This window comes from Labeo rohita, chromosome 18 (assembly GCF_022985175.1).
Source record: "Labeo rohita strain BAU-BD-2019 chromosome 18, IGBB_LRoh.1.0, whole genome shotgun sequence".
NCBI classification, from domain to species: Eukaryota; Metazoa; Chordata; class Actinopteri; order Cypriniformes; family Cyprinidae; genus Labeo; species Labeo rohita.
This window is the reverse complement of record NC_066886.1, coordinates 27,619,980-27,692,068: the sequence shown is the minus strand read 5'-3', so window position 1 is coordinate 27,692,068 and position 72,089 is coordinate 27,619,980. Positions and strand designations below refer to the sequence as shown.

General features: G+C 36.1%; 2 protein-coding genes across 2 annotated transcripts; both read left to right on the top strand.

Annotated features, from left to right (window-relative positions):
* The first annotated feature begins 25,840 nt into the window (after window positions 1–25,840).
* On the top strand, window positions 25,841–31,799 carry rbm7 (RNA binding motif protein 7). The gene is made up of 5 exons (XM_051134611.1): window positions 25,841–26,021; window positions 26,996–27,158; window positions 27,600–27,687; window positions 28,361–28,454; window positions 30,691–31,799. The coding sequence occupies exons 1-5, from the start codon at window positions 25,929–25,931 to the stop codon at window positions 31,021–31,023; spliced, it is 771 nt and encodes a 256-aa protein (XP_050990568.1). The 5' UTR covers window positions 25,841–25,928; the 3' UTR covers window positions 31,024–31,799.
* A 4,419-nt stretch (window positions 31,800–36,218) lies between these two features.
* Window positions 36,219–54,678, top strand: barx2 (BARX homeobox 2). The gene is made up of 4 exons (XM_051134610.1): window positions 36,219–36,630; window positions 44,560–44,857; window positions 51,322–51,406; window positions 51,848–54,678. Exons 1-4 carry the CDS (start codon window positions 36,444–36,446, stop codon window positions 52,115–52,117), a joined length of 840 nt encoding a protein of 279 aa, XP_050990567.1. The 5' UTR covers window positions 36,219–36,443; the 3' UTR covers window positions 52,118–54,678.
* Window positions 54,679–72,089: the final 17,411 nt, after the last annotated feature.

The following is a 72,089-nucleotide window of genomic DNA, read 5'->3' as shown; positions in this document are numbered from 1 at the left end:
AATGACAGGGGAAGCCCTTTTCCTACACTTCAGCTCTTGAGAAGAATTGGATTAGTGTAGAAGCAAAAAAATAAAAAAATAAAAAAATAAACGCTTCTACTACATGCATTGCTTGTGTGCACTCAATGGCCTTCTCATCTCACTCATACAGAACCATATATGTGACCCTGTAGACCACAAAACCAGTCATAAGCATCTATTTTTAAAAATGGACATTTATACATCATCTGAAAGCTGAATAAATAAGCTTTCCATTGATGTATGTTTTGTTAGGATAGGACAATATTTGAAAAAATCTGGAATCTGAGCGTTCAAAAAATGTAAATATTGAGAAAATTGCCTTTAAAGTTGTCCAAATGAAGTTCTTAGCAATACATATTACTAATCAAAAAATAAGTTTTGATATATTTACAATAGGAAATTTACAAAATATCTTCATGGAACATGATATTTAATATCCTAATGATTTTTGGCATAAAAGAAAAATCGATAATTTTGACCCATGCAATGTATTATTGGCTATTGCTACAAATATACCCACGCTACTTAAGATTGGTTTTATGGTCCAGGGTCACATATGACTAATAAGTTAATTCCTGTCTCAAAGATACATTACTGCAACATTTAAAGTATGTAACTGACAACTCAGGGCTGTTAGGGGCACTTTTTCTGTAAGGGATTTTTTCCCCTCCCTGAGCAGTTTACTCACAGTCAACCTTCAAGGGCCTCCCTATAACCTCAGGAGATCTCACACTGTTGCAACAAAAGTTTCTGTGGTGTCAGACTGGTTAATGCAATTCAGACTGGCACTTTACCTTGGACTAAGAGTAAGGAGGTGTGTGACATGTAAGGAAGCCTTTAAAAATACATTCACAAAGAGCTTTTAACAGACTGCACCAAAGCGCTGCAACATCAGTCGCACACAACGACAAGCTCTCTTTCTGCCTCTTTGACAAGTGTGCTGTTTCCAAGGCCGCCAAGTATGTTTATATTTAATTCAAACAGTAGTTTGCATAGAATCTTGTAAAACCCCAAATGCATTTTATTGTACAATGCAACGATCGCAAGATTTTTGCTCATACAGGCAGGATAGTCTTACACTACGAACGATAACTATAGAGGTTATAAAAATCATTCTAATTCTATGAGATTAGGAATTTAATAACGACAACAACACAGAGGAACACTATCATTGATATTACCCTCACAATGACTTTTCGGTAACACTTTATTTTGATAGTTCACTTTAGACATTGACATTAGACATTTAGACACTGTAAAAAACAATTTGTCACGTCAAATTAAAATAATTTGTAAACTGGCTGCCTTAAAATGTTAAGTTCAGTCAACCGAAAAAAAGTTTATTCAACTTGAAATGTTAAATTATACTAAGTGACAACTTATATATTTGAGTTGAATCAACTTAAAATTTTAAGGCAGTTGGGTTACTTGTTAAGTTTAGCAAACACAAATATATACGTTGTTACTTAGTACAACTTAACATTTCAAGTTGACTAAACTTATTTTAGTTGAAATAAGTTTAAAAAATTTTAATTAAAATTTTAAGGCAGCAGTAACCGATTATTTTAAGCTGACTTAAATTGTTGTTTTTTTTTTTTTTTTTTACAGTGTTCTAACAGTAAGTAACTTTGCAACTGCATGTCAACTAGTCATTAGAGTATTAGTAGACTGTCTGCTTAATATGTTCTAACACTCTTCTAACTGTGCAATTATGTCAACTTATTCTACTAACCCTAAACCTAACCTAACAGTCTGTTCTGAGAGTTAGTAGACATGCAGTTGCAAAGTTACTTATAGTTAGTAGAATGTCTGAAGTGAACTATCAAAATAAAGTGTAACCAACTTTTCAACTGATGAATGATCAAAACATTGATAGCCAATCAGAACTGACCCAACTTTAGAGAGTTCAAGCATTTAAAGCAGATGATGACACTTGTTGGTGCACAAATGTGCAAAACAGCTTGTCACTGGGGTAGCGCTCTCAATTATTAGTTTGCTAAAACAATGCTTAAATAGCTATTTTTCCACTGGTTAATATTATTATAAATTACATCAGCAGAAAGGACATGTCAAATATTTGTTAAGTAATATTAAGAACGTAAACACTATAAAAAAAAAAGTTGTTTGGGCTGACTTAAAATTTTAAGTTTAGTCATGAGTTAGTTAAGTTGTACTACATGAAAACGTGGATATTTAAGTTGAGTAAACTTAAAATTTTAAGGCAGCACAAACACTTACTTTTTAAAGTTAAAACAACTTTTTTTTAAGTTGTTTTTTTTTGTTTGTTTGTTTTTTACAGTGCATGTCCATTCAATTTCACGTTGACTTTATGAGTCTTCTTGTTGTGTGTGGGAACCACCTCAATATCCACCTAAGGGTCTTAGAGCTAATCCTATTCTTAATGCTACCAAATGACATTTCCTTCTGAGACTATTCCACATGGCCAAAACAAGCTTGCACAAAAGCTAACAAAGAAAATGTGACATTTACATTTGTGTTTTTGGCAGATGCTTTCTTACCAATGCGGCTTACAAGAAAGCACACGATTAGGAAGGAAACAAAAACTGTCGTCTCCGTTTTAAATGGCACACCCACAGGCAATTCATGGACCTTATGCTGCATATTGCACAGACATAGTAAAATCTGCCGGTTACATTCTGGGGCCTGATTCACAAAACATTTTTTAAGAATAAAATTCTTCTTAACTGCTATTTTCTTCTCGTTTTTACTCTTTTATTCTCAAAAACATTTCTTAAAGATGATCTATTATGCAATAATCACTTTTATAAGATGTTTGAACACAGCTGTCTGGCCACAGCGTGTGAAAACAACCAGCCTATAATGGTAAAAATCCACCCACTTTTTTTTACAATCCCAAAAAAATCATGAAAAGCCTCTCAGAACAACCAATTTCAACCAATAGATTCTCCCTACGTACTGTAGGAAAACAGGCCCGCCCATTTGTGACCATCTCTGCCCTATTAGCATAAACACAGCCCTGAGTAAACAGCAGCAGTCCGTCATTACTGGAGATATACAATGTCAGTGCCAAAGAGGCATTACAAGTGCTGTGTTTTCTGATGCACCAATGAACACAGAGTTTCTATAGACCCTCCATCTGAGCCACTGAGGACACTGTGGCAGAATTTCTTTTTTAAGAAGAAAATGTCCTTCGGTAGGCTAAGGTAAAGGGATAAACAGAAAAATATTTTGTCTCATATCCTAAAAGTGACTATTTTAACCCTCTGGGGTCGACAAACACGGTGGCTATAAAGCTATAAAAAATTATCTGTAGGGTATTTTGAGCTAACACTTACACGTTCTGGGGACATCAGAGAATGATTGTACAACAAAGACTATAAATATACAAAGACAGTTCACTCCTATATTTACGAATGGGAGAATCTACAACGCGCAATATGGTGGAATAGTCCCACTTCCTAATTGAAACAGCCAATCACTGATTGGTAAAGTAATTGCATCACTGCAGCATCAGTTAGAAGCGTTGCAAATATGGCCACTGAGTAAACAGACTTTCCCTGAAAGGGACTTTGTTTTACATCTTGTAAAAAGGCCATAAGAAGTCACCTTTAAAGGCATAGTCCACCCAAAAATGAAAAACAACTTTCATTAATTACTCACCCTCATGTCGTTCCAAACCCAAACTTCATTCATCTTTGGAACACAAATTAAGATATTTTTGATGAATTCTGAAAGAGCTTTCTGACACTGCATTCTGAGACAGAAATGCATCTACCACGTTCAAGGCCCAGAAAGGTAGTAAGGACATTGTTAAAATAGTCCATGTGACATCAGTGATTCAACCGTCATTATTTTTGTTTTCTTTGCACACAAAAAATAACAAAAAGATTGACTTTATTCAACAGTTTCTTCGACGCGCATTTAGGAGAGTACCAAAATGCATGCGTGCTGCTGATACAGAAGCCGGCATTATTTTTTTATTTTTATGTTGTTGTTTTTTTTTTTTTTTATGTAATTTTGGTAACACTTTACAATAAGGACACATGTCAGCTGATGCCTTAACTTTGTTAACATTAGTAAATAAAAATACACCTGTTCATTGTTAGTTCATAGCTCAAGACTTTTTTTAATAATAATGTTAACAGACACAATGTTAAAGGAGCCCATTTATGCTCTTTTACAAAGTCTTGATTTTGTTTTGGGGGTGTACTAGAACATGCTCTCATGCTTGGTAAACGCATTATTTTTCACATAATTTACATCATTACAATACCTTTCTCCCCAGCCTGGCACAAATGGCTCAGTTAGTTCTGGATTGGATGAGGGCCCGCCTTTCGAAAAACAAAATGTGTTGTGATTGGTCAGCTGTCCCAGTGCATTGTAATTGGAGAACAGCTTAGACGGTGTTTCAGTATAGCCACGCCCCTTGCCAAAGTTCCCTGTACAACTATTAGCGCAAGCTAGATTAAAGCGATTTTTATGTCATATTTTTCTTACGAAAACACATTGATTCGCTACAGGAGCCCTTTATTTTTTTTAAAAACTAAATATCTCCCTTTGGAGTGTACTTTGAGATTTGTAACTTTGCAGATCTTTTTTATGCCCAAACATACAGACCACACACTGACTAAAATTAAAAAAGTGAAAAAGCATAATAGGACCCCTTTAATGTTTAGGAAGTGGCTATTTGCATTAAATGTAAATAGCGATAGAGGCTAGTAAGAGGACAACAGCATGCGCTTTATCGTCTATGCACGCCGTTGTTGGATAATCACCTTTTGTAATGTTGACTAATCCAATCACACATTGGTAGGCGGAGCTAGGCAGGCTATTTGCACTTAATGTAAATAGACATTCCGTAATTGTTATGTATTTGTAAATATTAAAATGATCTAAGACTTATAAATGTTTTTTTTTTTTTTTTCATTAGTGTTTAGCTCATGCTAACTAATGTAGTTAGCTAATGTTAACAAATGGTACCTTAAGTGTTACCAAAATTTCTTAGCTTCTTTATCGGGAAGATTTTCATGAATCCAGTCCCAGATTTACAGACTGTTTATAAAGTTACCTGGGTGCTACTATTAGCTAATCACATTTGCAGAAATTTTTCAGTAAAGCCCCATCTCCTATGCTAAATAAGAGTGCTCATAATACAGAAAATGAAAAACATATTTCATAACATATGTGCCAAGTTTTTAAATGTACACTCCAGGAGTAGCAAATGAGCCTCACATTATGTAGTTTGCATATAGTAGAGGACAAAATTTAGTTCCATGCCTCCTGTCTAATTGCATGGGATAAGCTGCTATTGCATTCAGGCACTATTAGCATGCACTAATGGGACTCAAAGAGGGAGACTCAGGGCTAATTACACTGTCTGCTCATTAGTGGGCCATGGGGGTTGGAGCAACAGAAAGTGCTTGTAAATAACAGTAGTTTCAGCCTGGGAGGCGCTGAAAGATATTGGGAGACTCGTGAAGGATGTGTGAGGAACGGGACTCTTTCCAAACCAACAGCGAAATCGTTAAAAGGATGAGCCGACTGCACTGTTGACTTTAAAATGGTTGTGTCAGCGTTACAACTTCTCACAAGTCTCCAGATGGCTGTTTAGAGGAAAAAACATGACACGCAGAGACAAGACAGAGTCAACAATCAGCAGAAATCCTGCAGTATTAACACCTGAAGAAATCTTTTCTGCAGAGATCTTTAGAGTGTGATATTAATTAGGTTTAAATGAAATGAAGATTAATAATAATAAGAAAAAGAAACTCCATTAACATTTAACAAGCGGTAAAATGGCGTAACACAAACAACAGCACCTCTGGGCTAAATACTAAATCAGACCTAATTAAGATGGCGGAAATTATGAATATAAATGAACGCGGAACCCTTCAGGACGGATAGGCACACGTACACACTCATGCACACACAAACAATCACATTCTCACCATCTACACAAAGAAATTAAGAATAACCTGTACAGGTGCTCATTACAAATGGATGTCAGACAACGCACTAATGAACCTCATCGGAAGGGGCAGCGATTTATTAGAACTTATAAACAGAGCGGTTAGTAAAAGCATTTAAATATAAAGCTTTTTTTTCTATGCTACAGTGAATGTGTACTGGGATGCACATATTGCATATAGTTCACTTCCAGAACAAGATGTTCATGTCTGTCTTTCTTCAGTCGTAAAAAAAAAAAAAAATGAGGAAAACAATTCAGGAATTATCTCCATATAGTGTATCAGGATTCATCCTACATCGCTGTTTTATCTTTTTTTGTAAAGGATGTTTAACCTTTTTTGCATTTTCACTATGTAAACACTGGGTCGGTACTTCTGCAGTGATGTAGGATGATTTTGAAGTTGGAGGAGAAAATTATTCCTTATTCCTTAGCTGGGATCATTTAGAGCCCTTTGAAACTGCATTAAAACTGCAGTTTGGACATTCAAACTCGTTGAGCACCATTGAAGTCCACTACATGGAGATAATTCCTGAAATGTTTTCCTCGAAAAACATAATTTCTTTACGATTGAAGACAGAAAGACATGAACATCTTGGAGGACAAGGGGGTGAGTACATTATCTGTACATTTTTGTTCTGGAAGTGAACTTCTCCTTTAAATTACCTTACCAAATACTTCCTTTCCACGTTTTTTTGGTGCCTTCTGCCTATTATTATGTGTTCAAAAATTGCTTTATGTTGTGGAAATCTAGGCTCTGTTCCAAAAATATGATTTTTAGAAATCATAGGCACACTCTTGAGAAAGAGGCTGTTCCAGCATTATATATTCTTTTAATTGATCTCCAGGATCGGGATTTGGACCAACTAAGTTTTTCTTTTTTTCTTTTTTAACTGACTGTATTATACTATATACTGAGCCTGATCCTTATTTTACGTCAGCTGTCATGCCGAAGTCGTGCAGTAGGTGAGTGCTGTTCTAGCACCTTACACACACACACTTTCGAGCATGTTTAATGTATTTGATGCACACGTAAGTAACAAATCACTTAAATCATTATTTAATTACTATTTACATTTACTGTATGCGAGACATTGTTCTAATGCGGTGCTATGGGTTACGTCTTACTTCAGACCTGGAATTCTAAATTATGATCACAAAAATGTTCATGGCCCCCAGAATATTTTGTTATGTGAATATCTGAATATACAGTGTTGTCAAAAAACGAAGAAGAGAACCTCTGCTTAAAGGGGTCCTATTATGCTCTTTTACAAAGTCTTGATTTTGTTTTGGGGGTGTACTAGAACATGCTTTCATGCTTGGTGGTTCGAAAAACGCATTATTTTTCACATAAACAAATGGCACAAATGGCTTGATTAGTTCCAGGTTTAATGAAGGCCCACCTTCCGAAAAACAAAATGTGTTGTGATTGGTTAGCTGTCACACTGCGTTGCGACTGGCAAGCAGCTTAGACGGTGTTTCAGTACTGCCACGCCCCTTGTCAAAGCAGCAAGTTCCGTGTACAACTGTTAGCGCAAGCTAGATTAAAGTGATTCTTACGTTTTAAATATGGATTTTTTTCTAACAAAAAATGCATTGATTCGCTACAGGAGGCCTTTATTGACCCCCTGGAGCTGAGTGAGGCACTTTTATTATTGATGGATTCACTTTATTGGACTTGTTTTGGACTGATGAAGAGAAACACCAGCCTATGCCGTTCTAAAGCTTGGGAGTGCCAGGATAATTTTTAATATAACTCCAATTGCAATCACCTGAAAGAAGTAAGTTATATACACCTAGGACACATGGAGGGTGAGTACATAATACGCTACAGTAGTGTTGGTGTCACGAATCTGGTCGGTGTTCTGCGGACCGCTCACCACCGACCAGATTCGTGACATGACGCAGAATGACGGGGAATGTAGTCCGGGGTGTGGTGCAACAGTCTGTGTGTGTCTGTGTGTAATAATGGAGCGAGAGCGACATCTGGTGGTGAGCGGTCCGCAGAACACCAACCAGATTCGTGACAGTTGGGTCCTATCGTCAGCCTGCGAGATCCCGATACATGATATTACCATGATAATTTAACTATTTACATACTTTGTTTCATTGCCCAAAACCTGCTCTAGCATAAGGTTAAAAGCAGCCTAACATTAACATTATCAAAGAACATCATCACTGATTAGCCTAGTCTAGTGCAAGTTTATGCATTTTAAAAAACACTTGTGTTATAAGTGAAGCTATTTACACTGTATATTGAATAAATCTCCTACCACACACATGTCTGCGGCACGTTGCGGCTCCGACACGGCCACCGGAGATAATCGAGGCCACTCTAGTCAATGCTTGTGTTTATACCCGCCACGCTGTGGCTCGTTGAAGCATCTCAGAAGCTGCTCTCCACACTGCATCGCTAAGTTAGGCTGATCCCCCACCTCGTCCCTACCAACCCCCCAACCATTCAGATTTATTTTAATGACATTCATTCTTCGATGACCATGTGAACAACAACATCATGCTCATTGCTGTAGCCTACATGCCCAGTGTGCAGGAATGCTCATGACATGTATTTTTAGTTGTGTAGTGTTGACAGAGATCGTTTCGGAAATGCACTGACAATGGCAGTGTAGACATAGATCATTTTCATTTTAAAACGAAAACGCACTAGTGTAAACAGGACCATATAGATGGAGTAGATCGCTTCCATCAACACATCCAAAGCTAGCATGGTTCTAAACCACTTCCTGGATTGACTTTTCATTTGGAAACAATTTGATTTATATAATGATTAATCTTTGATGATCGCATTATTTTACATATGCATCTGCTTACATATGCAATTTTCTTTGTTTTGCATATGCGTTTCTGCTTTTTCTTTGCTTTTTTTTTATTCAGACATCCAAAAGATGCATAACTGCACCTCCTACCGTACACCAGTGAAAACACGGAAAGACGGAAAATTCTGTCATTGGTGGGGAATTTTATATCAGTACTCCTATATTCATAATTGTAACCACATAGTTTACAATGTCTACCATTGCAATATGTTTACATGAACCAATATATGAGCAATATCTCATGAGTAGGCACGAGATATCACTCTGTATCAGTATGGCTGTTATATGGCTGCAGGCACAAGGCCAAGTGCTGTAGGTAATCACAGCCTAGCTGATATGGAGTGATATCACATGACTACGAAATATTTTGAAGAATGTCGGTAACCAAACAGTTGATGGTAGCCATTGACTTCTTTTTTTGTTCCAATCTACTGAAGTCAACGACTACGTCAACTGTTTGTTTACCAGTATTCTTTAATTTTTAATTCTCTTTAAGTGGGTCAAAATAACATTTAGTTTGCATTTAAAGGGACATGTACTCGCTAGGTTTTGGAACAGAGCCCTACTGAAGTTTGTCTTTGATTTACTATTTTCACTATAGACCTCATGGCTTTCTAAAGGCATCGTGCTAAACCAGCAATGCAGAGCCACCCCCACTTCAATATGCATTTCAGTGGTATCACATTTTACAGATACGAGGCCTTGAGCACATAAAATGTAGGAATTTAATGTAAATCCTATAGACCTGTGCCACAAAGTATAATATCCAACAAGTGATTTATGAATTCCTCTTCAGATTTTCCCCGGCCTCCATACACTGAGGTCTAATTACTCTCAGCGGTCTCTTTTTCCTCTGTATGTGCCATGCTCAAACTGATGTGCATAATTTATTTACCTCCCGACAGTTTTTGAATAAGAAACAGAAACACTGCATAACCTTGGTACATTCACCAAGTGCAGTCATCTCACTGTCACTTTGAATAGAAGGAAGTCTGGATATGCTAATCCAGTGAACACACAGTCGTGACTCCCTTTTGTTTGTCATCAAGAACTTTGGCTGTGAATACGGAAACAGGCTATGGCTTGCTCTATATTGACACATTTTTAATATTCATTTTATGGGCAGCATAAGGCGTGGATCAGTGGTTCTCAACCAGAAGGCCGGGCCATTAAAGGCCTTAATAAACTTCCAGCCTAAAAAAATGACCTAAAAATATTTAAAATAAGAAAAACAGCCAAAAATCAAAATATAATATTTTAATTTGCTCCCTTAACAGCTGTCAGTACTTATCTACTTATGTATTTACGTATATATGTATTAATTCATTTATTCATTCATTTTTTGCAGTTTTGCAAATCTAGATATCTAAGGAAGCCAAATTTAAAAAGTCTTAGAAGTCTTAGTTCTATTATTACTTAGTATTATTATTTTACATTGGAATTAATTTAATTTAACCAATTTTAACTCCAATTTTCTAGTTAAATAAGATTCAACTAGAAAAAAGGTAAGCTGAAATGAATTGTATCTTACATTACAAGCTTTTAAGTTAAATTACATTTTTAACAGTATTATTTTAACTCCATTGACACTCCAAGTCCTACTTTCTGTAAATAAAGTTTTTACACAAGCAGTTTTGCCATTACAGCAAAGAAATATATCAGCCTACATGGGGCTAAAAGGTTGAGAACCAGTGTAGCGAACCAGAGAAAAGCACATTAATGAGAAACTATGTTATTAAAGCATGTTTAAAGAGACCTTATTGGCTTTATTGTTTGCTAGGACGACATGACAGGGCTATCACATGGCCATTTTTATGCACTAAACAGTCCAAGAGTTCAATACATGTTCCATTGTGCTAGTAATGCACATAATCTGTGCTGGGTTAATGAACAGAATGAGTGTTTTCAGTGCCCTGGGCAACATCCTACCTCTCATATTTAGGGACAGCACCTCCCATAATACAGAAATTAATATTTCACAGGGCTACAACACCCATCAGACAAATGCGTGTGGACGTCCCGTCAATACGTGGCTGAAAGATTGATGAAATATGATGGCTGTGGGCAGGCCATGAACCTGTGTGAGTGGGCGTTGATACACAGGCTATTTTGGGTGAGTTTTATATATTTTAGCTGGGAGCCACAGTCGGGTAGGCAGACGCACGTCATGGTTTCCTGGTAATTTAGAGCCAACAGCTTCAATGCAATGCACTGACTTGCCATCTTAAGATGAAAATATTGGGTGAAAGACAGTGGAATGTTTTGCTTCACATGAAATATTACATTTATCCCTAAATATCCTCCTTGTTGCTTTTCATTCACATAGACAAAATAGGAAATATTACAAAAAATATCCTTAATTTATGAAAATAACTTGCAACTCCAGTGATTCTATGATAAATCGGAACTCAAAAGCTTCCAGCAGCCTAAACTGGTTTGCTTGTGAGGCTGAACTGGTCTGTTTGCTGGTTTTATAGAGGTTTTGGACACTTTTCAGCTTCACTTACATGCACTTACATGAAACAAAATGTACTTACCATGCTGGTCATGCAAGAACTGGGATTATTTCAGCTTCCAGGAACTGTGTACAGATCCTTGCAACACCGTACATGGGGCCGTACATTATCATGCTGCAACATTCATATGAATGAATGGCACAACAATGGGCCTCAGGATCTTGTCATGGTATCTCTGTGCATTCAAAATACCATCAATAAAATTCACCCATAACCCCACCGCCACCATGGGCCACTCGATCTACAACGTTGACATCAGCAAACCACTCACTCACAGAACCCCATACACGCTGTCTGCCATCTGCCCTGTACAGTGAAAACCAGGATTCATCCGTGAAGAGAACACCTCTCCAAAGTGCCAGACACCATCGAATGTGAGCATTTGCCCACTCAAGTCAGTTACGATGACGGACTGCAGTCAGGTCGACACCTCGATGAGGACGACGAGAATGTAGATGAGCTTCCCTGAGAATTCTTTGGTTATGCAAATCGATTGTTGCAGCAGCTGTCCGGGTGGCTGATCTCAGGCGATCTTGGAGGTGAAGATGCTGGATGTGGAGGTCCTGGGCTGGTGTGGTTACATGTGGTCTGCGGTTGTGAGGCCGGTTGGATGTACTGGCAAATACTCTGAAACGCCTTTGGAGACGGCATATGGTAGAGAAATGAACATACACAGGCAACAGCACTGACGGACATTCCTGCAGTCATGCCAATTGCACGCTACCTTAAAACTTGTGACATCTGTGGCATTGTGCTATGTGATAAAACTACACATTTTAGAGTGGTCTTTTATTGTGGCCAGCCAAAGGCACACCTGTGCAATAACCATGCTGTCTAATCAGCATCTTGATATGCCACACCTGTGAGGTGAATGGATTATCTTGGCAAAGGAGAAGTGCTCACTAACACAGATTTAGACAGATTTGTGAACAATATTTGAGAGAAATAGGCCTTTTGTGTACATAGAAAAAGTCTTAGATCTTTAAGTTCAACTCATGAAAAAATGGGGGCAAAAACAAAAGTGTTGCGTTTATAATTTGGTCAGTGTAAGTACAATGGCTACTACTAAGTACTTAAGTAATTACTCTGTATTATGGACACCTTAAAATAAAGTGTTACCAAGGGCTGCATGATAAATTGCATGCGATTGTCAGGCGTGTTTAGTTAGTAAAGCCGGTACTTTGATTAGTAGTAAATCTCCATCACGTGTGTTCAGCTAGAGTCGTACTAATTGCGCCTACAGCAGCAATTAACAGAGGGACATTAAGATCGTACTAATCAAAGTACTGGCTTTACTGACTAAAAGCGCCTGACAACCGCATGCGATTTATCGTGCAGCCCCAGAGTTACCTAACTTTTTTTTTTTTTAAATAAAATTTAACTTAATTATAATTCACAGTTATATTGAATAGCAAATTCAATTACATTTCTTGACTAAAAAAAAAGTTTCATCCCACTTTATATTAGGTGGTTTTAACTACTATGTACTTACATAAAAAAATAAGTACAAAGTACTTATTGTGTTCATATTGTATTGCAAAACACTTGCTGCTATTGAGGTAGGATACGGATAAGGTTAGGGACAGATTTGGTGGTGTGGATAGGTTTAAGGTGTAAAGGATGGATCAACAGCGCAATTAGAAATGTACTTACAGAAATAAATTACAGATGTAATTACATGCAGGTATTTTTTAAAATTTAAGTGCAATGTAAAAAAAAAATGTATGTGCACAATAAGTGCATTGTACCAAATGATTAATTAAAATATAAGTACATAGTAGTTAAGGGCACCTAATATAAGGCTTGTATGCATTTTAATAAAATGCTAATCATTAATATCAAGTCAGACATGTTTATCGTATTTACGAGTCAGTGAATCTGTGAGTTGCTTGAAGTTTGTGAAACTATTCAATTGGTTCACTGAAAAAAAATGAGACTTTTTAAAAATGGTTGGTTCACAATTCGAACACTGCTACCATGGTTTACTTCACAACAAAATACAAAAGATTAATCGCATCAAGAATGCAGGAACACCATTAGCGCTGACATCCAGTAGCTCATATGCTGGAGGACACTGAGTAAATAAGTAATCTAACTGCAAGCATCGCTAGCACTGATTGCCTCATTACAAATGATTAACATGCCTCTTCGGCTAAACTTAGCATGGCAATGTGTACAATTAATTAACAATCTATTAGCTAAAATGCCATTACACACTCCATGTACTCTTTCCTGGTGCTGATGAAGCATTTTCTGAATTTATCAACATACATATCAAATCAGATGCATGCAGACATAATTAGCAAAGACAAAATCATTTCAGACTGTAAAAATGTATTCTCACACACGACTGTGACCTCTGCGCTGATTGCTGCACCTCCTGGTTTATCTCTGCGGTAGAGAGGTAAAGGTGAAATGGTTGGATGAGAGAAAAACAGGACAGCCTCCAGAGAGTTCACTTCTTATTTGAAGGTTAGCTTTGCAATTTTTATGCCGATATAAGTCTGCTGCTTGATTCAATTATTCCATAAAGCCTCCGCCCGCAATTAATTTACACGCCAAGCGTTGCCAACAAGATTGAGGATTCTTTGACCTTCTTTTACACGCTGTAAAATACTTGACTATACAAATAGCTTTCTGCTACAATTACTTTGCTAAATGCAGGTTTCAGTCTTCTGCCCATTTCATCACTGACTCCTGAGGCCTAGATGCTCTTCGGTAACCAAGGCTCTGAAATCTAATTTATATAAAAAAGAAAATGCCATACCAACAGCCATGTTTGTGCACTGCTCAAAAACTCATAGAGGGATCTTAAATTAGCTTATTCTGATATTGCCAAGTAGGATCCTGGATGTTCCTGAATCAACTCATGCTCGGGGTCTGAAGTTTGGGTATAGGATTAAGCTAGTTTAATTTATTTTTGGTACTTTTCAAATGACTTTGTTATTAAACTTTGCCAAAAGATCCAAACTCAGCCTTAATTTATTAAAATCCATAATAAGAACATGAATTATGTTTATTAATTAATGTTTATTTCCACAAATTTTGCCCCTGATATGTGTTAAAGAAGAGCATCCACTACAATTCACCAAGCTTGGAGTTTGTTTTTTTTAAGAAATGAATTATTTTGTTCAATAAATTGCATTAAATTGATCAAAAGTGACAATAAAGACATGTTGAAGAAAAAAATATTTTGAACTTTCCATTGATTAAAATAATACTTAAAAAATTAGTTTAGATAGGATATTACCCACCACAACTGTTCAAAATTGCTAATAAGCAGGAATGTTTCTTGAGCAGCAAATCATCATATTAGAATGATTTCTGAAAGATCATAGGACCTTGAAGATTGGAGTAATTATGCTGAAAATTTAGCTTTAACATCACAGAAATAAATTACGTTTTAAAATATATTAAAATAGAAAGCAGTTATTTTAATTTGTAAGAATATTTTATAATATTACTGTTGTTGTTGTTGTGTTTTTTTCTTGGCCAATAAATGTCAAGATCAATACTTGTGAGAAAAATGGTGGAATAAATTGGTGAATGGAAAATGATATAGAAATGATGTCCTTATTGTCCTGTAGGACCTCCATCTGTTTATTAGACACCTTTAAGACTATAACATTAGAGACATGAGATATTTTTGTCTCAGGCACTTATTGATTCCCAATCCTGGTTGTCTCCAGTCTAATTTTATGCAGACCAGCTCTAGGGACTCTTTAGAAAAACAAACTGAGTTTAATCCGTAGTGACGATATGGGTCAGAATCACGGTAATTCCTACAGATTAAACTCACTGTGGTGTCAAATTGCTCTTTTGGGTAAATGCTGTCTAATTTCATCCTCAACTGCACAGCCGTGGCTACTCAGATTATGCTCAATAAGGATCAACGCAACACTTCTTGGAGAAAAAACACGTAGCTATAATCTGGCAAATATTATTTCTTATAAAGGTTTGACAGGACTCATTATCTCCTTTGAAGCATCCGAAGCGTAAAATGCATCTAGAGTGTGCATGGGGATCCAGCAGATGCTGGCGATTGGAGACGAGATAGCACTGATCTTAATGTCCCTCTGTTAATTGCTGCTGTAGGCGCACGGCTAATACAACCAGACTTTCATTCCATAAAGCATCTTGATTCTAGCTCCTCTGGCTAAAGCTATCATCTCACCAGGAGACAGAGGACAATAGCAGATAGAGGAATCTCTCCTGTGGGTGAATTAAGGCTAATGGAGTTGAGTTTTGTAAGTTTCCAACTCTTTGATTCATGATACGAGGGCCTCCAGTCTCTCCTAGCAAAACCAAAATGATTCGACCTTACTGAAGTAATTAAACACCTTCTGGGATAGATTGATGTGGTATGATTATACCATTTTGGAGTCTATTTTTGTGTATAATGTGTAAAAGCTGCTTGCCAGCTTGCACAGAATTGCAAGCAATACTTGTGTGATGCAAGTGTTAGTGGAGTGGCTAGTGTGACAGTAATTCGGCCTACAGTCTAAATGAAAATTTAATAATGCTGCAGTGCAAACACATATTTAATCCAACAGGGGGAATCTATAGAGTGTGTGGGAAGTTTCACACAAGCCTCACTCTATGACTCAGACTTTGTATGATCATGCAGCTTTGCAAAGAGAGGGTGTGTTTCCCAAAAGCATTGTTAGCCAAATGAATAGTTCAGCCATGAATCTCTACTAGGGTGGGGGGTGGGGGGTGGGGGGATTGTCTAATAAGAGAGCAATATTAGAGTGATATCAGCACTCCAACAGCCATTTCACAGTTTGTAATCGTATCACTCCGCTTGTGGTACTTCTTACAGTGAGTGTAATGGTGGACACCCAAATCCAGTACAATTTTATAAATAATACTGTTTTTGTGTCACAGAATGTAGTTTTAACAGGATTTTCAGGTGATAATGTACTTGTTTATAGTTCAAATATGCAGTTTGTTCATTAAGATAATGTCTACTTAAAAATTAGCTTAAAAGTTTTTGGACATCATTTTGGCTCCAGATGGTCAGCAGCCGTTCTGCGCTCATTAATCCACCAGATAGCGCCACACCTTGGCTAGATCTTCTGGAATTTAACCGCTGGCTCTGATCTCAATGCTGTATATCAGAGCACTGCCTTTACTTTTAGCTGAATTACCTAGCAAATTTTTAGATAGCTGTTTTTTTTTTGTTGTTGTTGTTTATTAAATATTATTATTCAGTAAATAATATTTTATATAAATAATATATTTAATAATAGTGTTTAGTATTGAGAAACGGTTCATGTTCATGTTCGTGATGGTAATTTTAGTTACTCTGTTCCGCCATTAGATGGAGACAAGATACCGTTTTTATCAGCAGTAAAGACTTTTATATTGAAAAGTTATAAAGGCTATAAGCGGAAGTTATTTTTAGTTTTAACAACAGCTTGATGCAGTGAACAAATGCACTGAGCAGCAAAATCACCCTTAACAGATGAAAGGATATTAACGTTACGACAAAGATAATGCTAAACTCAGCAGACATTCAAACCAATATCTACTGTGGAGAGACCGATCTGAAAAATGAATGCTGTATCAGATGCAGGTACGTTAATCACACAGCTCAGTTCATCTCTCTGTCATAATACTCTACATAATACAGTGAACTTTTACTGCAGTAATACAGTAAGTTTTTAATGAAGCAACTCAACATTTCTTCATTACTAGTTCTAAATTGACGTTTTGGAATTAGTAACGGAGGCTTGGGCTCAGCTGTTCAACTGTCAAACTTTCATTTGAATCTGTAATGGAAGAAAGTAGTTTGCACAAAAGGGGGCTTTTAAAGACACTCCATTGTTATTTTGTTTATGTAGTTACACACTTGTGCCATCGAACTGTTGTATAAATGCAATATCACGCGCAGAGCCTTCCCCAAAAGAAATCAGTATTAACAAAATTCATTTGCACTACAGAGGTGGCGCAGAAAAACATGAATTCATAACAATGTGAGATTAATGTTTCAATTATAATATTTTGAAAAACAGAAATATTGACTGATAGATTGAAATGATTTAAATGGCTAACTGAAATGATACTTTAAAAATAAAACTAGGTGGCAGCAAGTCACTGAGTTTATCACTGAATCATTCATTCAGTTGATTCGTCTGAACGGCTGAACGGTCTGAAGTGTCTCCCTGCATCACAGTGTGCATACTATCCACCCTATCTGCCCTAAATAGTATTGAAAATTACTAATATCACACAGAATTTAGAATGGTTAGTATGCACTTTGGGACACAGACACTGTTTGATATGACTGTATATCGGAACGCTATGATTACCTACAGCACTCGGCCTGTGGCCTTGTGCCTACAGCCAAATCACAGCCATGCCGATATAAAGCCATATCTCACGTCTTCTTATGTGATATTGCATATATATATATATATATATATATAGTGAAATAGTCCTCAGATGGCAGAGAAATTGCGTCAAAAATACTTGTTTTGTTACTTATGATTTTAAAAAAAAAGAATTTTTGTTGTTTATTTAAACTTTAAAACTATAATCTGTAATTAACTGCAATCTCAGATTGATTAATTAACTGCGTAGCTCAAACAACAGAGGTGCAAATATGTTACAAAGGTTTCTGGAAAGCTTTGTGACTAGCTACTTCTTTCTCCAACAATGAAATTAAGTATTTACTCAAGTACAACAACAAGCATTTTCTTACTTTCAATTGACAAGTGTGAATTTGAATAAAACTGGTCATAAGGCCTACAGGAAAAATTGAATTGGAATGACAGGAAGAGGACTTTACTGCACCGTAATCTATCCATCTATCCATCTATCCATCCATAAACCTTCAAACTTAAAGGTTGTCAAGCCAGCATTTAAAATTAAGTTTGAAAAATGTTGCTTGTCTACTTTACAGCTATAGAATTCACTTTAAATTCACTTTAATTCTATCTTATTTCATGCAAATTTGAATTGCATGTAGATCTCAATTTACATTAAAAGACATTCACAACACTGAATCGTGCACAGCACTGTTATTCACTATTCATCTTAACCGCGATAAGGAAAAGAATAATCATGACATTCTTACATTTTTACCAGGACAAGTCCTTTTACATCCCGTGGAAAAAAAATAAAAATCAGTCTTATGGGTTTAGAATGACATGATTAAGTGATTACAGAATTTTCATTTCTGGACGAACTATCCCTTTAAATTCACTACAGCAGTGGATCGTCTGTGGAAATCAGTTGTGTCAAATAAGAGTATATACGTCTGCTTGTCTGCTTGGATTATGATTCAACAATACGCCTTCTGCGATTTCTCACAAAAGTACAAATTCTGCAAAAGCACAGTCAAATTTAATAACTAGAATTCTACCAATCTGTCTCTAGGACACAGTCCTTTGCCTTTGGCCCACTATATGACCCGCGCACTGCAAACAGGACATGACATTAGCGTTTCGGTCTGCGCACTGATAGGACTTGTATTTTTACTTCTCTTCAGGACATTTCATCTCAGTCTGGCAGCCATTTCACAGCTACGACAGGCCTGATGTCTGTTCCAGTTGAGACCTCTTATCAGACATCTGCATAGTTTATGTCACGAGCCACATTCTGCCTATCGCTCTGCTTTTAATATCCCTTACATGTGCATGCCTATCCATGCACTCTGCGGATCCATCAATAATTACAGGCATTCACTTACGATGCAGCAGAGGGCAGATGCATTCCCTGGCCGTTGCATTAAGCAAGATTGATCTTTGTGTGTCCCGTGACACCTCAGGGGCATTTAAAAAGCGATCTCTCCCAAGCGGAGGGGGCAGAGAGGGCGTAAACTCGGTTCGTTTCTCATGAAGACATTACGCCCCATTCTCAACTAACAGGACGCGGCCATTCAACCGGGCTGAGCTTGCCAGCGGCCGGCCCGATTAAGGTTTCATCCCACAAATATTCATGTGCATTTAATGATCCTACATCACTTCATTCCACATGAATTATGAATATGATGAGTCAAAAAGACATTTGTGCTGGAGAGAAGAGCAAAGGAGGAGGAGGGAAACTGGGACAGAGGTTGAAGTCACCAGCGAATAATCAAGGCGATACTGGTGATTTTCCCCAAGGTTAGTGAAGAGGGTGAATGCGGCATGAGTGACGTAGTTGATGGCCTAGATCTGGGAATCTCCACCGCCACGCTTTGGTTCGTTTTGGTGGCCAACCTCGCTCAGAGCAATAAACCCCCATGTCACGTTTTGCTAAAATAATGCTGGCTAGCTACAAACACTCTAATATGATAGAGACATGGATGCCAGAGTGCATGTCTTAATCATGTTAAGTGTAACAGTTGACATTTCAGTCTGCCTAGGGCTGCCTTGGACACATTTTAATCAGGAATTCAATACACTTAAGTGCCCTCTTAATATAAACAAACTAGAACTATTCTTCGCTCACACACTTTAACATTTGAGTGGATGACAAACAAGAGTGTCCGCAGTAAAGAAAATTGAATAAAGCTAATTTTAAACATACCAGATTCTTCTTGTTTGTTTTTTTTTCCCTCACTCAGCCTTTCCATAGACCCCCAGCTTTAACTGTGTACCCCAGTGTAAAAACCCCTGCTCTAAAGCATATGGAGAATTGATTCATTACCACCGATCAGTGAAATAACACTAATGTACATTTCTAAATGACTGAAAAGTAAGGTATTATGCTCCAATTTGGAGCAGGCTGTCATGTTGCAACAAGACAGTCATGACACATAAGTTAAATACTGGCATTTATTCTGCCTTGCCAAAGGCCAACACGGGCACTTGCAAGACTATAATGCCAACGCTTTTAATTTTAGTGCACCACAGTGATGTGACGAGGTTGCTGAGGGAATAATTCACTTTCCATCCAAGTCGTGACTAAAGCAGAGGGAATTCAGCACTCCCCTGTGATGATCTGCCTCTGCGGAGCCCGCAACACTGGCCATCCTGTGAATCTGACTCAGGACTCCAGAACAAGAACAGGCATAGAAGAAACTACAAAAAGAATCCTTCTTTCTTGTATCACTCTTTTCTCTCTCACACACTCTCTCTTTGTTTTTCTGTCTGAGATTTGTAGATAACACCTTGGCTCAACAGAAATTCAATATGAGTATATTTTTGCTTTTGGAGTTTGTATTGGACATTGCTGAAGTTCTGAGGGCGAACATTGCCATCTACTGTTGGATGATGGAACTACACACTTATAGATGTATGATACTGTGTGTGATTCTTTTGCCAACTAGCGGCACCAAACAGAACTGCAACCTTGATGTCAGACCAGAGAGATCAAGGAGTGGCTCACCAAGAAAGAAAATATGCCTAACTCGAAGAAAGTGTGATTCTACAACTGAAAGTGATTCTGCAACTACCATTTTAGTGCAGTGTTAGGTTAAATTAACATTGAACATTTCTATAAACAATAAATAAATTACTAAAATAGCGAAGAAAATCAACTATAAAAGTCTGTGATTTCTGTTTTTTTTTATGCCTGTAAATAAAGGCTACAAAGATTATAAAATTATCACTGTTGCTTAATAGTTTTCATGAATCCCAAATCAAACAGATAATGAAGTATATCCTTCAAATATGAAATAGCATCCAAAATAATAACCAAATTAAAACTATAAATCTCTATATGTGACCCTGGACCACAAAACCAGTCATAAGTGTAAATTTCTCGAAAATCAGATTTATACATCATCTGAAAGCTGAATATTAAGTTTTCCGTTGATGTATTGATGTATGGTTTGTAAGGAAAGGACAATATTTGGCCGAGATACCACTATTTGAAAATCTGGAATCTGAGGGTGCAAATAAATCAAAATACTGAGAAAATCGCCTTTAAAGTTGTCCAAATGAAGTTAATAGCAATGCATATTACTAATAAAAAATTTAATTTTGATATATTTACAGTGGGAAATTTACAAAATATCTTCATGGAACATGATCTTTACATAATATCCCAATGATTTTTGACATAAAAGGAAAATGTATTTTTGGCTATTGCTACAATTATACCCGTGCAAGATTAGACTGGTTGTGTGGTCCAGGGTCACATATTTGAATCACTAAGTCTTGAAAGGATTGCCATATGCAGAAAACACATTGGCTGCATTCGCAAACTGAAAAATGCTGCTTTCGGATGATACATTCCAAGATAGGAAGGCATCAAGGCACCTCCGAATCCAAAGTTTCACTTTCTGTCTCATGACATACCTTCATCTGATCAATTTTTGAAGGCAGCATAGATGTATCCTTCACTGCCTTTGATATTCCACAAACCTGTGCGTTCTATTCTGTGATGGTTGAGCTAAAAAAAAATAAAGATGGCATCTGAAAGTTGCATTTGGTGGTCAGTTTGAGTGTAAAAGTACATTTCTGACTTTTTGCACTTTTGATGTTATTTCTAGTGAGAAACCAGTATTATACAGCGCTTATAGAAAATCATTATGTCGGTGCCAATAACCTCATGGTTAGTGTGCCGACATACAGTGCATCTGTGCTCACGGTGACCCGAGTTCGATTCCCATCTCGAGGTCCTTTGCTGGGCCCCTCTCTTCACCCAGTGCTTTCCTGTCTGCTCTCAAACTGTCCTGTCTAATAAAGCTTAAAAAAGGCCCAAAAGAAATACATATATATATATATAAACCTTTTGTTACAGTAAACCCTGGAAAATAAAATTAATGAAGTCTGACTTTTTTGTGTGCTGTGTGTGTACATTATAACCCTCATCTTTAAAGTAAAAATACCATAATTCTGAAGGATTATTAAAAATTAATTAGTGAAATGCCTGGTTTGGTAAAATGATCAGCCCCTTAGAGTATACCATTATAAACTTGCTCATGTGCAAGCAATCAACTTCCAGATTAAAAACCAGGCTAACTGCCCCACCTCACATCAATAGTAGTGGTGTTGATTACTTCAGAATAAAACAAGCTGTTTCTTGAAGATTCCACTGTTACTAGCGCAAGATACGGCAAAGAATTCACCATGGTTGGGAAAGTGCTTTCAAAAGACCTCCGGGATAAAGTTGTAGAAAAGCACAAGTTAGGAGAAGGCTGCAAAAACATTTCAAAGGCTTTAGTTATCCCTCAGAGTACTGTTCAGAGCATCATTAAGAAGTGGAAAACGTATGGCACCACCAGCACATTGCCTAGATAAGGCCGTCTGTCCAAAGTCGATGACAGAGCCAGGAGGACATTGATTAGAGATGCCTTAGGAGGCCAAAGGCAACTTTGAAGGACTGACAAGGCTTTATGGGTCTGGTCAGTCTGTGCATGTGCCAACTATCTCCCAAGCTTTTACACAATGCTGGCCTGTAAGGCAGGGTGGCAAGAAAGAAACCTTTCTCATCTGCGCTATGCAAAAACACATTTGGAAGAGTCTGATATCTTCTGGCAAAAGGTGTTATGGTCTGATGAGACCAAAATATACCTTTTTGGACTGAACTCCAAGCGCTGTGTTTGGCGGAAAGCAAACACAGCACACCACCCAAAACACACCATACCTACTGTGAAGCATGGTGGAGGCAGCATTGTGTTGTGGGGGTGTTTCTCTTCAGCAGGGACTGGGCAAATGATCAGGATTGACGGGAAAATGGATGCTGCCAAGTACATCCAAATTCTTGAGGAAAACAGCTGAAGATGGGCAGGCCATTCACCTTCCAACACGACAATGACCCTAAACATACTGACAAAAAAACTATGAAATGGCGTAAGTAGGTATGTCCTTGAGTGGCCAATTTAGAGCCCTGTCTTATTAATTATTATAAATGTTATATCAGCTTACCAACTTTGAATATGGGTCTTCCGATATGTCTTTTTTAATAAATCTGCAAAAATGTCAACAATTCTGTGTTTTTCTGTCAATATGGGGTGCTGTGTGTACATTAATGAGGAAAAAAAATGAACTTAAATGATTTTAGCAAATGGCTGCAATATAACAAAGAGTGAAAAATGTAAGGGGGGCTGAATACTTTCCGTACCCACTGTATATGGCTACAGTTGGTGTATTTTTATCTTAATATATTTTAAGGAATTAATGCATAGTGATATGTCTAGTCATTGAAGTACTAGATCAGTTAAATAAGATCAATATGTTAGTAGATCAATTAAATTTAATATATATTAAATCCAGGCAATCTAGTGATCTATTGATCTATTGATCTAATTTGATTGAACTAATTTAAAGGGATCAATCAGGACAAATTAACTATTTTAGTGGATTTCGATGCCCCATCACACCTCTTATTTGCCTTGACATTATAGTAAATTTAATAATGTGATCAAGAGGAAGTGACATCAGTGTGTCATCGGAAGACCCATATTCAAAGTTGGTAAGCTGATATAACATTTATAATAATTAATAAGACAGGGCTCTAAATTGGCCACTCAAGGACATACCTACTTACGCCATTTCATAGTTTTTTTGTCAGTATGTTTAGGGTCATTGTCGTGTTGGAAGGTGAATGGCCTGCCCATCTTCAGCTGTTTTCCTCAAGAATTTGGATGTACTTGGCAGCATCCATTTTCCCGTCAATCCTGATCATTTGCCCAGTCCCTGCTGAAGAGAAACACCCCCACAACACAATGCTGCCTCCACCATGCTTCACAGTAGGTATGGTGTGTTTTGGGTGGTGTACTGCGTTTGCTTTCCGCCAAACACAGCGCTTGGAGTTCAGTCCAAAAAGGTATATTTTGGTCTCATCAGACCATAACACCTTTTGCCAGAAGATATCAGACTCTTCCAAATGTGTTTTTGCATAGCGCAGATGAGAAAGGTTTCTTTCTTGCCACCCTGCCTTACAGGCCAGCATTGTGTAAAAGCTTGGGAGATAGTTGGCACATGCACAGACTGACCAGACCCATAAAGCCTTGTCAGTCCTTCAAAGTTGCCTTTGGCCTCCTAAGGCATCTCTAATCAATGTCCTCCTGGCTCTGTCATCGACTTTGGACAGACGGCCTTATCTAGGCAATGTGCTGGTGGTGCCATACGTTTTCCACTTCTTAATGATGCTCTGAACAGTACTCTGAGGGATAACTAAAGCCTTTGAAATGTTTTTGCAGCCTTCTCCTAACTTGTGCTTTTCTACAACTTTATCCCGGAGGTCTTTTGAAAGCACTTTCCCAACCATGGTGAATTCTTTGCCGTATCTTGCGCTAGTAACAGTGGAATCTTCAAGAAACAGCTTGTTTTATTCTGAAGTAATCAACACCACTACTATTGATGTGAGGTGGGGCAGTTAGCCTGGTTTTTAATCTTGAAGTTGATTGCTTGCACATGAGCAAGTTTATAATGGTATACTCTAAGGGGCTGATCATTTTACCAAACCAGGCATTTCACTAATTAATTTTTAATAATCCTTCAGAATTATGGTATTTTTACTTTAAAGATGAGGGTTATAATGTACACACACAGCACACAAAAAAGTCAGACTTCATTAATTTTATTTTCCAGGGTTTACTGTATCAAAAGGTTTATATATATATATATATATATATATATATATACATATATATCTCTTTTGGGCCTTTTTTAAGCTTTATTAGACAGGACAGTTTGAGAGCAGACAGGAAAGCACTGGGTGAAGAGAGGGGCCGTTTACCGTCCAACCTGACAGAACTGGAGAGGATCTGCAAGGAGGAATGGCAGAGGATCTGTATTAGATCAAAAGGGTGCTTCTACTAAACACTGAGCAAAGGGTCTGAATACTTAGGACCATGTGATATTTCAGTTTTTCTTTTTTAATAAATCTGCAAAAATGTCAACAATTCTGTGTTTTTCTGTCAATATGGGGTGCTGTGTGTACATTAATGAGGAAAAAAAATGAACTTAAATGATTTTAGCAAATGGCTGCAATATAACAAAGAGTGAAAAATTTAAGGGGGGCTGAATACTTTCCGTACCCACTGTATGCTTTTAATATGATTTGCAATTAATGTTTGCATTCAAATATTTAATCTGCAATACATTTAATAACATAGAGTACTTATGAAATAACATATGTTAAAGACTAAAACCCCCAGCTCTTGTTTTAAAATTAGCTTTCAATGAGTCACGGGCACGCAGCAAAGAAAAAATAAGCTAACAATAGTAACCTAAACCCTGTTCTTTATATGTGACAGAGCCAGCTGTTATCTCTTCAACGTCAACAAGTGCAGATTTATGTCTTGTGGTGTGAACGAAAAAATCATTATGTTTTTCATTAATCTAAGCACATGGTAAAACTGAGAGTATCTGGTCAGACATTTATACATACATATTGATTTTCACTGTATTAATGGTGGTTTGTGTGTCTGAGGGGAACATTTTTCTCTCTTTAGGAAATGTTATTTACCTTGGTTTTGACAGTCACCTCACATGTCGTCCGGCCAACCGAGTTCTTTCAACTCTTTCAACTTCTTTAAACAGTGAAACGGCGCCTCCCTGTGGCCTATACTAGAACTGTAGGATTGTGTCGTGAAACGACTGTTTATCACGACAGTTACTGCTCACACACGGCTAACGCGTTTTAAAGACAGATGGGTTGGTCATAAATGTGAGCTAACAGGGTTACCGCAATCAGCTGGCTGGATTATTAATATTTTGCAGAATGGGAATAGCCGATGAGGCTGACCGGACTCTGTTCGTTGGGAATTTGGACCCACAAGTAACAGAAGAAGTTATATTTGAGCTGTTTTTACAGGTAAGTGCTTTAGCGTCATTTATTAGCTTGCTAATGCTAATGGTGGACCGCTGATTATTTTAAGTTCATTTACAAACGATCTAATTAAAATACAATAGATGCATGTTTTACAAATTAGTACCATGGTGTCGTTTTTAAAATCTCTTTAAAATATTTTTCTGCAGTTACTATCAGCACGTGTCTCTGTTGTTTGTGGCAGTTCGAGGTAGTTTAGTTTGGGTCATTCTTACGAAAACATTTAACAATTATTCAAAACTAATGTATATTGTTTTGCTGTATATATAAGTTATTGTTGCTGTCTGTGCAGGCACTAGCTCTAGTCATTAATTTGCATCAAGTCTTTATTTTGAATAATATGTCGTTTATTTACAATTAATTACGGTTAGACATTTTAACTAAAAATAACACCATAGTTTCCTAGTTGATTAAACGCAAAACATTACGGCAATTGTTTAGTATTACAAGACTTAGGAAATGTACTGTAGAAATACGCAAACCATACATTATGTAAATAAACATGCATGAATTTGCATACATTTCCAGAACAGAAATCGTCACACTGGATGAAGCCTTTTCGAAAATGTTTGTTGACATATTACAGTTAAAGGTTTCTACAGATGATAGTTTGGATATTTCTATTTAAAATGATGTGAACATACAGAAAGAAAAACAAATTACCATGTTTTAGGAGTAAACTGTTACATAAATCAAACAAATGATATATGAACAAACCTCTCTGTAAAAACCTTCACAATATAAATGGGAGTATGTTTGGTTTCTGGTTCAGTGCAGGAGGATGGATAAATAAATATTACTAAGTAAAACTAGAAAACGACCTTTGAAGACACAGTGAGATGTGTATTTTGGATGTTTTCTTCCCACTAGTCTTAAAGAATACATTATGGAAGCAAAACAGCTCCAAATCTTCAAATTGACCAGTGCTGTTTTTGCATCTGTATTTTCCTTTCCTATAGGCTGGGCCATTAATCAAAGTCAAAATCCCTAAAGACAATGATGGAAAATCAAAACAGTTTGCATTTGTAAATTTCAAACATGAAGTGTCTGTGCCCTACGCCTTGAACCTGCTGAATGGAATTCGTCTCTATGGACGGCAACTCAACATAAAGTTCAGAGCCGGTAGGATTTTCCATTTAATCTTGTGTTCTGTGATTTCAGTATAGCCACACACCAATCGTTTCACAATTTAGCGACATTTCCACAATATGTTTTAAGAATGTATGTTTCAAAACAGTAGTAGAGGAAATAAAGTAAGGTTGTGCTGTAACTGTACACCACGTTTTACATTTTGATGCCATTTACTTGATGCTGTAAGTGATTAATGTGAGAAGGTTATTTTAGAAATACGAGAAAGTTATTTTAGAAATACAAAACAATCTTTGCTGTCTTTAATTGTGATTGTGTAACTTGCTCTTCTTCTGAAACTTTAAAATTTAAGGCTTTAAAATGTATTATTTATTATAAAGTTAATTTCTGCCAAAAAAAAAAAAAAATCTCTCCCAGTTTAGCAGTGTAAGAACCAGATTAATCATCATCTAAATCTGTTGTGTTTTTTAACAGGCAGCAGTCATATTAATCAGGAAGGCAAAAGTCCCGCAAACTCTCAAAATCCCAGTCCAGCAAATACACCAGGTCACCGTGGTGGAAGGTAAACCTTTGTTTGAAATGTAGGGATTTAGTGGTTCTGTTTACATCTGCTCTGTTTCAAGTGATTTTGTCACAAGGTACTTTCTTGATTCTGAATTTTGTCTATTGTGACCATTTGTGATCACATTTCATGCAATGTGTGGAGGGTCTCTGATTGCATGGCTTAAATTACGTTTACCAAAAATATTTAGAGGAATCGTTTTCCTCACGTGTATAATATTAGGGTTGTGCAGAATGATTATATACATTAACAAAAAAAAAAAAAGATTAGGGTCAGTAAAATTTCAAATATTTTTTTAAATAAAAATTGTAATAACAAAAGTAAAAACTTTTTAAAACATGCAAAAGAAATTGTTGAAATAAGTCTCTTATGCTCACAGTGGCTGCATTTAATTAAAAACACAGTGAAAACGGTAGATTTTACTTTTGTTATTACAGTTTTTAAAATAAATTTCTGTCTGACATATTTTAAAATATGTTCAATATGATGCAAAACTGAATTTTCTTTGATTGTTTGTCTCCCTAGTGTTCACCCTAGTGTTTGCTAAATAAAGGTCTTCATTTCTTTATTAAAAAAAAACAAACAAGAAACCTACCTTTTGAATGGTAGTGTACTGTTTTAGTTCTCTGAGTTTTAACCTGAGTTGACGTACTTTTCTCTTTTGTTCTGGCAGAACCCCAGAGCAGATGGGCTCTCCGTCCTACTCTCCTCCACAGCATTTGCAAAGGTCTTTCTCGTCACCTGATACTCTGCAAAGACAGGCGATGGTGAGAACACCTCTACTAACACTTCTGCTCATGTTCTGCCTTACATTCAAAATCTATGTAAATTAATGTCAGACCAGAAGTAAATTTTATTGCTGATAGCATTAAAGGAATAGTTCACCCAGAAATGTAAATCTGCTGAAAGTATACTTACACTCAGACCATCCAACATGTAGATGAGTTTGTTTCTTCATCAGTACAGATTTGGAGAAATGTAGCATTACATCACTCCACCAATGGATCCCCTGCAGTGAATGCAGGGCTCCCACACCTTGGTTAACTTCAAATTCAAGGACTTTCCAGGTCCAATACCCTCAAATTCAAGGACTTATTGTGGAGACACATTTCAAGTGAGAGCAAGGTTACGTCGTGTGACCTTGTAATATACATTGTTACAGTTGTCGTGTCAAACACAACTATGCAAAAAAGCATTTATTTTTGCCCACATGACAGAGATCTGGTATTCTTTTTGTTGTATTTCTGTTTTGTGTAAAACTGAAGAATATTCGTCTCTGCACCTGGCCAAGCAATGGTCCTTTGGATCTCTGGCAAGCCATTCCTTGTAATCTTTATTGTTATAATTAAAAAGCCTCCAAAGTAGCGCAATGACCATATCCTATATCAAAACTAAAAATATTTATGTCCATACCTAAAAATGTATATTTTACAGTCACCCTTGTGCAGATTAATTATAAACACCGCTAAAAGGCTTCCTACCAGTGGCCATCACAAAACTTAACATTTTGCACAGTTTTATTGCAGGTAGAATGCAAAAGTTTTCAGTACAAGCATTTTAGTGCAATATTTCTAACATTTAACCCACAAGAGAAAATCAACCTTTCGCAACAGTTTAAAATTAGCCCCATTCTGTGCAAAAAAAAAAAAAAGACAAGAGTAAGGAGAGGTGACTGACAAATCATGCTGGAGGTTTTTCTGCTCAGCAGATAATGTGCTCATACTGATCTTGTAAGATGTGCTCCCTTTATACAGAGTGCGTGTGATCGCGAAATTAAAAGTGAAAGTAAATAGCCACTCATTCAAAAGAAATTTAAATAGTCTGCATAGAATAGCGGCTCCCTGGTGCACAAAAATTATATTTTAGATTAGAATGATTGCGTGAGGAGGCGGTAATGGTCCAAAATTAAGTGGGAGCGGGATCAAGAAAACAGTCCCGCTTAGGGCTTTAATACAAAATGCAAACATTGAATGGCGACTATAGAAAGCAAAAGCCAAATCCTGGATATTTTGGGTCATTTTGAAATTTCGTCCGGACACATTTTTTAGGTCCAAAAAGAGGACATGTCTGGGGAAAAGAGGATGTATGGTCACTCAATGGCACACAATAATGCAAATCAAGCAAGCTAGTATGCATAGGCTACAAAGTTTTGGCGGAATAACACATTAATGGACCGGAAGGAATAATATGGAAAATCAAGCACTTTCAAGGTCCTGTATCTATGCATGTTTATTTTCAAAAACTTTGAACTTTGGGCTTTGAAATTTTTATGCAGATTCACAAACTTTAAAGGATTTCAAGGACCTGTGGAAACCCTATGAATGGGTTCTGTCAGAGTGAGAGTCCATACAGCTGATAAAAACATCACAATAATCCACACCACTCCAGTCCATCAAGTCTTAAGCAGCGAAAAGCTGCATGTTTGTAAGAATGGATGTTTAAAGACACTTTCAGCTCTCTTGCTTCCACATAAAATTCGTAAGTCCATAATATTTCTTTTTTCCAGTGGAAAAAGTAGTCTCGTCTGAATCAGGAGAGAAAAATGCACAGTTCAAACACCATTTACAAGCCAAAACAATTCCAAACAAATATGTGGGTGGATTTTGGTGTGAGGTGACAACAGGAGATGGACTTTCCACTGGATTAAGAGTGATTATATATATTTTGCCAGAATCAATGGTATAAATTTACGTCTTTGTGTCTTACAAATATGCAGCTTTTCACTTTGCAAGATGTTAACTGATTGACTGGAGTAGTGTGGATTACTTATCTGATGGCATCCATTCACTGCAGAGGATCCTTTGGTTACCAAGTGATATAATGCTACTTTCCTCCACATTTGTTCTGATGAGGAAACAAACTCCCCTGCATTTTGGATTTTCCTTCAAAGATGTTGTCTGTTCCAGTATGATATCTAAAATATGCTCTGAGGCATTTGAAGTCACTTTCAAAGTTTAAAGTCACCCTTTTTTTTTTTTTTTTTTTTTTTTTTTTTTAAAATAGATGAATAACATGTGGCAGGTTCAGATGCAGCAGTTGCAGCAGCTCAATGGAAATTTTCAGCAGGGAATGCAGCAAATGTCCAGTCCTGCAGACAGTAATCACAGGCAACAAGATTGGTCCGGACAGCGTGGTCATCGCCACTCTCACCAGGACAATAGCTATCATGGCAGAGATCAACGGCATGGCAACAGCGGGAACAACTATGACCGGCATCGACGCGACAGCCAGCGAGGTGATTTCTATCACCATGATGACCGCAGTGGAGGACACAACAGAAATTATCCTCCTGAAAGACGGAGAGACTCTAGAGATGGACGATGGAAACGCTTTTAGTTGCATGTTTAGTTGCGTTTTAGTTTTCCTGTGAACTTTTTTTTTTTTTTTTTTTTTTTTTAAATCAACTGTTTTAATAACTTCGTTACCCTCTAAGATTTTAAAATTTTATATTTAGTGAATTGAATTTTGCTGTTAAAAAAAAAAAGGATATAAGAAAGTTAGTTACTGCTAAAAAAAAAAAAAAAAAAAAAGCACAATTTGACAGAATGAGGTTAAGGCATTTAGACTGGAAATTGTTAGTAGAGAAGCAAGAACAAAAAAAAAAAAGAAAACAGTAATAAACTGGCCATGTTGTGTGCTGGCCTTTTTAAAAAAAATATATATATATATTTTTTTTTTAATCTCAGGGGGACACCTATGTTTATATAATTGGTTTTGCTTTTGTTTTTAAGAATTTTTTTTTTTTTTTTTTTTTTTAAACACTTCTGTATATACAACAAGAAAATGTAAAAAGAACAAATCATGGTAGGTTTTTCTAGACTTGCTCTCTTCCTCTCTGAATATTTGTAATTTCTCAGGATTTCTCATTATGGAAAATAGAAAACTAATTTTCAGGTGCTTTATGTTTGATAAACGGTGTTTCACATTTTTTCAAAAGCAGATTTTTTTTGTTAACTTTCTACATTCCTCTTTTAGGATGATATTGATTAACTGTTTATTAATTCAGCAGTCTTTGAAAACTTGGAACGATAACTAGTTTTAATACTTTGGTAAATATACCATTTTTATTGTCAAGTACAACAATTGGTTTCATAAAAGTCACTGTTTACAGATGTCGTGAATGTTCTGTCATTAATTCGTTGTTGAACTCTTACATTTGTTTACATTCATATAAACACTGTTGATTGTTTTAATTCAGCAACTACTTTTAACTGCTCAGGACACATCGAGTAGCTCTCACAGGGATTTCAGTAGTCTATAGGTGGCGCCATAATTGAACATGTATTAACATAGTATTTATTCTTCTAAATAAGTTTTTATAAATCTATCTCTGTATATAGATTGTAATGCTTTTTTTATATTTAAAAATTGGTAGAGTCAATTCTACCAGATCAGGGGCCGGTTGCATAAAACGTTTAGACTAGTCTTAAAAAGTTAGCTAATTTTGTCTTAAAGACCGGTCGTATTTCTTTAAATTCAGTTACAGAAAAATGTGGATTAGTCTAAGTCGAATCCAAAAAATAAGACTCCTATAATAAGACCCTTTGGTTAACTGCTAGTTGGACAAACTAGTACTTAAGACACTGTCTTAACATAGAGGCTAATTTTTATGCCCCAGGTCCTACTTACCTGAAAGCTGCTGAGCTATCTAAAATATGATGGTATTACAAATAGATTCATACAATTTTGTAGACCATCATCCAGTCAATATTTAATTCACAGTTTTATATTCATTAGCTGAATTATTTATTGAGAGTGTTCTTATTTCCTCTTAGTTTGGTTATATATACAGTATATATTTGTATTTGTCATACAGACAAAACTTCTAGAGAATAAGACTACGTTCTAGTAGAGGGACATTCATCAAGAAACGTATTTGCCCACTTATATAAACTTTAATAACAACGTTAGTTGTCATTTATTAAAAAATAAATAAATAAATAAAAAATAGACACGTCTTAGGCATTATACTGTACGTTCAAACTTAAAACTTTAATTACTCGAGGGGAAAAAAAGCCAGATTACTATGGACTACAATTAGTTTTACTGTAAACAATAATTGAATAGCCTATGGAAACTCCTGCAACCATAGAAACTTTCAGAATGTTTATAATTTTCTTTCTTATACCGAAAACGGTAAATGTCTGTAAAATGTATCATGAGAACTTGAACTGAAACATTAATAGTCGTGATACAATTAGCGGCATTGACCTGCCAGTGGTCGCGCTACAACAACTATGTGACATCAGGCGCAATCCTTTAATGTCCGATCTAAGGTCATAATCTGCCCTTCCGAAAGTGCTTTAGCTGCTGTCAGCGGCTCCCGGTGCGTATGAAGCCGAACATCCCCACAAAGCTTCTCGATCCAAAAGTGCGCTGAGCCCTGTGTCTCTGCATTAATCTGCGGAGGATCGGGTTCTAATGAAGCTGCTGTACTGGGAAACGCGTTATTGAGGAGCTCAGCCTCTGCACATTCACTGCTTAATTGATTGAGCTGCTTGGCGTCCGTGATGCAGAAAGCGGTGGCTGCATGTGGCCCTTCGCCGCCGTCAGCCTTTCGCTAGTCTATTACAATCAACATATTGTTGTATGAAAGTGAATGAATATAATTACTCTGTAACGCTATTGGTTATTTTAAAAAATGTATTTTAAGTGTTAAAATATTCTACCTTTTTAAGTTCATGTTTTAATTTTTGCATGTGTACAAAAAAACAAAACAACTCTCAATAAGGTCATTGTCATTGCTAACAATTCTGAACAAGAAAGAAAATTAGCAATATAATTAGAAATATTTTTGGTTGTTTTCGTAAATTAAATTGACACTTATTTGCTAACTTGTTTTAATATAAGTCAAGGCTTATCCAACTTCTTTCTCTAAAAAGTGAAACATGGGCCTATCCATCCATCTATCTATCTATCTATCTATCTATCTATCTATCTATCTATCTATCTATCTATCTCCATCTATCTATCTATCTATCTATCTATCTATCTATCTATCTATCTATCTTAAATTTTAACTGCCTCTTGCTAACTTGTGGGAAGTCAAGGCTTATCCAGCTTTTTCTGTAACATGGGCCTATCTATCTATCTATCTATCTATCTATCTATCTATCTATCTATCTATCTATCTATCTATCTTAAATTTTAACTGACCTTGCTAACTTGTTGTGGGAAGTCAAGGCTTATCCAACTTTTTCTGTAAAAAGTGAAACATGGGCCTATCTATCTATCTATCTATCTATCTATCTATCTATCTATCTATCTATCTATCTATCTATCTATCTATCTATCTATCTATCTAATCTCCAGGCGCTGTGTGGAGTTCGCAGGTGCCATATGAACCCACTTCCCACTGTACAGTCTGTTTATCTTGATATTCTGTTGTATCCCCCTGTTTTAAAGCCAGCAGCAGTTGTTCTCATTTCTTCCCTTTGATCAAGGTCTCCAACCAAAAAAGAGCTCAAAGCTTTTCCAGTGGAGATCTTTATATTTCCTTTACATAATCCCTCACGCTTTGAACGCGGCGGCTGTTATCTCGGATCTTCTGCGAGTTATATTTACTCTCATACATGGGAAAATGATAATCATTTGGACATCGGACACACGGCTCTGAAAAGCAGAAACCCGACACTGTGCTCGATGAAGGAGTTCAGTGCGCCACGGACATCAAAGCCGCGGTCCATCTGTAATAAGCATCATAATGTCAAACAAAACTGCTGCTGCTGTCTGGAAAGAGCTGTCTTTCTCACTTGTTCTGTAACAAACCCGAGAGAAATGTCTGTTCACCTCCATCATTTCACACGGTTAATACTGTCTGAACTTGCTGACATTGATATGAGAAACACTTCTCGAACACCTGTCAATTCTGCCTCGTAATTCACGAAAAGACTCTTACAGAAGCAATGCAGGGAAACATGACTTAATTTATTTTTACATTTTTATTTTTTTATTTATTTTTTCGAATTTTGCTTAAAATAGGAAAGAAAGAAACTTTTCAGAAATGCCACCGGAATTATCTATTGGTATTTCTACCGTTATTTCACCAGTTATTCAAGTCTAATCTACCATGCACTCTTCAGTATTTTTGGGACATGTGACTATAGAGTTTAACACACAATTGTAGGCTGTTTTGTTCTTCCTCTTCTTCTCAAATTATATCATATTGCTGTTCTTACTCCAGAAAGAAAACTAACTGCTCATGATACAGCACAAACCAAAATGCTTTCCGTCTCCACAGTTATCATATAAAAGTTCTTATATTCGTTGTCTATGCTATTCCTTATAAAAGTGTATGATTATTGACAATCGAATATTGGCTTGCATAAATTTAATATTGCAGTAAATGTTTCAATTTTTAAAAGCACAAGCAATCAAATCGATATATCACTATAAACAGGACTTGTGTTTTCTCTCCGCTGTTATCATGAATAATTAGGCAGCAAGTTTTAAAACTATTTAGCTATATGTAATGCCTTTAATTTCATAAAATAAAATCGTTTTAGTTTATCAACGTTAAATGTAGCCTGTAGTCTAATTAAACTATTTGAATGTTATGGTCTTAACTTATAGAACTTTAGTAATAATTGTTGTGAACGATAGATATTAATAAAATTCGTTATAAAGTTAAACTACATATATTCAATCTAAAAAAGGGAGTAAAAAGAGCCATGCGCTTGTGATTTGCTGTAGTTTTTGTTTGTTAAGCAAAGCGCTTAACTTTGCCCTTCATATGTGAATGAATGATTCCACTTGTCCTGGCAAGTGAAATAGTTGCTTTACGCGATCGTTGAAAGTTTTAAGACACGCAGGCGTTTCCATATCGACAGAAGTTTTCCACCAACAGCAACACAAAATACCCGCAATAAATGGGAATGAAAGGAAATCATTAAATCATTTGTCGCCTTTTCAATTTAAATGATGTTAACTCTTTTGTAAACAGACAACGCCTGCTCTATGTTTACTTCAACTATATTTTATCCTGAATATTTCAGAATGAGTTTTAAAAACATTCGGACTCTTTTCTCTTGTAAAAGAGATCCCTTATGAACACTGTGAATAATAAAACCTGTCTCACGGTGAATTAAATTTTAGAGACAAAGCTTATCGCGTATCGCTTTATCATTTGTAAAATAAGTCGCACACGTGCTTCCTCTGCAGAACTTTGTTTTAAAAAAAGGAATACTAGGCTAGCTACTAAATAAATAAATCAATAAATGTGTAGGGTATTATTTCTACCTTTTAAAACAACGATTATAACAACAATTTAAGAAGAGGAGGAGGAAGAAGAAGACAATAAGAAGCGCAGACTTTGACATGAACACTGTACATTAATCGTAACTACATCAAAAATTTCCATGGATCAGTTATTAAGAAAAAAAAAAAAAACAGAGAAAACCGGTTCATTGTTCTGCTGTACAGTGAGAGGGAGAGAGAGAGAGAGAGAGAGAGAGAGTGAGGGAGAGAGGGTGATTGACGTGAAGTGTGTCTGCTGTTGCATACAGCAGTGCAGTAGTGACAGGATAGTTGGTTTATATAGCGGTGACTCAGAGCGCAGCGCGCACTCGCTACATGAATGAGCGCGCGGAAGACACTGAACACACTATCAGCGCAGCACAGCTGCAAGAGGACGCCAGATCTGATCAAATGAGATGTCGTTTTAGATCAGTAACATACGTGACAAGTTTTACACACTTTTAAGAAGGCGATTATCAGATCTTTTGTGCTGAACGTCACACGGCGCGTATCTGGACACTATGCATTGTCAAGCAGAGCTGAGACTCGCGAGCAGCGCGCAGCTGAAAGCCGCCAGAAGACGATACAAGACTTTCATGATCGACGAGATCCTCTCCAAAGAAACTTGTGATTACTTCGAGAAACTTTCTCTTTACTCGGTTTGTCCCTCGTTAATCGTCAGACCCAAACCTCTGCATTCATGCTCGGGTAAGTGACACACTTTTTTATTTTTATTTTTTTATTTTTTGGGCAGTGCTTTCTAATTTTGAATGGACGTTGATATTTTTCATTTAGACATTCTTTGGTCTTTTTATGATGTATTTGCCCTTATATCTGAGAAAGAAAAAAAAAAGCACTAAAAAAACTAAAACCCAAAAAACTCGATGCATTTAACTTTTTCAGCCTTTTTATTGCAATTGCTAATTAAGAAAAACAAGCGGAAAATATAGTCATAATATGAGAGGAAATTACACAAGTTATTTTGATATGTTAAATGTAAGATTTAAGCAATGAAAGCATTGTTTATAATATGCATGCAACATGCTGTTGTAAAAAAAAGGGGGAGAAAAAGTTTTTTTTTTTTTTTTTACACAGAAATAAAATAAAGTTACTATGCTGTTTTTTCTTCCTATAATGAATTTGTAATGTTTTCACACGTGCGAAATCTTGCTCCGAAATTGAGTGTAGCACTTATTTTTGCTTTCATTAAGTATTTATATTAGAGTAGTTTATTGCAATAGATTTTAAAACTAGTAATAAAAAATATAATTTAACTTATTGTGTTTCTAAATTCTGTAAACGGAACGGCCAGGAAAGCGGTAGATTAACACATATTTCTAAATTCTTTATATAAAGGAGCGGCCAGAAAACCGATAGTTATTATCGATATTTTATCCTACATTAAACAATACGTTTCGCTAAAAATAATAAACAATTGTATATTTTATTCATAAATGTTAAAGTACTCCAACTCTTCTTACGCACTCGGTAAAGTGCATTTTTAACATATTTCGAATTCATATTTCTACTGAAAAGTTAAATATAATATTTAAATAGAAATATTTAAGTTCAAACGCTGTTTCTAGGAGGTGAGTTCAATTGTGCAATAGATAATGTGTTTGTGGTAAAGTCTTCTACTATCTAAAACATAAAAGGTAACGGCACCGCTAAAAGTGGAGTGACTTTTTTGTCTATAATAATAAATACTATAAAGATACGTGATGCGAACATCTCCCATCTACCTGACATGCACCTATTTGACATTATTTGCCCTAAAATACACATAAACATTTTTGTTCGGTTTTGTTTTATTTTATTTCCACCACATGCGTTGAGATATATATATATTAACATTATGTAAAACATTTCTTTTTGAATTTCATTTCGCTCATGAATAGTTGAATAGATAATAGTTAAACTCCACAGACAGACCACCCTTTGAAATATCACCACTCCCTGATGATTTATCATAGCACAATGAGATGACAGTCATCATATTTCATCTCTAAACGGTTTAGCCTACCATGTTTTGACCGTTTTTGCCTCAGTGACCTCAGGATATTGGTATGTGCATATTCCCCAAACTTCATTTGTTTCATTCATTTAAACTGTCACATTCATGAGTTGGCTATCTGTGGTAAAATAATGACATCTTCTCCTCTTACTTGCCCCAAGGAACACAAACTCTTGGAAGCCACAGGACGTTTATCTATTTACAGAACTGTTGCCACACTCTTGACTATGCAACATAGGATGCAGTCAGGTATGACTGAAGCAACAGGTGCAATGTCATTCCATCATAATGAGAAGCATTGTGTGAAGTTCACAAGACGTTGCAAAATGTTCCGGGCATGTCATTAATCCAGGTTTAAATACATCAGGCTGTATGGGACGCGTACAAAAACATTTGACCCTCAAGATCGTGATTGCATCATGGTAGTATTGGTAGCAGCACCCGTGTAATTAGGTTTAAAGGATTGATTAAGCACATTTGTGAATTCTCGCAACAACTGTGACCCATCCAAAGGTTTAGCAAGGACTTAACTCTGTCATTTCATATGTGAGTTCGCAAACAGAGAATCACAGATCCAATATTATTCCAGTTGTCATCTAACACTCACTGTTCAATATACCCTTTGCGCATTATTGTTCCCTATTAACATTTGACAAATGCAGAAAATGTACGCTGACAGTTATCCATATAAGTCCTGGCAGTGCAGGCCATTTATTTTTTCCTTATTTTTCTTTACAGTAGTTATATGACCATATAAAATCCGGTCTTGTAAAACTAAGTGCTGTAAGTTGCAAAACAAGCAAGTTTTTCAGGTCAGAATGACTGATCTCACAGCAAATCTTGTTTAGCATTGATGGATAGTTCTAGGTATATATCTTGTTTCACAACACACAAAAACAAAGAGATTTTCCTTAATTTCACAACCAATGATGATGATGCCCAAAAAGCCAATATTACAATCGGATACTTTGAAACATTTATGTTTATTTTTTTAAATAAACATTCTTGATTTACATTATGCTTCCATGAAGAATCTTTAACATCTTTCCAATGCACTATTTTTTTTTTTTTTTTAACTGGAAAAAGGCTCTTCAGATAATTCAAATGCTCTTTGCACTAAAAAAAACATGGTTCTTTTGACAACTGTTGACTGAAATGTTCTTTGAGGAACCCAAAAATTATTCTTCTATGGCATCGCTGTGAAATCCACTTTTGGAACCTTCGTTTGGAGAATGCATACGTTTGCAAAACTGAGCTGTAATTACATGTAGTCATTCATTTAGGAGACAAATTTATCTAAAGCAATTTAGCATCAAGTGTTGGGGTGCAAAATTCCAGACTAGTCTAGAAAAGTGCAAAGTATCCCTCTCCAATCTTGATGCGTGTTGACAGAGAGCATCTTTGCTCCTTCATACCTGCTGTGCAGTTTGTGAAATCAGAGACACATCCTCTAAACGGACGGGATCACGATAAAAATAGCTTTATCAGGTCACTCACTTTCATCATACCTAACCAATTAAACACAAACACACATGTGCAAGTGCAACAAAACATGCACACAAATGTATACCTATGTATGTATGAAGACATAAACATTTATGCGAGAATACACAGGCACGTTTATGCACACATGCTTCCTTCTGTCTGTATGTCCAGCTGTGAGGTACAAGGCAGTGTGAGAGTTTTGGCAGGCCGGGGCGGGAGGATAGAATATCCAGCCCAAATATCACAACGCTGCACACACTGTCTCTTTTCAAGTCTGAGGGGTGTGAGATATTCTATATGCCAGCACATCAATGGATGGTACTGCTTAATATAGAATGTAGCTGGCATTAAGACTGGCACTTACTAAAAGGCCATTGGCCCTGGACTTTCCCACATTGAATGGAATATCCGTCGTCACAACTACTGTAAACGTTGTTACCACTAGGAGGCGCTGTAAGACACGTCAAAATACAAGAGAGTCAATTAGTCAAAATGATATGGAATTTCAGAGCAAAACTAAATGATAACTTATTCAAATGCGCATTTTCCCCTTTATTTTCTCATTTAGTGTTTATCTGCTTCCAAACTTCAACATGACTGAATTCAACCCTGACTCATTAAAACAAGTATGTTCACTTGCTACTTCAAAATATCCGGTTACAGTTGTGACAGGCAGTCATTGACAGGCTAAATCATTTTTTAAATGTGTGATCATCTATGTGAAATTCAAACAGATTAAATACATTCTCTAATATTACAGGGCTCTTTGGTAAACTATATCGCGGCATTCACCTGTTAGATATTTCATATCCATTTAACGATGTGTTTGAATCGGCAAAGCTTCAAAACGTCTCTGCTCTGAGTGTTTAATGTATGCCTGTGTCAGCGCAGGGCAAATATAATCGTCATATATACACACGATTACAGTTAGAATGATGCAAGCTTGTTCCCGAATGTCCAAAGTAAAGATACAGTGTCTATTTAATAACTTCTGCAAACACAACCAATCTATTCACGACGAAATCATCCATTATTTAACGTACAGGCTTATATTACAACTGCAAGGTGTCAAATGCGCAAACAACAGGATTTATGGGTTAAACTCAACAGAAACACCAAACATTCTGAAACGCATATGACGTCACGACCTGCATCTCATAGCGATATTTGTTTTTTTTTTTTTTTTTTTTTTTTTTTTTTTGAGTTTTGGATGTTTTTCTGTAGTTTCCACAATTCTCCGTGAAGCTCCAGCTCTTACAGAAATTATTTACTACCTAATAGACACCTACAGGCCTACTGTAAACTCAAGCGGAACTTTCACTTATTGTGTATTACTCCGCGGATCGTATCAAAACGTAGGTCTGTCTCGCACAGTATTTCCCCGAATCGCCTGTAGCGAAAACGACCTTAGAGGACATCAGTATTAAAAGCATTATAGTGTTGTAACAATGTTCATTTTGTTGTTATGGTGATTATTTTGTGATTTGTAATGGACTATTTTTTTTAGCGGAAGTTTTAAAATTATACGATAAGTACAATTATTTATTTGTTATTATTATTATTATTTCATGTCCACGTATTTATTAATTTGGTGAGTAGCTGTGTAACAAGCTTGCGGTACAGTTATCTGGTCATTATCGCCAAGTAGCCCTTCAGGAAGATTCAAGGCCCCTCCACTTATTATCACCTTTTTTTATTATCTTGAAGACACTTGTCTGAATATATACTGGTGTTGACAAAGATAAGGTGTAGATCTACGCACTTTTTCACCTGAGAAGGGAGCACAGCATAATAGCAGGTTTTAATATTTCGTTTGGAGACACGTCTCTCATCGTAACACAGGAAAAGCTTTTAGGAGCATTTCTGAAAGGAGGAGATCCAGATAAAAATCATCGATAGTGTGATCTATGACAGCATGCTGAAAAACAACCTAATAGGAGGATGAGTTTCCTTTAGAGCAGTAAATGATTGAGAGACGGCTCACAGCCGTCCACACCTTGTCTTTTACATTCATCCACTGCAGACAATAAAAGCGGATGTCTTTCAGATGAGAACCAATTAAGTTCACACACACACATAAACAAAACATACAATTATAGATGCATTTTGTCACAATTGTCAGACCTCACCCATGATGCAACCCAGAGGGTGTGGCATTACACATTTATGGAAAGGTATTATCAGGGTATTACGGATATCTGTTGTGAGATCTTAGCTTTATTCCCTTTGGGTAATTTTGGAAGCCAAATAATTCACAGGGTACTGTTTCATGTCTAAACATTTATAAGTAACATTATACACAGAAGTACACTACTTAATGTTTTCCAGAGCTTAACGCTTTTTTACAGTCAGAAGGGATGTTGAGCCAAATAAAAAGCCATTAGCTGCATTATCAAACATTATTATGCTAGAGCATATTCTGCAAACTGGCTTGCAGCAAGGAAATTTTGGAAAAATAAACTCTTTCCAATCGCTTACAGAGGCTGAGCTCTATCTTATGTGTGTGTGTGTGTGTGTTTCTGTTCTTCCAACTTGCTGGATAGGTTTAACAGATATTGAGAGATAAAAACTCAAACGAGTGATGAAGCATTAAATCTGTCACCACCTGGCTCAACCAAAACACAGTGTACTGTGTTACTGAGAGTTCAAATGCACATCAAGTGCCAAATGAAATCATCCCGCTGGAATCCAATCGTTCACAGAAAATAACACAGGACTGAAAGAGCACAATCAAGAGCTTAAAGTTTGCTACTGTTTTTTTGGCCATCAGTCGGGGGAAAGCACGAGCTTCACACAGCTTTATTGTGAGTAAGAAAAACCTGACACTTTGTTCACAACATGTGAATGACAAGTCAAAGATTTTCCCTTACCCAGCATGTCATAACAAGGAAATGAAACACCAAACTGCCTTGGATATTTTTAGTTCAAATTAAATGTTACAGCTTTTTTTAGAAAGCAATTTTCACAATACTTTTCCCAAAACATAAACCGGACTTACAGTAATCCAGAAGTATGGCATCATAATAATAAGGCCTCAGGAAAATCTTACTGACTCATTTAGGTAAGTTCATTAATTAACTGGGATCTAGGATACAATTATGCAGCTTATTGATTGTCTTATTACCATTGCAAATGTGAATCAGAGATTGAGGTCAAACAAGCTGATGCATTAGTGCAGATGAGAAGAACAGCAGTATATGTCTGCTGTGAGAGAAGCGAATGTGCAAGAGTTTTAGCAAGTCTCTCTCTCTCTCTCTCTCTCTATATATAATAATAATTATACAGAAACTAAATGTTTACAAGACTTTTGTGCTGATGGCACACAGTGTGGATTTCGAAGTAAAAACAGGGAGGGCAAGAAAGAAGGAAAGAGAGATGAGCCAGAAGCGATGTCATGCCTGAACGTGTTGCATTGACAGCAATGAGATCATCCTGACTTACATGTGAAAGTGAGTGCATACATGTTTGTGCATTTATGTATGTGCGTGTGGAAAAGTTCTGCTTTCACTACTCTGTCCTGTTCTTCCACTATATTGCTCATAATAAAATAAAATAAAATAAAATAAAATAAAATAAAATAAAATAAAATAACATAACATAACATAACATAACATAAAATAAAATAAAATAGCAATAAGTAATATCTTCAAATATATATGATGTGTACAGGGCTTCCAACTGCTAGGTTTGCCTAATGGCATTACGAGCCATTTATAAAGTAGTTTACTTTGCCTATCTAGATCTGCATAAAAGCCCTGTAGGCAAGGACTCTTTAATGACATTTTTAATGAAATTATTATTTTATTATAGTAAAGAAAAGGCAACAATTTCAGTATTTAAGAGAAATTGCATCCCAATATTTGCAGTAAATTGCAACAAATACAAACTTTAATGTTTTTATATGTAATGAACTTCTGATGTTAATGTTTCCCTCAGGTCATATTCAATAAGGAAATGATTTTTGATAAAATATTTGGCTTTACCACAGTCATTTTTCTTATTATCTATAAGCAATCAAATGATTAGATAAGACTCCCAGGCATTTACCGGGATTAAATAAGATTGCAACCAATTTGCCTGTGAAATGGACATGACATCATGTATTCATTTCACCGAACGCTCTTCCATTCTCACCTTACTCAGTAAATCTCAGGATCTTTTTTTTTTTTTTTTTTTTTTGCTTGATGACATAAACTTTTTTCTCCTGAGGTATTATTCGCTCGCTGAAGCGACCTCTCTCTGCTCAGACGGGCCTGTGTTGCATTTTATGGAGTCTGGCGTCTCGCTGATGTATGAAAAAAAAAGACCAGGAGACAAAGAAAGAGAGAGTTAGAAATATTAAAACTGTAAGGGAGGGGGTACGGATGCCCCAGTTAAAAATTATTACCCAGAGTGCATTGTGTGGCTGACAGTTTGTATCATAGGAGAGTCATTATACTCCCAGAGTTCAGTGTAAAACACTAGTTACATCACCAGAGCAGACCTAAGGTTCAGCCACCTTACATCACACGGGGCGAAACTCTTAACACTTACCTACACCATTAGTGAAGGTAGTCTGACACCATTACAAGGTTTGAGTTCACTCGGACATGACGGCTGTTAAAGCTCAGCGTTATTGGCGACTCGCTTTAGCAGCTTGTAAACTGGATTTTACAGTCATGTATGATGTTTAATAGACCTGATAAGAACAGAACTGTTTTTTCACATATTCAAGTTTGAAATTTTCAAATAAAGTTTAAAAAATAAAAATAAAAAATTGGAAATTGCCATAATCATAATAATGAATCTTGCATAATGAAACCAGTAACAATAAAAGTACAAAGGAATTTGTATTACACTGACTTATAATTCTGACTTATATTATAACTTATAATAGCAGAATAATTCTGATATGCTATAAATTATTAAAATTAAAAATTTAAATATTTTCTGAGTGGAACAAGAAATTCAAAATAGATAGATAAATAGATAGATAAATAGATAGATAGATAGTGAAGTGAATGTTTAATAGAACTGATAAGAGCAGAACATTAATCACCTTGTTGATGATCATTAATGATTTTTGTTATCGAAAATGATCAATATTTGTATAAAATCAGCATTAACCAGACCATTATGTTCACTGTTTGCTCTCGCAGGCCCTACTCCTCTGAGATCGTACCCTCTCCTGTCTGTGATCACACACCAGCCACCCAGCAGCCTCCCGCAGATCTCTCAGGCGTCTCCTCACCTGCCCCTTCTGTCACCCCAGCACCCACTGAGCTCAGAGCCCTCGGCCAGCGAGACACCCGTCAGCATTAGCAGCGAATCAGACACTGAGCACAGCACTCCGCGGCTGAAGAAACCCCGCCGCAGCCGGACCATCTTCACAGAGCTGCAGCTCCTGGGCCTGGAGAAGAAATTCCAGAAACAGAAATATCTCTCCACTCCAGACAGGTCAGTGGTTGATGAGGAAACATCATATCACTGTGATTGCTTAGAAAAGATTTTTGCTTAGAAAAGGTTTATGTTTTTCAAACAGAACATAGGATGCCCAATTTTCCACAAGTTGATATGATTCTTTGGGGTCTTCATGAAATGTCTGCAACATACTTTGGTTAACCCTTGTGCGTCAATAATAATAAAAAAAAGTTACACATAGGTCCTTAGTGGACAAAAATGTCCATGTCAAAAAATATTACAAGCACACACACAATTTTTTTTATGACCCGCATTCAGACCACACTCTGACATCCATACCAACACACCCACACAATTATAACTGTATTATTTATCCAGTTGGCTCTATAATATGCAGAGGCAGAAAATAAAAAATAAAGTGAGAATTTGCTTTATTGGCCAAATCTAAAAAAAATGGCACCATCTGGTAAAAAATTGTAAAAAGTTTAATTTTGAAGCCTTGCCAACAGAATGAAAGCTTGTCAACAAACATTGCATCATTTTACAGTTAAATGGCACTGTGATTAAAAATAGCAGTTTTAATGGGTTTCAATGGGGACATTTTTGTCCTTAAGGTCCTGAGATGAACAATTTTTTGTACCTAGTGCAAAATAGATTTATTAAAGGAAATGGGGTGAAATAGTAAAATTACAATAAAAATACACACCTGTGCCAAAATTTATGCAGCTGGCAATAACACAGGCAAAATGATCAACAAGAACAACACTGAAATGGACAAAAATGTCCAAAAGGTTGCACAAGGGTTAAAATACCTCAATGATCGTGTAAAGCAACACCCTTTTTTACCTTGTCAAAAACAGCTGTGTTCACAGCGACCCGTTTCGGTGCATGTCTCTTTAAATGCTAATGAGCTACTGCTTACCCCACCTTTTTGTGTATTCGGTGGTGCATCACCATCAAAAACAGAACTAAGTGGCTCTGATTTTGGGAGAAAATGAAGACTTTTATGTTCACTTTTACATCCAGCTACAAAACAGCTGCATTGCGAGACACTGTTGTCACTACAGCTGCTCAAGTGCGGAGAAAATGGCAGACAGCGTACAACTGGCTGAGGGCGGAAATATGCTAATACAGGTCGTGGGCGGAGCTTGACAGTGTGATAATTGAGATTATTTCATTTTTTAAGGATTAAAAAAGGGGGTGAATGGATTTTTATCATTATAGGGTGGTTGTATCCACACTGCTAAGACACATTTATATGCAAACACCATCTAATAGTGAATTTTGCATTTATGTCCCATTTAAGGTCAGTATTTGTGCCTCATAAGTTATACTGAAAAACTGGAATATGGCATAAATGTGCAATAATCAATCTTGTACAGAAGCCAGAAAACATGAAGAAAAAGTTCATAGAAATTTGATCAAATTTCAAATTGATACGCTAAGCAGAGTAATTATGATACACTATAGATGTACATTTTTTAATTTTATCTGATATTGTTTCTGAGTGGAGCATAAAATTCATTCTGGGGTTGATTGGAATATAAAATGTAATATTAAATCTTGCACAACGAAACCAGTAACATTAAAAAAGTACACAGTATGTTGATTTTAAGAAAGCAGAGTAATTATAATATAATATAAATTAAAATAATTCTAAATGCATATAAAACTTGAAACAACTACAACAACAACAACAAAACTCACTGCTAGCAGCTAAACTATTACAGCACTGTGTTGCAGTTAAGACGACAGTAAGATTTTAACCATGCTTTGAATTGCAAAAGAAGCCTTTAAAAGAAACACTACCCCATTCAAGACAACAGGGACACATGCCAAGAACAGCAAACAAAAATGTATTACATTGATTTCATGCCAATCATTTAAAGCACACACAGGTGTATTTTAAAAAAAAAAAAAAAAAACGTTGGGGCTTTGTACAATGAGATGAGGTAATCTACGTGTCGTGGGTCTTCTCTCATGGGACAATTTTTTGGCCATAACACTTTTTCCATTTGAGTTTGGCTCTGCTTTTAGATTTGGCCGGAGTGGATGTGTTTCCATTATGGCCCAAAGTGTGCATTTGAGTAAAAATCCCACAAAATCAGTTCTGTCCCACCTACAATGATTCTAAGCGTGTCTGCCACACACACACACACACACACACACACATTCTCTGAATTGTTGGTCAGACACAGCCTTAGGACGGATCCTGAGGCATATGAGCTGTCAGACAGAATTGTCTGAAAACTGTCAGCACCACCAGACGTACAGAGTAAAGAAAACCACCACAAGACTTCCTCTAACATACTCATTCAAAATTGTCAAGAAAGACAATGCGTCTGACTCAAAGTGAAAAGCATTTGTAAGTATAGACATATATTGAAATTTATTTTGATATTCAATTATCATGGCAAATAGCTGGTATGAATATCAATGTAAATGTAAACCTACATTGTTTATTTTTTGTCTTTACAATAAAATTGGCAACCTAGAATTTTCCATGCTTTAGGCAAAAATGCAATTTATTATTATTATTATCATCATCATCATCATCATTGACAACAACATTAAAATAATAAAAAAACAAGCCCTGATATTGTTGAATTCTATCATGAGGTAATAATGATAATAATAAAATAATATATAATAAAATAGTAAAAATAATAATATGCAAAACAAAATAAAAGCAGCTTTAAAAATGATTTATAAAATGTCACAATACTCAGTATATTGATTATTATAACTTATTAGTATTATTAACATAATAAATAAAAATACAATTATAAAATACAACAAAAAATTAAAAAACATATTTTAAGCTTTAAAAATGCTTAATGTTGCAATATAGAGCATATTGATTTATGTCATGCAGTTTTAATTGCAGTTTGTTAAAAATAATGTTAAAAACAAACAAGCTTTAATTTTGTTGAATTTCAGTATATGAGCTAAATCAGACTTCTAATAAGAACTGATCCTGATATAGTTAGCAACATAATATCCATCCCTAATTTGTCATTTTCTCAGCAATTACAAACCTAAACCAGACACAAGTTAAATGTGAGAAGATGGCATGAAAGAGGTCTGTTTTGTTGGTTCCTGCAGGGGTCGATCGGTTCTGTTCTCTGTGGAGGTTTTGGCTAAAGGCCGCTTAGTTCATAGCAAGGTCACGATTAAGCTCTCTCTATCACTCTGTCACACATATCATGGCCTGCAGCTCTGCCTCAGGAATCAACTAATTAATTTGTGGCTGAATAAGAAACAAGTGAGGGAAATTCCTCATCTCCTGGCAAGTTTGAGGAATGGGCCTCAAAGTGCCTCAGGTTGATCTTCTATCAGTCTCAAAGACGACCTGAAGGTATTGTGCTGTTTTTGGCTTGTCCGCCTAGGCCACACAATCAGAGCATGAAAGCAATGAAAAACATGTCGCAATATAGAGCATAATGATTTATATCATGAAGTTTTAATGGTTTTTTATGAGGCAGAGATTATAATAATCATCTTCATCATCATTATGAATAAATGTCAGAACCCAAACTGAGCTTAAATTAAACTCATAGTTGCAAGGAACGTGCCGACAGCGGAATGCAGCATGTGTGTGTGTGGTTTCTCTCTGAAGAATAATAAGCACAAACACAGAGGTGCTTTTCTTACCGCCAGTTACAGCACAGAAAGCAGCCACAAATGACAGACAGCTAGACTGGTGAGGTTTTTTAAAAAAAAAACACTAATTTTCCCCACCACTTGCGGTCATATGTTTTGCTTAAACATAATTCACCATCTTTCACCATTTACTGTATGACAGATATGACAATTAACAAATAAATATATACATAATTCATGTTTTACTTTACAAAGACAAATGACTTTTTTGTAGCCTCAGTAAAAGAACTACAAATATAGTAGTATTACTTTGTGGTTAGTATGAAAATACATGGTGCAAGAATTAATTGACAGTATATTTATTTGTCTTTTTTATGAAATTATTTTGAAAGAATTCTAATTAATAAAATAATGAACAATAAAATAAATGTAATAAAATTAATTGACTGTAGTGTTAGCATTTGATACTTAACTATGGTACTGTCACTGGTACCTTTTAGGAAGACATTAACTTTAATACAATGGAAAAAACTCTTGTCTCATACGCAAGTTAGATGACAAGAGAGGAAAATTAGATAACAGACAGATAAAGAGGAAGAAACAGGAGATACCAAAGTCAAGGGCTTTTGAGCGCAAGTGTTAATCTGCTCATTTCCAGAAGATCACTGCACCTCACAGTCACGTGACTCTCTGAAAGGCTCGACTGCGGAGGTGCGTAATCCAGCTTGGCTGGTGTAAGCCACTTTGAAAGCAGAGAAATCTGTGCACTTTTTTGATATTTGGCTCTCCCTTGCCCTCAAATCCCATCTCACATGTCCCCCCTCTTTGCCTATCACGTTACAGCAGACCAGTCACTGCATTAGTCATGCGCTGCCTGCCGAAGTGCCCCGAAACGAACCTCTGTTGCCTTCGGGCAAGTCAGGAGCTCCATGACTGAATTACCTTATCCTGTATAGATAAAGTGTGATGGCATTCTACGGGAGGTCTGCAATTACATTCGGCCTGGGAAGACTTTTCAGTCCATAGCTTGGCAAAATCTTCGGATATGTCATGCCAGCTTTGGGAATTTTGCAGTGATTACATGTACATCTGCACTCTAGATGGCCACCCACTGTCTTTTATGCATAAGACAACAGGTGACTTTGGGATTTCGGTCAATTACTTCCAGTTCTGAAGTTTCCTTGCCATCCTTATTACTTCTTTTTGGGGGTTTTTTTTTGCACCAGAATGGCATTCAGGCTCTGCTCCTAAATTCTGTCTAAAAAAGAGTTACTACTGTCTACATAGCTTCATAACCAGTGTTGGGGGTAACGCATTACAAGTAACATGAGTTACGTAATATTTTTACTTTTTCCAAGTAACTAGTAAAGTAACGCATTACTTTTCAGTTGACAAGAAAATATAGTTACTTTTTTAAAATAAGTAACGCCAGTTACTCCCCCCCCCATTTATTGATTAAAATCTCTCCTGTTCCCTTGTTGAGAGAATTCAGGAGTAAGATGTTAGATCTAGAATAAATGTGAACATGCATTAATTCATCTCACTCACAAAAAACAAATTCAGTATTCCTCAAAATTAATAAAAACAGTGAAATTCAACTCAGAATATGATGCAAACCTGCAATAATTAAATATGTTCAATAATACAAATATCCTTTATGCATTTAATCCCATTTTATTAACCAATGTCTTTGCCGATCTTTGATGATCCAATTCAACCATACTAATAAGCAAAAAATACTCAAGATAATCTATTTAATCTATCTAAGAATTTATTGCTACCTGGTCTCATGGCAAAAACGTACCTGCATGGGGACACTTTTTCACGATATGTAAAATAAGTACAAAGTAAGTACATATCACTGCAGTTTCCAAAACCAAACTCCGACACCTTTTTTCATTCCTTTTAGCACAAAGTATTATGCTTTCGAATGTTACTAGCATCACATATCCAGCTTCATATACACAGGCTTTCAAACGTGATGGCTTTCTTTGGTAGAAGAAAAGGCGAAGAGCTTTGGTTCGAATCCCGTGTAACTACAGTTCGACAAAACAGTTCAAATCTGCACGCAAAGAAGATTCTAATGGCACGCTTGGGTCAACAAATGCATGTTTATATCAGTTTTGCATTTGTTAACACTATCGGGTAGGTTTAGGGATGGGTTTGGTGTAGGGCATATTTACAACACCATAGTCCCCGGATATTTAAACTCTGAACCACCGCCATACGTACCTGAAGCAACGTAATAAAACACAGCAATACGTATCTATATCAACGCAATAAAAACGTGCTGGGTTTTATTTCTCTTTGAAACTGTCGCGAAACGTGCAGCAAGGTACGTAAAAACGGTGTTGCAGAAAAGTACCCAGAGGTGCGTATTTTTTTGCGACTGGGTTGATTTATTCATTTAATTTTCATATTATTTTTAAGCATTCAGTTTGCTACACATTCAATAGCATTAAAAGACATATTAAACCCACCCACCCCCTATTTTCTAATAATTTGGAGCATTTTTTTGGCTGAGCCCTGGTTGGTTTTTGATTCATGCAATTGATATTTATGCAGGAACTCTGCATATCATATAAATAGCACTCCTTGTATAAAGTGCTTATAAAACTTGGACTCACAATTTAATGTAATAGAGGCGACACAATAAGGTTTGGGTAAAATAGCATTTATGTATGTATGTATTTATTTGAATTTTGTCCAAAATATGTATCTTAGGATGTAGTATAATTTAGTTTCTTACTTTGTGTCGGGAGTACACCTAAAATGATGCCTTAAAACGCTCCCTCTGTAGGCAGCTCATTAGGTTTTGGAACAGAATAATATCCTTTCAGTTGTATTTGATTTATGCACTTTCTCTGAACTCGTGGTTTTATTGTACGTGTGTGCAGATTGGACCTGGCTCAGTCTTTGGGACTCACACAGCTCCAGGTGAAGACATGGTACCAGAACAGACGCATGAAATGGAAGAAAATGGTGAGTCAGAAAAACTTGCTGAAGGCTAACAAGGGCTATGTACCTTACAAGCCTATTTCGTTAGCATACTGTCATCTTGTATCAATGAAACATCTGTGTTGAAACTGCACCAAAGCTTTGTGTGTGGAAATAGAAACATATCATTAAAAGTCCATTAGACAGTGTTGAGCTGCCCTCCTCAGCACTCAATACAATCAGTGCATGTAACAGCGATGACCCCAGGCTGCTGGTTGTTTGAGTGATGATTTAAACGACAGTACAGGTCTACGTCAGCGTCAAGCATGAACAAAAGATCAACAGAACGTTCACCTCTGAGATAAACGAGCGCAAACGACCAGCCCATGAGGCTATATATCTTCCCTTAATCACTGTAATAACCATCCTCACCTTTGACTAGGCTCACATTTTTCACAGCTCATATGTGTGTCCATGTTTCTCTAGGTGCTAAAAGGAGGACACGAGGCTCCGACCAAGCCCAAAGGCCGACCTAAGAAGAACTCCATCCCAACTACAGAGGAGATCGAAGCCCAGGAACGGCTGGCGGCCAAACTAGCAGAGGAGCAGAGGCTACGAGCCGAAGAGGAAGAGGAGGTCTTCCAATCTCAACCTCAAGATCTCAGTACATCCGCTACATCCGAGTCCATCTGTCCAGAAACTCCAGCGCAAGAACAGGCCCCTCCATCTCCGTCAGAAGCAATGACAACCAGCTAAATGCAGATGCATAACCAAAGACAGCTACTGAAAGACTTTGATGCTCTCTGGACTTGAGCAGATGAACGGCTTCCCAAGCCTGATTCTGAGCTGACAGTGGCCCTAAAAAAGTATGGCGGTACTTTAGACACACGAAAATGTGTGAATGTCATTGCAAAACAACAAAACATCAAACTAAGTGGCTTCTATATCCAACACAGACAGAATAAGCACACTTCCCAAGTGAAACATTTCACAAAACTAAGCTTTTAGGTGTTAAATGATAAAACGTGTTCTGGTTGTCAAAGTGTGGATCATGTTCATACCCAGTTTCCAAAAAATAAGTTTTAAGAATGTTTTGCTAATATTCCCATTAGGTTCTAAAAACATTTCCTCAATGTTCTCTAACTGTTCAAATCATCTCTCTTTTTTAAAAAAATGTTTTAAAAACGTCATTCCATTTTATCATTTTGCAAACATTACAGAACCGTTACTTTTGAATGTTCTCTGAACATTCTGAAAGAAGTAGTGACATTTAAAAAAATGTTAGACGAACGTCCAATTACAACGTTTCAGAAAAAAAATGTTCCATTAATGATGTATAGATAACGTTTTGGGAACTTTCTTAAAGGGACAGCTCACCCCAAAATTTAAATTCTGTGGTCATTTACTCACCATCATGTTGTTCCAAACATATTTTAGTTTTTGCCTGCTGCTGAACACGAAAGAAGATATTTTAAGTATAGTGCTGATAGTGCTGATAACCAAATCATTTCTGGTCTCCACTGACTTCCGTAGTATTTTTTTCCCCTTCATAATATGAAAGTCAATAGGATCCAGCAACTGTTTGGTTACCCATTTCTTTAAAATATCTTTTTTTTTTTATGTTCAACAGAAAAAAAAAAAAAAGTATCTCATACAAGTTTGGGAAGAAATTGAGGGTGAGTAAATGATGACATTATTTTTATTTTCTTCATAAAATCATACATCCACTAAAAATCACACTGAGCCCGTTTGTTTGCAGATTTTGTTATTGAATGCAATGACATGCAGGCATTTTATAGTATGCCTAAGTGTCCAATTACTTTCCACTATATATGGCGTTGCAGTGATCAACATTGTAACATTGCTTTAAATGTTTCTGTCATACAGCTGCCTCTCTGAAATGTATTTTATAAAATTTTAAAGCCATTAATATGCTGCCAGATATGGCGACATATAAAACTGAATCACACAGACTGACTTTCTTGCACCAGTGCAGCACATTCTATTTGGACAAGCAGTAAGTGTTTATTTTTTTTTCTAGGTATGTTCCTCTGTTTCCCTGTAAATATTACTTGTTTAATTGCGCCTGTAGTTTACGGTGCACCTGTGTACCGTAGCTTGGGATTCTGTGCCAAAACACATATATCTGAGAAGCTAAAGTGCCCTTTGAGGTTTTTTTTTCTTTTTTTACATATCCATGAAGCTGCTGCCATTAAAAGTTAATAGGACGGGTTAGTATGAATACCAGTGTAAACACGTACAGAGTTCTGGATTTCGCATGAGAAAATGTTGCTCTTTTTAAAGCAGGATTGTCCAGTTTGGGTAAAGATTAGCTTTATCCATTTAACATCTCAATGGATAAAGAATCTGTCAGCTTAGTAGAGAAAAAGAACATAAATTCTGAGAAAACATTAAAGGTAGTATTGATTTAAGTAAACCTTCCAAAGTGCCCACTCTGCCATACGACAATGTATTTTCACTGTTCCTGTTTGCAGAGAAAAATGGTTTCTTTTGTTCATTTTATGCGTGGCATGCTTCGACTTCATTGTATTTCAACCGAATCCTTTCTTCAAATCACTTTTTGTGTGTGTATAACCTTTGCACGGCCATTTAGTACTATTCTTTGAGGTCGAAACACATGATATATGAACTCCCAGATGGATCATGCTAGCTATTGTATGTTTCGTCCCATTTCATTCCCTTTGAATGAAAAAACGTTGAACCCTTTTCCCCCACCCTGGTGTGGCGCAGTATGACACCACTAAGTGCAGGCTGGTTTTATTACTGTAAGAAAAACCACTTAATCTGTCAGGGACGCAAAGCAATTAATAAATCAAACTCACACTAGTAAAACCTGCAAAAAAAAAAAAAAAAAACTGCCAAAAAAAACGAAAATCTGCGGGACATGTCAAAGCCTGCGGGAGCTCTGCACATGCCTACAACTGACTGACGGCCCACAAATACATCATCACAGTCTCCTCTATCCTGCATGTCATAAGCTCTGTTTCCAACCGTTGTTGCCTTTTGCAAAGATTTTATTCGTATAGCTGTTTTTTTTTTTTTTCCCTGTGTTCGGCTAAAAACAAATATTGAAAATATATTCCTTCTTTGATATAAAAAAACACTATTTTTCTGGTGTACATACTGAATTTTATTGGGTGAGTAGTTATTTTGTATTTTTTTTGTTTTGTTTTGGAGGATAAGACTATATAGATATTTGACGAGAATCCCTTTTTCACCCAAATGTTCTGTAATTTTTATTGTATGTGTGTGTGTTTGCATATTTAATAACATTTAATAAAGATACCATTAATTTTGGAGGTCTAATATCATGATTTCTGATCAGACATACTACATCCTATATACAAACAAACAAAGAAATAAAAATACAAAAAGTGTAGGATTTACATTAAAACAATTCTTTGTCTTTTATTTCACAAATAACTCAAAGAGATAGCAAGTAACACACTGAATTAAATTAGTAATTTAAGGTTGAACGACTGAAATAGTATTTTATTGTAAAATGTACTTTAATCTTTATTCACAAGTTTTATTTATTTATTTATTTTACAGTGAAGGTGTCTCAATCAGCTCCCCTACTCAATAGTAAGTGCACCATAGGGGATTCAGTCATTTTCAAAATTGTTTCAGTTCACAGATTTTCTCTCCATTGAAATTCCCAGAATGCAACACAAAAGCCAAAAACTATATTCATGTACCAGAAATGCTGTCATCTCTTTTAAAATTTCAAGCCAGTTTGCTATTACAGCTCACTCATAATGTGCATAAAAGACAAACCTGCTTCTTCTGCAAACTTTTAAGTGTGATTTAGGTTTTATTAAAAAATTGTGAAAAGTTTAAAGGGATAGTTCACCCAAAAATGAAAAATCTTTTATGAAATACCTACCGTCATGATGTTACAGATCCATAAGTCTTCATTCATCTTCACAACACAACTGAAGATATTTTTAATATTCTCTCATTATTTTGTTCTCCTAGGCAAGTCTACATAATCACCACTTTCAAATATGGTAAACAGGAGCTCAAATTCATTTGTCAACTATGTATGTTTATCATTGCAGGATATTTCTTAAAGAGTAAGTTCATCCAAAAATGAAAATTCGGTTCATTAGTTAACATTAGAAAACTACATTAGTTAACATAAACTAAGAATGAACAATACTTCTATAGCATTTATTAATCTGAGTTAATATTAAATTCATTATTTACTAATGAACTGTGAACTAACACGAACAAATAATGACTGTGTTTTTAACTAACATTAGGGGAGAGCAGGGACGAAAGTAACGCGGGACGAAAGTAACAAAAAGCTATTTTCTCAGAGCCTGGACTAAATTTGCTTTCCAAGCTATGGCAGGACATTTAGCACGCAACCCTTGATTGGGCAGAGAAATATTTAGTTGTTGTGTTTCTCGTTTCATGTGTCACAGTAATGATCAATCTACATGTTATTTAGTGCTGTAATACATCCTGAAGTTTGGCTTTTCAGAGTTTTTCAGTATAGAAGTAAATTGGATTTAAATGTCAGGAGTTCCTTTTGGGATGAAAGTAACGCTACTTTTGTCTTCCTACAGTGACAACAAGTGTTTCTTTTGTCCCGCAGCATGCTAATTTGGTGACTTTCTGTGTCTTGCATCATTTATTAAAATGTTTATCATAAATGTTTATGTTGTATACCAAAAGAATATGCCAAGAGTGAGGGTCAGAAAGACAGACAGAGGTCTGATTCAGCCACATGTTCATGAGAGGGCGTTTCTGGACAGTAAGCCTATCTGTCAGGAATATCAGTCTCATGGCTGTTGCTACATCGCATTTACCTTAGTCATATTTAGGTTTTAACCATACCTTAGCTTTGCCACCTCCACCTATGAATTTGCAGTGTTTCCAGATGTTTTTATGCACATTTTGAATTTATGCATACAAACAACTGGATGGAAACATGACTAGGCCTACTATTAAATTATGTTGAGAATTTATATTATGCTAATCTAATTTTCATATTGTTCATTCTGTTAAAAATAAAATAAATAAAAATAAGCTGAAAAAAAATAATTAAAAAAAATTCAAGTTTCTCTCTTATGCTCATCAAGGCTGCATTTATTTGATTAAAAATATAGAAAAAAAAAACAGTAATATTGCAAAATGTTTTTACAATATAAAATAATGTTTTTTATTTTAACATTCTTTAAAATAGAATTTATTCCTCTGATGAAAAGCTGAATTTTTATCAGCTGTTACTCCAGTCTTAAGTGTCACTTGATCCTTCAGAAATCATTCTAATATGCGGATTTATTATTAGAATGATCAATGTTGGATAATATCAACAGTTGTGCTGCCAAATATTTTTTGGAAGCTGTGATTTTTTTTTTTTTTTCAGGATTCTTTCATGAATAACAAGTTTAAAAAGTACAGTGTTTATTCAAAATATAAACATTTTATAACAATGTAAATTATTTATTATTAACTTTTAATAAACTTTTAATTATTAACTTAATACATCCTTGGTGAATAAAAGTATTAATTTCTTAAAAAAAAAAAAAAAAAAAAGAAAGAAACAATAATAATTTACTGACCCCAAACTTTTGAACGGTAGTGTATATTCAATAAAAACAAGAGTAACACAACAAATCTAGCTTGTACTTTTGGGGTCGAATGTGCAACTTATGTTCAAACTGAAATTACACTGAAGTCTTTGACAAAATACCACCTGATATTAATAGGCCACAGCAAAAATATATCTCCGTCTACAGCTTTCTCTTTTTAAATGATGTTTTTTCTGAAAAATGGTACTTTCGTCCCTACTCTCCCCTAACAATGATTCATAAATAGTGTAATAAATATATTGTTCATTGTTTGTTCATGTTAGTTAATACATTAACTAATGTAAAGTGTACATTAACCTTATTGTAAAGTGTTACCGATTAGTGTCATTAATTACTCATCCTCATGTCATTCCAAATCCATTAGATCTTTGTTCCTCTTTGAACACAAATTAAGATATGTTTGACCCGAGAGCTTTCTGATCCTGCATAGATAGTAACACAACTATCATGTTAAAGGCCCAGAAAGGTAGTAAGGACATTGTTAAAATAACATGTGACATCAGTTAAAAAACAAAAAAAAAATTACTTTATTCAACAATTTCTTTTCTTCCGTGTCAGTCTTCGACCTGTGCTCACGAGAGTACCACGACGCATGTATTTTTTACAATTGTATTTTTCTGTGAACTATCCCTTTAATAGCACAGTATGTTTAACATCTACATCTACCAACTCCTTGCAACTGTGTTGCAGGAATTTAGTCATCAGGATTAATATTTTATGGATCAAGACCCTTCCTAGCAGCCAAATGCATGTTTATATACTGATTCATAAATGGAACTAGGGAGTGAAGTGAGACACACAAAAGACAGTGGAAAGGGTCTTGTTGCAGACACAGCTTGAGGCAAAAAGTCTGTGAAAACGTACTTTGCTGTTTTATAGTCCAGGGTTAATTTCAAGACAATAAAAAAGTCAATAAAAGTGTAATTTGCTTTGGTTGTGCCTTAAAAAAATAATGGGTAATAAATTAGTCATCATAGTCTGACAAATTTTTCATTTCAACTTAATGATCACCAATGCAAAGTAGAGTGATGATGTGTTACTATTTGTAAAATTTTACACACCTTGTCATCACATTCTTTTCTTTACACAATTTGTTCCTAATTAAACAAGTATGACTATTATAGGCTTATCTTTCACTCTGCACTTCCTTCATGTTGTCCTGTCGTGCACCTCGCTCCTCAGTGACCCGCTCAAACAGGTTTGTGCCGCCAAGTGCATTTTTGCTAGTTTGTAGCACACACTGATGAGAGCAAAGGCAATCACCCTGGGCTGTGTGTGTGTTTGTGCATGTGTGAACATATGCACATGCGTGTGTTTTTGTGTGTGTGTGACTGTGTGAGGAAAAGGGGTCAGGGTTAAAGGTAGCTTCAAACCCGAGGCAGAGGATTAGGGCTGACAGGAAGTTGCAGTGGAAATGTTGATGACTGAAGTGTCACTGATTATCACTAAAGAGAAACAACTTGAAGTTTTGGGGTCATGTAACTCAGTTTGCAGCAGGCGATATGGGTAACACTTTACAGTAAGGTTCCATTTGTTAACAATAGTTAACTACATTAGTTAACAAGTGATAATGAAAAATATGTCTAACGCATTTATTAATCTTAGTTAATGTTTATTTCATCATTCACTACTACGTTATTTAAATCAAAAGTTTTTTGTTTTTTAATACTTATTATACTTTTGTGTTACCACAAAAGATTTGAATTTCATTAATTAATCAGTTATAACAACTTTATAATGCTTTATAACAGTAACATTTTAAGAAAAGTCTCTAACAGTAAATATTAATATCCAGAGTCTATGACAATATTGCTTTGTAAAAATAACATAATAGGAATGAATATATAAAATATATCCATAATATCATGTAATCATTTGAATTTAGTTTGTAATATTAAGTGAATAGTATGATTAAATATGTAAAATACACTGCATTAACTACATTTTTTAATTTAAATGTTTAATAAACACATTATAAAACCAAAGGTTTTATCTGTTAATATTATTTAATGGACCAGATGATCAAACAGTCGAACAACAAATATATTATTAGAGTTATAGCATTAACTAATGTCCTTATTGCAAAGTTTTACAGCAAAGTTTGCATGACGTTTATTAATCAGTTATAACGACTTTATAAATGCTTTATTACAATAACATTTTAGGTAATAATAAATATTCATCTCTGCTTTAGCATATATGACTTTCTTTGTGTGTAAAATCAAATATAATATAAATATATATAATATATTTATGTAATAAAATCTAATAAGTATAATATCAATATAACATGTACTGTAATAAATCCAAATTGTTTCAAGTTGGGATTATAATTATTATTACTGCTAAATTGCCATGTCTTTTTTAAAGTGTCTTTGTGTAACATACTGTGCAAAAATCATTAATGGCTTCATATCTTTTATCAGTTTTTATCAGCTTTGCAAGTAATCTTCTTATCTAGATAAAACACCTTGTAGAATCTAAGAATATTTATATTGAAGACAATTCACAGTCATTTCAGTAAAGTTAATCTGTCAGCAGCTCAGCATCAGGTTAATAATTTTGTTGTGTGTTTAATGTTTATTTTATTTCAAGTAACATTTTGTTTTCTTTGTTTATAATATATAGCTGTATTTTTAGTAGACTATAATAACCCTGATATCTGTGCAAATTGATCTTATTAATGAACATGGAAGTATAGCTGTCACATACAGCAGGGTCTGCTAAGTCTCTTATGGCATGGCAGGTCACTGCAGGCATGTTGGATTCTGGGTAATTGCTGTGTGGTATGGTCAGGTTATGGAAATAGCCCGCAGGTATGTTGCTCTAATCGGAGAGGCAATCATTTGGTCTCCTGGCCCCCAGGTTCACAGTGAGGTCACTGGAGTCTGGTAACTTGAGCGACGTCATTGTCACCCCCACCTCCGATGTCTGTCACATCGCACTCATCCATCCCCACCTTCACCTGTCAGCTTAGCTTGTGCTTCAGCCATTAGCATACTGCTAAGAGAGAGAGAGAGAGAGAGAAAATATGAGTTATGCTAACATCCGTGTGCTTACCTTATCTCTGCTGTGACAGGGGAGGTGATTTCTGCATACCAAGAGATGAAACCACAACCTGTCCAGAGGAAAGGATCCACCCTTCTAGCGTACGAACAATGACCCTGTTGTCTTCACCTGCGGATGAAAACCTGTCATTATCAAGGGCATGTACAAAAAACTAACAGCAAACATACTGTGCCATATCTATAATTCATCATGATGAGTTCTATCACTATGATAGAAAGCGTTTCACAGTGATTACGTGTTTGTAAAACCATGCTGGAACCGTCTTCTGATTATGTATGTTATGTACAGACGAAATACAAACATTCAACAAAGGAGCTTCAAAATGCACTAGGAACTAATTTTGAAAACAGCTCATACAATTTTTAAAACATAAGGTTGAGTAAATACTATTAAGACTCCAACTGATTAATTACAATACATTAAAGGGGTGCTATTATTCTTTTTCACTTTTTGGATTTTAGTCAGTGTGTGGTGTCTATCTTTGGGCATAAAAAAGATCTAAAAAGTTACAAATCTCCAAAGGAAGATATTTCGTTTTTTTTAAAAAATCTCTTTCCAAGAACTACAACGAATGGCTCCTTTGGACTATAGCGTTTGTTTTCCATATGCAATGATGTCACAACGCAGTCCATTAGAATATCATTAAATTAAATCCTGCCTATGGAAATTTCGAATTGTTGGGGGGTGTGTAGGGACGAGGTGGAGGACTAGCTTAACTTTAGCGATGCAGCGCGGAGAGTCGCTTCAACGAGCCGCAGCGCGGCGGGTATAAACACTGGCATTGACTAGAGTGGCCATTTCAGAGCAGTAACGCGCCACAGACGTGTGCAATACGGGGGGTCGAAACACACGCCAAAGCCGTGATCTACTCTGGTTGCGTGTCAGAGCTGTAATGCGCCCCAGATGTGTGCAGTGTGTGGTGAGACATTTATTCATCATACAGTGTAGATAGCTTCACTTATAACGCAAGTGTTTTTTAAAATGCATAAACCTGCACTAGAATAGGCTAGGCTGATCAGTGATGATGTTTTTTGATAATGTTAGGATGCTTTTAGCCTTATGCTGGAGCTGGTTTTGGGCAATGAAACTATGTAAAATAATTAAATAAATTAGCACGATAATATCATGTATCTGCGATCTCGCAGATTGAGGATGGGACTCAACACTGGCGTATTATTTACTCACCCTCCATGCATCCTAGGTATATGACTATTGGACAATTGGAGTCTAATAAAGTCGAATAAAGTGCATCCATCCATAATAAAAAGTGCCTCGCACGGCTCCTGGAGGTCTCCTGTAGCGAATCGATGCGTTTTTGTAAGAAAAATATCCATATTTAAAATGTAACATTCATTATTAATCTACCTTGCGCTAACTGCTTTGACAAGGGGCGTGGCAGTACTGAAACACCGTCTAAGCTGTTCATCAATCGCAATGCAGTGGGACAGCTGACCAATCATAACACATTTCCTTTTTTGGAAGGTGGGCCTTCATTAAACCCGGAACTCATCAAACTATTTGTGCCAGGCTGGGAGAAAGGTATTGTAATAATGTAAATTATGTGAAAAATAATGCGTTTTTTATAACACCAAGCATGAGAGCAAGTTCTAGTATACCCCCAAAACAGAATCTAGACTTTGAAAAAGAGCATAATAGGACCCCTTTAAAGCAGCTTGTGTGTAATGCATAATACAGTATGTATAAATAAGTACTTAATTACTGTACAATTACTTTTCCATTAAAAAGTAAAGTAAGGGATTATTATTAATATTGTTTTTGTCATTTAGTTATGTAAAATCCAAGTTAAATTATAGAACAAAAAAAAAAACAAAAAAAAAAAACTTGGATATATCTTTTGTTATGTTATGGTTTTAAATTTAACCACTTCCTTTTAAATAGTTTGATCCTTGTAACGTTCAACTTGAGGTTTATATGGGATAATTAGTAATAAGAAATGCAATTGTTTTTAGCGAGAGCAATTAGTAATCTAATTACACTGTTAAAGATGTCATGTGTAGTTGGTAAGTAATTAGTCAATTCATTCATTCATTATTTACTTATGTAACACTGATTACAAGTTTTCTAAAATGTTATGTTTAAATATACAAATGTGAACATAATAAAGTATTTTGGTTTCATTTTGTTGACATATTAAAGTTAGCGGTTTTCCACAAATCAGAAAATCTCCATTAATCTGCCTTTAAATATATGCATGGTAATTGAAATCTACAGACTGGAATAAATAAAGTGCAATAAATAAACATTTGAATATGTATGTTGGTTGTTTTATTTCCACTAGTCTGAAAAAAAAAAAGCTTTATGGAAGCAAAAAGTCTCAAATCTCAAGCAATACAGTAGTTTGCCTAAAGTGGATTGCCCTAAATATGTACGATATTACATTATAGAATGATTAAATATGTAAATACATTCTTGCAATACTCACTAACAGTGCTGTGATTGGTTGCCCGGCCAATGCTATGCAATTGCTAAGGTATCTATGCTATGTAAGTGTTAGTGCAATGTTATGGTAAAGCAGAAATAGGCAAGTTTGGTCCTAGAGATGTGCTGTCCTGCAGAGTCTGGCTCCAACCCTAAAAAAAAAGAAAAAAAAAAAAAAAAAAAACACCTCTAACACACCTCACATCACACCTAGTAATCCTGAAGACGTTGGTTAGCCTGTTCAGGTGTGTTTGATTAGGGTTGGAGCTAAACTCTGCAGGACAGCAGCTCTCTAGGACCAAACTGGCCAACCCCTGTGCTCAAAGTGTTCTGGATGGTTACTGAGATGTCGCTGAGAGAACAGCGCCAAGCAATGATAATTAAATATTATTACAGGTAAAGCCTTGACTACCTAACAACAAGTGACAATATAAATCATGTCTACAGGTGTCAGTATTATTCACAGCCAGAGGAAATTGCATGCTTCAGCATGTGGCCCTGTATTTAATCTAAAAAACAGATAATTCGTTTTTAAGCTTAGGTTTAGGTTTAAACATTTATTTATATATTATTTATTCAGCAGGCCCTTTTATCCAAAGTCAAAATTTGTATTATCAAACAGGTATCATATCTATCGTGTATTTGTATAAAATAATGAATCATAAAATAAATAATATATCTTCATCATGTGACACTGAAAACTGGAGTAATGATGCTGAAAATTCAGCTTTGCATCAAAGGAATACATTACATTACTTAGTAATAGGGGTGGAGCCGAACCCGAATACGGTATTCGGAAAGGCACAAATAGCGTGTTTTTTACAAATACTTATTTCGAACAAATACTTAAAAAAATATTTGTATTCGGGAACAAGAAAAACTTTATATCAAAAAGCTGCGTTTCCTCATGAGACCGCAGTGCATGCCCGCATGAGCGAGTGAGTGGGTGACATTCAGGAGTCGGAGGGGTTGGGGGCAGGGCATATGCTCCCAAAATTTAATCTGCGCGACCGCAAAATATATTTGGAAGCATTTGTGCGAGTGCGAGAAATCGTTGCGGTGCGACTTGTTTTTATTTCTTTACAAAACTTTCGCTAGCCTAACTACTGCCCAGACTGCTGTGAGCTGATACAGTGACAGTTTCGCCGTTTTCTCCAACATTACATAACTAACTAAACTTGATCTTTACATTCTTAACAGATTTTAGATATTAGTCGTCAATCACTCCCTGTCACTGACACTGCGCTCCGCTGAAACTCGGAACCGGCCGTTTTTTTCTCTCTCTCTTAACCAACCTCTGTTCCAGATTTGTACAAACTACATTGCAATTAGGGGTGTGTGATATGACGATTTTTGATTGTGGACAATTAAAATGTCTCCACAATCTGCTTTTGAAGAAATATACTATATTTTGTGCTACAGCGCACATTCTGGCATACATTCACATCAAATGATAACTCCACTCACGCAGGGGCGTAATTTCCACTGGGGACACACTTTTCAAAATCCCGTTTGTGTCCCACCACTTGAATAGTTTTGTTAAATTAATGTCTTGTATTGTGGAATGCACGCTCAGCACCGCAGAGAGTTTCGCGCCATCGTTAAAACTAAACCGAAAGTAAAACGCGCGCGCGCATTCAAAAGCAATTTTAATACCCCACGTTTAGAGAGCGACTCCCCAGTTCACCTTAGCATAGCTTCCCGTCACCCATTAACTTAGTTGAAACTCCTCACATGGATTTGGGCAACCAAATAGAAAAGAGTGTGGCTGCTGCTGAGATCTCTTGGTCCTCCACCAGCCAAAAAAAGTGTGTAGAAGTGTAACGCAAAAAAACTGGATTTTTACGCCTATTTTGAATTTTACTCGAATACAAATACAAATACAAATACTTTTCTCCCCTCAACAAATACAAATACAGATACAAATACCGGCTGCTTTGCACACCCCTACTTAGTAAACAGTTATTTTAAATTTTAACATTATTAGGTGAGCAGAAGAGTATATATAGAGAGAGCAGAACAGTGTATACTGCAATAGATGGGGTCTTCAATTTTGATTTCAGGTTGATTTTTAGCATTAGAAAAATCATCTGTGGAGGGTGAACTATCAGTGTAATAGTTTCTACATTTTCCCAGTCAATTTCCCAATCAGCTGCATCTAAAGCCTATCAATCTTTTTCATCTCACACCTAATTAATGGCAGTTAATGCTGTTCCATACGGACAGCTGCTTAGTGTTATTTCAAATACTTGCAAATGTATTTACAGTAGCAATTAGCCTTCAGCAGTCCGCCTCCGCTCACTCATGCTAATACACCGGACAACAATCTGTCCAGTGTCTGCGAGATGGCGCTGCCGCCTACACACACATTAAACACTCGGCCTTATGCACACTTACACAAACCAAAACATCCACATCCATTTTTGGGATTTTGAGGGAATGTCCATGCTGGCTTATGATCTAGACCTCAAGGGCTTGAAGAAACAGCCTTGTTTTATATCCAACAATCTGCATACATAGAGTACACTGAAAAAAAAAGTGAATAGAAGTAAAATAATATTATTCAAGTATGTTTTACAAAAGCTACGTCTTAGTGCAATGTCACCTGCTAATTCTTATTAATTATTGATGAAATTTACCAGCAATTTCTGAGTAAAAAATAGCATCTCAACTGCCTGTATCATCGCAAATTGTAAACCATGCTCCCGCCCAATTCTAAACTACTAAATGCGATTATAAGACATGGCAATATTAAGATTTTATGGGCATTAACATGATTTTCTATAAAACTGATTTGAATTAATGTGTATTGTAAAAAGTGCTAATAAATTTAACTTGACTTGTTTTTCTAGGTTGTTAAAGGAATTGTTCTTCAAATGTCAAAAATGTCACATGTGTGTGTGTGGTCCTGTTAAACCATATACTGTAAAAAATTTGTTGAGTCAACTTAAAATAATTTGTTGCACTGCTGCCTTAACAATTTAAGTTCAGTCAACTCAAATAATTTTAGTCAACTTGAAATATTAAGTTGTACTAAGTGACTTGGATAAAAAAAAAATGGTTTGTTAAACTTAAAAGCTGGGTAAGTTACCCAGCTTCCTTAAAATTTAAAGTTGAATCAACCTTAAATATCTAAGTTGTCACTTAGTACAACTTAACATTTCAAGCTGACTAAACTTTTTTGAGTTGACTTAAAATTTTAAGGCAGCTGGGTAACAATTTTTTTTTCAAGTCAAATATTTTTCAAATAGTACTTTATGGGGACAAAATGTCCGTACAAAGATGGCAATATCCAAAATTCTTGTCCTTATGGGGACTTTTTTTTTTTTTTGCCCCAATGGGAAATGAGGAAACAAGCTTATGAATAATACAGAATGAGTTTTTGTTTGTTTGTTTGTTTGTTTGTTTGTTTGTTTTTAATAGTATGAGTATGTAAAAACGCAAGTTTTTAGAGTATAAAATCCATTATGCCTATGGAATGTCCCCATAAAACATGGAAGCACAGTGTGTATGTGTGTGTGTTTGTGTGTGTAAATTCACATGGTTTAAAAATTCACATTTTTAAACCATCTAACACAAAATAAGATATTTAGCTCTATGCTTTTGCTGCTCTTTTTCATATAATGAAAGTGAATAGTGATCAGGGGATCACTAAATAAATAAATAAATAAATAAATAAACAATGGGGAAAAAGTCTGTAAAACTCATAAAAGTGTAAAGAAAAGTAGTCCATATGACTCATATAGACACAAAAACAGTTTTCAGAGTTTTCATATTTAATTATTTAATTCTAATATACACATATTTAAATCACAAAAATATGGTTGAAGAAACAGATTTTCAGTGAATAATGACAAATATCAGTCTGTTCCTAATATGTCATCAGATTACTTGGGAAAATAGCACACAAACTGTGTATAACTTGTGCTATGGCACTTCTATGGTGCTTTTATCGTTTTTGGTAGCTTGACAACCTTGGTCACCATTCACTTCCATTATGTGGAAAAAGCGTAAACATCTTGTCTGCGGTTTGTGAAAAGCGAATCATCAGGGTTTTGAACGACTCAGGGGTGAGTAAATGATGACAGAATGTTCATTTTTGGGTGAACGATGCCTTTGCCATCCAAAACTTCAACCCTTGTCCCTGAGAGAGATGAGTCAGACATGGCACAGATAGCATGCAGTCTGCGGGACATGTGATCTGCCTGTTCTGCTGCCCAAACACTCCATTAAGACTGTGATGGGACGGGCAGACAGTGAAGATGGAAAGGCAGGCCGCAGCGGTCACTGTCACCCAGCTGGTCGAGCTATAAGTCATCACCGGGCACAGCTGCACGCAGACTCTCATAGAAGCCACCGGCGCAGCCTGGTCCGCTCAGGGCTTCTCGTCTGCTCCATGGCTTTCGTGTTGTGTTTTCCCTCAACATGATCTAAGGCTCTGTTAAGGCCTGAGCCAAAAAAGACTTTCATGCAAATTCTTTTTGTGCTGGAATCCGTGCATAAGTCTCAATGCCAATTTAAAAGCGCAGGCACATACAGTACTGTGTTTAACCGGCAGTGTTCTCTTCCTCTGCTGGGAGTTTGCGTGCCAGACCTCAACTGTTGGTTTCCTATTATGATAAAAACAACTCTTAATGCACTTCAAGAAACATTCGCTACAAGCTTGTAATCCACATTTTACACCGCTACTTGGATTTATAAGAGGAGCTGCTTTCAGAGCCAAGGAAACATCAGTGACTGCCACGCTGCAGACTGTGTAATGCAGGATCAACTGCCTTTGGAAATCGCTCTGCAATTACGTATTTGTTGACAGGCCGTAGCAAAAACGAATGTGTCTTATGGAAATGATATGCTTTATAGTGCATGAACACGGTCAGGCTGGAAGATTTGAATTCCAGCTAACTGTTCAAAAAAAAAAAAAAAAGAGAACTTCTGTTCCACAGCGCAAGAAAAACTGATTAATTACTTTCGGGTGGACAATGGATTCCCTGGTCAATAATGGATGATGTACAGTCACACAACGCAGCTGTTTTTGAAGCCAATGTCATTTAATTTACTGATGTTACTGTTTGAGGCGGAAAAAAAAAAACTGTGTAAGAGTAGGGGGCAAATTTAGTAAACCTCTGAAGTAATTTCACAGTATTTTGGTGCAAAAAAATATGTTTTTTTTTTTCTTCTTTTTGGCTAAAAAGCCTGTGCTCGGTGGCATTTTTGGTTGTGGTTCTTATTTATGTATGTATGTATTTATTTGTTGATTGAGTAGTGCTGTCAAACGATTAATTGCAATTAATCGTATCCACAATACAAGTTTAAATAGACACATATATAAATATTTTTTTATATATAAATATTCAATATTTAAAGATTTTTTATTTTTTTTTATTTTGCATTCTCAGATTCCAGATTTTAGAATAGTTGCATCTCAGCCAGTTATTGTCATATCCTAACAAACCACGCATCAACGGAAAGCTTATTTATTCAGCTGTATGATGTATAAACCTTAATGTATAAATATGATGTATATATCTCAGTTTCACAAAAATGACTGGTTTTATGGTCCAGGGTCACATATATTTTAACATTTTAAAATTGTAACACATATGAGGAACAGACAATATATACCACGCCCTCCACTAATATTGGCACCCTTGGTAAATATGAGCAAAGGCAGCTATGGAAATTAATCTGCGTTGTTTATCCTTCAAATCTTTCATTTAAAAAAATTCTAATTGTTCATTGAAGTAAAAAGATAAAATGTGTGTGTGGGGAGGGGGGGATAAATGTTTTTCTCTAGTTCACGTTGGCCACAATTATTGGCACCCAATTATTGCAAAGTCCTTTTATAACACCTCTGAATTTTCTCCTATAATCCCTGGTGAGATTGGAGAATACCTAACAAAAGATCAGAGACCATTCACCCATACAGAATTTCTCCAGATCCTTCAGATTCACAGCTCCATGCTGGTGCTTCTTTTCTTCAGTTCACCACACTGATTTTCTACTGTTCAGGTCAGGGAACTGAGACAGCCATGGCTGAAGCTTCATTTTGTGCTCAGTGACATGTTATGTTTGATGTTTGTTTTGGATCATTGCCCTAATAGAAGATCCAACCACAACCCATTATAAGATTTCTAACAGAGGCAGTCAGGTTTAGATTTTTTATCTGTTGGTATGTGATAGAAACGATGATGCCATGCATCTGAACAAGTGGTCCAGGAACTCCGGCAGAAGAATAGGCCCACAACATTAAAGATTCAGCATATTTAACCATGGATGTGGGGTCTGGTGGTTTAGCTGCTAAAAAGCTCTTTTTAAGGTTCATCTGACCATAGAAGCCAGTCCCATTGGAAGTTCCAGTTGTGCTTGACAACTGAATATGCTGGAGTTTGATTTTGGAATAGCGAGCAGTATTTTTCTTGAAACCTTCATAAACAATGTGGTGATGTAGGGGCTATTTGACCTTTTTTTTTAGTCTTTCTGGCTTCTAGATTCAACTAATCTCTGCAGTTGAAGCGCTGGAGAGTTCTGAAATGGCCAGCAATGAGTCCAAATCTGAATCCCATAAAACACCTGTGGAGAGATCTCAAAACAGCAGTTGGGAGAAGGCATCCTTCAAATCTGAATGACCTAGAGCAGTTTGCATAAGATGAGTCCAAAAATCCAAGTTCCAGAACTCCAGTAGAGAGGTGTAAGAAACTCATTCATGGTTACAGAAAGCGATTGATTTCAGTTATTTTTTCCAAAGGGGGGTGTTACCAAATATTAAGTTAAGGGTGCCAATAATTTTGACCAGTGCATTTTTTGGGTTCTGTGTGGAATTGTATCAGATTTGACTTTTCTTCTCTTTTTTTTTTGTGTGTTTTTCCAATGCAAACAATAAATAAATAAATAAACATGTGAGTACCAAAACAAAACAATTTTCTGAGAGAAGGGTTGCATTTTCTGACAGAATTGCAAGGATGCCGATATTTTTGGCCATGACTGTATGTAAAACTTGCTTCTGTTTTACTGGATCTTGCATGATAACTGTTTTTAAATGCATAACGATACATTTTTATGTAGTAACAAGCCACTTTAGATATTGGTGTGCATTTTACTATTGATGTCAGCAATGTACTGACTAATTGGCTAATTTACCAGCTATTTTGTGTGCATGTATCCAGTATTTGCAACAATGGCACATGCAAAAGAACAATGCAATTAGTAGATAGAGTTCAGTGGTTGGTACTCGTGGCAGTGATGTCCTCACCTTGACTAATCCTCTTCCGGCACTTTCTTGTGTTGATAGACCTGATGTCAAACCCTTGATCATAAATGCCCGGGACCACGTCCGAGGCTGTGGAAAAGAGAATTAAGGGTATTAACGTCAGGCCGTCTGTTTTCTTTTTCATTTTTGCTGTTTAAGAACAAGCCGGCTGTGTGCTTTTGCAGGATACTTTCCAGCAGGAAAAGTGGAAAAAAAGAGGAAGCGTGGATTTGTGAGTGGCAGGTGTTGAGAGACTGCTCCCATCATAGACCGTTTATGCACAGAGGTGGATGTGAGAGCTGTTTCTGCGGGCACCTGCTTCCTCCAACTGCCGTACACGCTGGAGGTCAGAGCGAGGTCGCGGGGGAGTCAGTGGGTGGGGTCAGTCAGTTTGACTGACAGCCTTTAATGCGGTATGTTAACGCTAAAGCTATAGCACACGTAGGCTGGAGGGGAAAAGGAATGAAGAAAAGTATAGTTTGGCCTCCAAAATAAACAAAAAGTCATTGTCTGTCAAATGATGACACAAGGAGCGCATGTACACACACGTCCACCTTCAGCCATACACACGTGTCTATAAAACCCTGAAAATTACATCTAAACGGCAATGATGTTTGGATTACAAATCAAAGAAGTTTATACAAACTTGTACTTTTGAAAGAAAAACATAAGGCGTTCTCAACACTCCGTCGTCCGGACACGATTATCCATCTGATCGCTGCAATTACCTGGTTCATATATTTTTAAAACACCCTAGGCTCCTGGAATGGGCCCTGTGACTCCATCAAAGAGAGGAAAATGGGGAAAATAACACTGCAAAAAAAGCTTTCATGGGTCTACAGGTAGGAGTAACTCGGCTTGACACTATTCCAGCTCGCCTAGGTGAGCCGCACAAAAGGCTAACAGCATTAAAACACTATTGAATTTTACAAGCATTACCTCTGATTGGAAAGTTATTGCACGCTTTATTAAAAAGCAGCTGCTTTAGGTTAGATGACAGAGCATTCTGCCAACTTACATTATTTCTTTGTTATTCTTCTTAGATGTACTTTTCTGAAAACATAAGGAACATAAATTGTTTTGAACTTTAACTGACAGACAGAGGAACAGAATAGGGATCTAGAAAAATGAAAACGTGTCAAGACAAATCTAGATAGATAGATAGATAGATAGATAGATGATAGATAGATAGACAGACAGATAGATAGATAGATAGACAGATAGATTCAACCACAACATCAAGAAGCTTGGATGTGTGTGTGTGTGTGTGTGTGTATGTGTGTGAATGTGTGTATGAGAGCCCAGACTTGTGAAACCAGCACAGTTCATGATGTTTTTCAAGTATGACACAGTCTCAGGAACATAATACTGTTACAGCAACCATAATCGCCCTCAGCTCATTCATGTCAGTGCATTAATGAAATATTACTGGATGTTTTCATGATCATTCTGGGAACACAGTGTCTTTTTTTTCCTTATTAGTTCATAATTATTATTCAAATAAATAAATACATATTTAACACACATACACACATTATTATTATTTCATCTTTCAAAGACCATAAAGTTTTAAGACTTTACTTTATGAAAAAAAAAAAATAATAATAAATAAAATTAATTAATTAATAAATATATACTGGTAAGATTTTACTGCAAAACAACTAAATAATATCACAAAAAGTCTGCAGTTTAAAAAAAGCTGCTTCAAATTCATTAATTTTGGCCTGTCATAACCTGAAGTTGTTCAGGATGAACAGGGTTTTACAATGGGTTAACAATGCTAAAATCACATGCATGGTGGCCCTGCTGTTAAACAATAAGGCAATTTTCTCAACAACAAACTGAATTGACTCAGATGACTTCAGGTCTGCTTGATGAGCTGTCAAAACCATCAGAAAGCACAGTCCCATGAAGAACGATGCCAGCATTCCTCTCGTGCACCCTGCCAAAAGCTTGTGTGTGTTGCTCCTGGTTGCTATAAACATTTAGGCAATTTGCATTGACTATGCGATACTGTAATATTTCCTTCGAGATGTTATCTGCCCAGGTTTGGCGCGCTGCCACATATTCAGTGATCTGATGTGCCTTCGGTCTTGACAAGGTGAGTGCAGAGCCTGGAGGCCCACGGTGCATTGCTGTTCACTGAGGCAGAAGAGGAGGCAACGGGCCAACGGCAAGCGCAAGATTTCATAAGCACTTAACTCTGATGAAGCCAAAAAATACGGGGTGAGATGACAGATAAAAAATGAGTGTCGGGGTTTATGTCACTCTGAATGTGTTTGTCTTTGTGGGTGTTTCTGAAACAAGCATGTATGCAAACCATAATCAAACGAAGCACAAAGAAATCATT

Bases quoted from the DNA above. Each gene is read 5' to 3' on its own strand.
- barx2 (XM_051134610.1), top strand. From the start codon at position 36,444: ATGCATTGTCAAGCAGAGCTGAGACTCGCGAGCAGCGCGCAGCTGAAA. The intron at 36,631-44,559 runs GTAAGTGACACA...TTGCTCTCGCAG, and splicing joins ACCTCTGCATTCATGCTCGG to GCCCTACTCCTCTGAGATCG. The intron at 51,407-51,847 runs GTGAGTCAGAAA...ATGTTTCTCTAG, and splicing joins GCATGAAATGGAAGAAAATG to GTGCTAAAAGGAGGACACGA.
- rbm7 (XM_051134611.1), top strand. From the start codon at position 25,929: ATGGGAATAGCCGATGAGGCTGACCGGACTCTGTTCGTTGGGAATTTG. The intron at 26,022-26,995 runs GTAAGTGCTTTA...CCTTTCCTATAG, and splicing joins TATTTGAGCTGTTTTTACAG to GCTGGGCCATTAATCAAAGT. The intron at 28,455-30,690 runs GTGAGAACACCT...TTTTTAAAATAG, and splicing joins CTCTGCAAAGACAGGCGATG to ATGAATAACATGTGGCAGGT.